This window comes from Amborella trichopoda, chromosome 1, assembly GCF_054954075.1.
Source record: "Amborella trichopoda isolate Santa Cruz 75 chromosome 1, AtrichopodaSantaCruz75HAP2 v2.0, whole genome shotgun sequence".
NCBI classification, from domain to species: Eukaryota; Viridiplantae; Streptophyta; class Magnoliopsida; order Amborellales; family Amborellaceae; genus Amborella; species Amborella trichopoda.
The window spans coordinates 22463727-22535815 of record NC_142336.1 but is presented as its reverse complement, the minus strand read 5'-3'; the positions used below and the strand labels follow the sequence as shown (position 1 = coordinate 22535815).

The following is a 72089-nucleotide window of genomic DNA, read 5'->3' as shown; positions in this document are numbered from 1 at the left end:
TGTAACAATTCATGAGCAAGATTAAATTCACATGTTGAGCACTTTTTAGAATTTTTTCTTGATTGTGAGTTATGGAGTAACTTTTAAACACATGTCACTGCCTTCACTGCACAGCAGATTTCAGATGAAATATCTCCATTCTTTTGAACTTTTGAGGGGCCAAACAAGGTCCAATTGTTTTCAAACCACCCCGATTTGAAGGATAGGTGTGTTTAGTACAAAAAATCAAATTTGGAACCATCTTCAAATTCTAAATGCTCCAGGGGTTAGTAAGCGCATGTCATTGCCCTTGATGGAAGGAACTGAGCGATAAGGCTTAACTAAAATGATGTTACTGTTATTATGGTATTGTTAATGTGATACTGTTAAAATGTGATGTGCCACTGTCAAATTGTGATATTGCTGCTATCATGATGAGATACTAATAGCAACCTAATGTAATACAGTGCTGCTTATGTGTTATGTGAATGAGTACCTATTGTGTGAATGATGGTACGGTGTTGCTTATGTGTTATGTGAATGGGTACCTACTGTGTGAATGATAGTACCATGCTGCTTATGTGTTATGTGAATGGGTACCTATTGTGTGAATGATGGCAGCCTGCTGCTTATGTGTTATGTTAATGGGTACCTACTGTGCGAATGATGGTACCGTGCTGCATATATGTTATATGAATGAGTACCTACTATGTGAATGATGGTATCATGCTGCTTATGTGTTATGTGAATAGGTACCTACTGTGTGAATGATGGTCCCATGCTGCTTATGTGTTATGTGAATGGGATCCTACTATGTGAATGATTGTACCGTGCTGCTTATGTGATATTTGAATAGGCACCTACTATGTGAATTATGGTGTTGGCAACTAAGATTTCCTAACTCCCCATGATAGGATGGGAGTCATGATGTGAATGTGAATATTTGGGAGGGTCGTGGCCCCAGATCTTTATGGGCATTATGCGTCACCCTTTGATAGTTGGATATTGTGATATTGTGACTGTAAATGTGATTACTTGGCATGCTTTGAGCGTATTGCATGGCCATGACTAACACCAGTGAGGTGCGCGCGAGGTGATATGTGACGTCTTGGCAATGCCTTGTGCAAATTGTATCGCCTGATATGGGTAGTCGCCTGAGTTATGTAATTGACTCGAGATGTGTGATTGCCCTGAGTTATGCGATTGACTTGAGATATATGATTTACCTGAGTTATATGATCAATATATGAGATTAGGGATTGGCCTGATGAATAGGAAGAGAGAGTGGGTTGGGTCTGTTGATTTTGTTATGCTCTCTATTTTGTGTGGATCTGTTGAAATCTGATAAATTGCTAGTGTATATGATATTTGACATCTTAAATTGTGCCTGCTCTACCATGAAAAGCATCATCCTATAATTGTGACTTAATTGTGATGCATGACTCCTATTCTATGAGCTTAGAACCTTGATCTGTGTTGTGTGATAATATTCATAGGAAGGAGAAGCATGATACTCTTATCTACTTACTGGGCTTTTTAAGTCTTTCCTTGGCTTCCATTCTTATAGTTTGTCTACTGCAAGTTGAGCACGGTGGGAGGTGATCATGTTTGGTGAACTAAAAGCCCATGCTCGACGTGTGGATCTCTGTCCTTGTGTAGGTGTTTGTTAATCATCGGCCTTGCAGTGGTTGTTTTATGAAGTTATGTATTTTGTTGTCAGGCACATAGTGCCTTGGATGAATTGTAATATTCTAGATATTGTAGTTATGACTTTTGAAGAATGCGTATGGATTTGAATGGTTTTAATTTATCCATCTTTTGTTGTTGTTTCTTGTGGGAGTCAGCATTTATAACACGTGCTGATGTCACTCCCACCTAAGTGATGTACATGACCTCCGGTCGCAATCCCACACTCTGTCGCCCTCCGATTGGGTATTGTAGGGGTCAGGGGGCAAGGTTGTGACACAGAAGTATCCAACTCATGACTTGGAGCTCGTGGCAGTAGTGTTCGCGTTAAAAATCTGGTGGCACTACCTTTATGGGGCCCAGTTTAAGGTGTTCACAGACTACAAGAGTCTCAAGTACCTGTTTTCCCAAAAGGAGTTGAATATGAGGCAAATAAGATGGATGGACATATTGAATGATTACAACTGTATAATGGATTACCAACCAGGCAAGACTAATGTAGTAGCCGACGCCTTAAGTTAGAAAGTTGTGGTCTCCATGGCACATTTGATGGTTCAAGAAATGAAGCTATTAGAGGATGTGGTGGAGTGGCACCCATCTTAGCTGCGTAGTGAGAGGGTAGGAATACTGTCGTGTTTGACGATGGAACCCTAACTCTTTCAACAAATCTCAAAAAGGAAATCCCCAGCTGACAAAAATCCTTGAAGAACTTAAAATGGAAGGAAAAGAAGATTTCTCCATGAGCAGTGATGACTTGTTAAGGTTTAAGGGCCTGGTATGCGTTCCTAATGATAAAAATATAAAAATGTCTATTCAGGAAAAGGCACACCACTCTCGCTACACAATACACCCTGGGATTACAAAGATGTACCAGGATTTGAAAATACCTTATGGTGGAGCAACATGAAGTGAGATGTGGCACAATTTATCACTAAATGTTTAACGTGCCAGCAAGTGAAGGCAGAACATCAGAAACCTGTCAGACTATTGCAGCCCCTGCCCATACCAGAGTGGAAATGGGAACACATCACGATGGCTTTTATTTCTGGATTACCAAAATCAAGTGCAGGGCATGATAGCATCTGGGTCATGATGGACCGATTAACCAAAACTGCTTACTTCTTACCGGTTTGCACAACCTATACTCTAGATAAGCTGGCCCAGTTGTACCTTCTCCTTCTCCTTCTTCTCTTTCTCCTTCTTCTCCTCCTTCTCCTCCTTCTCCTCCTTCTCCTTCTTCTCCTTCCTTCTTCTCCTTCTTCTTCTCCTTCTCCTTCTTCTCCTTCTCCTTCTCCTTCTTCTCCTGCTTCTTCTCCTTCTCCTTCTTCTCCTTCTTCTCCTTCTCCTTCTTTTCCTTCTTCTCCTTCTTCTCCTTCTCCTCCTTCTTCCTCTCCTTCTTCCTCTTCTTCTTCTTCCTCTTCTTCTTCTTTCTCTTCTTCCTCTTCTTCTTCTTCCTCTTCCTCCTCTTCCTCTTCCTCTTCTTCCTCTTCCTCTTCTTCTTCCTCTTCTTCTCTTCCTCTTCTTCATCTTCCTCTTCTTCCTCTTCTTCTTCTTCCTCTTCCTCTTCTTCCTCCTCTTCCTCTTCCTCTTCTTCCTCTTCCTCTTCCTCCTCTTCCTCTTCCTCTTCTTCCTCTTCTTCTTCTTCTTCTTCCCCTCTCCTCTCTCTCTCTCTCTCTCTTCTCAAGAGGGAGGCGGCTGTGCGACCTCACCTCTCTCCCTCTCTCTCACTCTCCTCGACTGAGCCGCCTCACCTCTCTCTCTCTCCCCATGAGGGAGGCAATTGGGCCACCCCATCTCTCTCTCTCCCCTAAGAGGGAAGCGGTTGGGTCACCCCACCTCTCTCTATCTCTCTCTATCTCTACCCAAGAGGGAGGCGGCTGGGCCGCCCCATCTCTCTCTTCCCTAAGAGGGAAGCGGCTGGTTCGCCCCACCTCTCTTTCTCTTTCTCTTTCTCTCACTCCTTTCTTCTTACTCTCTCTCTCTCCTTCTCCCTTTACTCCACTTCTCTTCTCACTTCTTCTACTCTCGTTTCCACTCTTTAAGGAAGATGTGCACTAGGTCGACCTTGGGGCTCTCGAGTGCCCAAGAAGTCTATTCCTTTTCGCCTTGCCTCCGAGGTATTAGGCCTAGGTCTAGTACCTTTTCTGAGATAACCGGAATAACCTCTTAAGGGAGGTGATGCAAGGAGGCTGTAGGATTGTAGAGTGATTCTTATCTCCCCTTTTTATTCATCTCTCGTTTCTCTTTCTCTTTCTTTTCCACTCTTTAAGGAGGACTGGGTACTAGGTCGACCTTGGGGCTCTCTAGTGGTCAAGAAGTCCATTCCTTTTCATCGTGCCTCTAGGGTATTATGCTTAAGCCTAGTACATTTCCTAAGATAACTAGAATAACATCCTAGGGGTGGGGACGTTGGGAGGTTGCAGGATTATAAAGTGGTTCTCTTATCCCCTTTTTTTTCAACACTCATTTCTCTTCCTCTTTCATCTCTACTCCGTAAGGAGGACCGTGCACTAGGTCGTCCTTGGGGTTCTCGAGTGCCCAAGAAGTATGTTCCTTTTCGTCGTGCCTCTAAGGTATCAGGCTTAGGTCTAGTACCTTCCCTAAGATAGCTAGAATAGCCTCTTAAGGGTGGCCACACCAGAAGGCTGCAAGCTTATCGGGTAGTTCTCTCTCTCTTTTCCCTCTTACCCTTTATTTCTTATATCTCTTTCTCTTATCTATTCTCTCTTACCCCCCACCTAAAATCGAAGCTTAACCTGCCTAAGTTTATTATCCAAACCATCAAAAGGGCAAGTCAAGGGTCCTTCACTCCGAGATTACATACCAAAGAAGCATAAGAAACAAGTGCAATGTGCGAGCGGCAAAGGAACGAGGTCCAAACAGTGTTGAGAAGGCAGGGAGGCTTTCTATAGTGATCTAAGAGGGCCCGAAGAGTCAGGTGGACGCACGACCCCAACCGAGCGAGGTAGGTGCCTAACTCCTCGCCATCAAAATCTCTCTGCTTGTCGGTTCCTATCCACACATCGGGCACACGCCACACATGCGGCACACGCAGGCATGCGGTTTTCTGAGAGAGCGATCTTGGCCCAGATCCCACACCGGGTCCCCGGCCAAGATGAGATTGAGGCCCGACCAATGATGTTAAACTATTGGGTTGATCAAGTCCGCGACCACGTGAAGTTAAATTGTCGAGTTAATTACATCCATTGTTTCATGACGTTAAACTGCTTAGAAGGCTCCATAGTTACAGGAGCTAAAATTGCTAATTAACTTCATTTTTCAAAATATCTTTCACTTTTCCAAAATTTCCCCTAAGTGTTTGTATTTTTTAAAACATTAATTTTATTTTTAAAATCGTACTCCCAAACTCCTGGTTTTGGTTTAAAGATTTCTATATTTTTTTCAAAACTTATAAAACATTTATTTTCTAAAATGAAGGAGTTGGATTGCCCGTAAATTATGCTACCATGTTGCCACCTTCTCTAACTCTCTCTGAAATTGATTGAATATCTTTTTTAAGAAGAAGCTCAAAAATTAGGTTAACCTTCTTAGTGGCAAATCCTAAGCCTTAGAAAACCCTAGCAGGGACTAAGGAGTTTTAGCCAAGTTCAAATTTTGAGTTAGAAACATAAAGTTAAGCAGCATAGCTAGAAAATCCAATTCGAAGTAGAGACTAGTGTGAGAAAAAAAACAACCACAAAAAACAACTTAGGATGAAAAGCCTAGAGGTGAATTTGCACTAGGTGGATAAGTGATATGAACGCGACGTCTCGTTTTATATCTCCAAAAAAAGGACTGGTATGCCCTCTGACCATTTGAGATAGGCGCAATGTTAAATTGAAATTGTCAACAAATGTCTACTTCTTTGCCGCCTGCCTGTTCCTCGAAGAACAAGGGACACCAAATAGGGGCAACTGCCCTGTTTTAAAATTGTCTAGTTTTCCCCTTTCTTTCTGTTTTTCATAATTTTTAGATGCCTAAAAATACCTTAGAAATGTCTAGTATACCCTTTGGGACCATCCTACCCAAGTACATGATAGTCTACCTTCTCTATGGTCCATGGTCTGACCATGGTCTAAAACTTCTAGAAATCCTAAGAAATATTTTAGGAGTCCTAAAAAACTAGGAGGCCATCTAGAAACTTATCCTTGGGCCTTAGAACTAGGAAACTGACTCAGTAACATGAAATCGAGATAAGATTCACCAAAGATATGAACAAGAATAAGATCACATTGAAAAGCGTGTGGAAATCCTAAAAAATTGGTCGTTTGAAGAAGAAAAGCCACGTCTACTGGAGCCTGATCGCAAACCGTTTAAAACACAATTTCTATTGCCATCTAGACTTTGAACCTCAAACATTCAGCTCTCAAAAACCTAAAAGTGGTCAGAAGCCTTGGACGCCAGTTTTAGTGACGCTTGATACTTTTTTTAAAAAAAAAGCCAATAGAAGTGGTGTCTAAACCACTTGACCTGATCAACTTAGTTTTCTGCAAGGAATTCACTGGGATACTTTCTAGTCCGACTTAGATTCGACTTTTGAAGCCTATTTAAGGGTTCTATTTCGGGTAATTGAGAATACACCCCGTTCACCTAAGAAACCTAACCTTTTAAGATAGAAACCTTAAAATCTTAGGATCCTCATCCCTTAGACCTAAAACCATAAGCTTCTAAATCCCAATTCCAGAGAATAAAACCCTAACTTAGACGATCTAAAAACCCTAGACTTAGATCCTTAGCCTCTAAAACTTAGATCTTAGCAACCAGGGCTCTACATCTAGGCTACCAAGACCTAATTTGCTTTAAATTGTTTCCTTTAGTCATCGATAGTTAGATATTCCAGCAAATTCTAAAGAACAAATTCTTTGAAAACTCAAAAGAGGAGAAGAAAAAGGTGTAAATCATTCGTACCCTGATACGAGCGACACCACCAACTTCGGACGTCGGGGGCCAACCGGCTGAGCAAGTAAACTTTTTTTCCTTTTCTTCTTTAATTTTTAGTTATTTTAATTATTTTAGGTAGGTTTAATTTTTATTTTTATTTTTATTTTTTTGACAAAACGATCATGCTGGCATTGCCAACGATTTAAAGAGAAATTGTCCCTTTGAGATTTATTAGTCCTTAAATCGTAATTTGATCATTGCCACGACCTTTATATCAAAAATTTAATTAACAAGACTTATAGCGACAAATCAGGGGATCTCACATTAGAAATTCTTTCAATTTCAAGCTGTAAACAAGTTTTCATGTCCAAAATAAAATTTACAAATTTGAGAATTATTTTTTGCTTAAGATGGAATTTTATTTTCTATTAATACAACCAATTTTATTGTGTCGCATCTTTTAACTAATTATTGTAATTTTAAAACTGCATTAGAAATAAGTTATAAGTTTAATTTTCATGAGTAAAATTTATTTATTTTCTTTAATATAAATTTTTTTAATTAATACTAAAAATTTAGTTAGTTCTTTTGAAGTATCAAAATGCTAAAATAGAAAATAAATAAAAGCTTTTCACTCATAGATAATGATTTCAATAATATTTTTTAAGAATGAAGTTTTTTAACCAAAATTAAATTTACGATCAAATTTTAACATGTCTCACCTTTTGAGTAGATATTTTTATATTCAAAACTAGAATAAAAACAAATTCTCATTTAAATTGTCACGAGTAAAATTTATTTTTATATGACGTAAGAGTTTTTAACTAATACTAAGAAATTACTAACTCAATTTGAACAAAAAAAAAATGCTAAAATTAGGAGAACGATTATTCATTTTGAAAGAAGGTTAAAAAAAATGGGTAAGATGTAGACTAATTTCCTCCGTATCATTTAATGTAGGGTACATGGTTCATTTAATTGGTGTTCAATGGAATAAGTTCTTTGTAGAATATGCTCCCAAAGGAACATATTAAATATTGTTATTTTTTTTGACAAACATTCCAAATTTTATTAGATCAAACTAAACAAAAGAGATTACATCGTTAGAGACCACAAGGGAATGCAAAAACACCTTACCTTTAGTGAGGGAATCCGCAAGAGTATTTGCTTCCCCAAAAACATGAGAGAAAGAAACAGACAGGGGAGCAAAGAGGTCCAAAATTTCCAGCCAGATTGACCACAATTTCCATAGGGTGCATAACTCCTTATTGCACCAACAAATAGTATTTGAGGAATCTCCTTCAAAGATACAACTATTGCCAATGTTGCTAGAGATAAACAGCTTTATCCCTTGCATCAAGGAGGCAAGTTCCGCATGGTTAGCTGTGGTAGAGCCTAATGGACCCGCAAAGGAGAAAATGGCCACTCCCTGCTCATTGCGTAAAACGCCGCCAATACTAGCTGGCCCAAGGTTACCTAACAAGCTTTCGTCAAAATTCAGCTTAAATCGACCAAGTTCCAGAGGAGACCAGAAGCATTTGGGTCTCATCTTCACTTTCCCCAGTAGGAATAAGTTCTGCAAATTGAGCATAACATCTGCTTGGGATACACCTCAACCCTCCTTAATGATTGAGAACCACTGCCAAACCGTATGTTTGACATTATCAAACAAACGATCCTCTGATAGGCTGACACCATCAAAGGTATGCCTATTCCTTTCCTTCCAGATTTCCCACGCCACCGCACCTCTGGCAATTTGCCAACCAGAACTCCATTAGAAGGAAGATGGTCGAACATAAACTGAGCTACAATGTTGACCATTGAAGACGGAAGAGGAGCACTAACCCGAAGGACTATAAGGAACCAATACCAAAAATTGGATGCAACTCTACAGTGAATGAACAGATGGTTACCATATTCCTCATCAAATTTGCACATGAGGCATACATTTGGTAACAGTTTCCCTTGCTTAATCAGATTATCCACTGTTAATGTTTTGTTGAGTGCGGCTAACCAAAGGAAGGCTTGCACTTTATGGGGAATAGGCCACTTCCATACTTTAGACACTTGGGGAAGAGACCATCTCCATCTGTCATGGAAGAATAGTCTATAGCAAGACTTGACCGAAAAAATACCATCGTTCTCAAATTCCGAGATGAGCTCATCCTGAGAGCTCTGGGATATATAGACGGACTCCAACCACTTCAACAATTCTAACCATCTTTGATAAATAACTCCATTAAGCCTATCATACGGGAAGAGATATGCCAAAACACCCGAGATCCTCTTACCTCCAATACTTCAGAAATCAAGGCATCCGGATGAAGAACCTTGGCAAAGAGGTCAGGAAAGCTAATTTTCAAGGGAACGAAAAGCAATCGAAGTACCACTACCAACAAGCCAACGAAAACAGCTAGCAATCATCGGTCTACATATGAAAATGGGCTTCCACAAAGAGGACGTGTCATTAAGGCCTCCACCACCTAACCACATCCCCTGCCTATCTATCTCATACTTCGAAGTTAAAACCTCTACCCACAATTGGTTGGAACACTGAAAGCTGCGCCACCACCATTCAAAGAGCAGAGCTTCATTCATAAATTTTAACTTACGAATGCCCAGACCCCCTTCACTCCTATTGGTGCAAACCCGGTCCCATTTGAGCAGATAAAATTTCCGCTTTTCACCAAAGGACCCCCACAATAAATTGCACATTGATCTTTCAATTTTCTTAATAACCGAGGCTGGCATGTGCATAAGCGATATAAGGTTTATTGGCAGGTTCGCTAAACATGATTTCAGCAGAGTAATCCTCCCTCCCAACGATAAAAATTTCGACTTCTACAGATCCATCTTGACCTGGACCCTTTCCACCACTTTATTCCATACCGAAACAAAAGGCCTAGAATAGAAATAGGCATACCAAATAGGTAAACGGAACGACCCAACTATACAACCCAAGGAAAGGCTTAAATCAAGGTGACAGTTGATGCCAATCAGTGCAATCTTTTGATAGTTAACCTTAAGGCCTAAGGTAGCATCACAACAATCCAAGAGACACCCAATATTAGAAATTTGAACATTTGAAGCTTCACAGAAATAAGAGTGTCGTCTACGTACTGCAAATGAGAGATTATAGGGCCATGCTCCGAAACCAAAAAGCCAGAGAACCTTTCGCACACTTCCACCCTTTGGAGCATGAGGCTAAAAACATTATGCATAGATTGAGAAGAGGAAAGGGGAGAGTGGTTCTCCTTGGCGGAGCCCCCTAGTAGCCTTGAAAAAGCAAGAAGGGCTACCTCTGACCAGGATTGAAAAGTGGGCAGAGGACAGGCAACCATAAATCCAACTCCTCCATTTTTCCCCAAAGCCTATATTTTTAAAAATCTCCAATAACACTCTCCATTCCACTCGGTCATAGGCTTTTTCCAAATCTAGTTTTAAAATGACACTAGGAAGGCGGCTCTTCAATCTAGAATGGATACACTCTTGCGCCACCAAAATACTGTCAGTGATCTGGCGATTCTAAATAAAGGCAGATTTATTTGGAGAGTTAAGATCAAGGAGAACAATCTTCAATCTCTCAGCTAGAACTTTAGCCACTATCTTGTAAAGGCTAGACAGTAAACTAATAGGTCTGATGTTAAGCAATTCAGCAATCATAGACTTTTTGGGGATAAGAGCAATAAGGGTGGAATTAATCCCTTTGAAGACCTCACCTCTAACCATAAATTCTCTAACCATCTCAAGGAGTTCTGATTTAACCAAAAACCAAAATCTATGGGAAAAGGACAAAAGGAAGCCATTTGACCCTAGGGCCTTATCACACGGTAACACAAAGACTGCCCTTAGTGATCGCCCGTTCCAAGACAAACCGTGGGGCTACATATAGAGTTTTAAAAGGTAGTCTTGATTAACCTGGGGTGAATCTGACCTCCGAAGAAAAAGCCTTTTTGAAATGGTCAACAATAGCCCTAACCCATTCATCAACATTGTCAACATCAACCCCCGGAATGATAAGACCCGATGTATCATTTTGTCTTCTACGGGCACTAGCAATGGAATGAAAAAATTTTGTATTCAGGTCCCCCTCCTTAAGCCACTTGACCTTAGATCTCTGTTTCCAATACAACTCCTCAGACCTACAAAGGCTAAGTAAGTCATTCATCTTAGAATTCCTTTCAGCCACAATCTCATCAGTCAGAATCCTAGAAGACTAAACCTGTTGATCCAAAGCATCTATATCCCCAAAGAGTTCATCAATTTGATGCAAAACATTAACATTGTGTTCTTTTTTCCAACAAATGAGCTTATGTTTAATGTTAACCAACTTCTTGTGTAACTGAAAGTCCAGAGAACCAAAAGAGATGGTGTTCTGCCTAGTGGATTTGATAAGGTCAAGAACATAAGCATTTTCTAACCATCCCATATCGAGCCTAAAGGGTTTTGGTCCCCCTCTTTCCATACAAGTACAAAGTAGAAGGGGAGTGTGATCAGAAGACATACTAGGTAACGCCCTAAGCATAGCAAGGGGAAAAACATCCACCCAATATGGCGAGACCATGAATATATCCAACTTAGACATTATGAGGGCAATGGTACTGTTATTAGACCAAGTGAACTTAGTCCCGGTGTTTGGGAGATCTAGTAGAGAGTTTCGTTCAATAAAATGATTAAAGAGCCTCTTTGAAGAATTAATAGGAAGCCCTGCCTAACACTCATCTGGCCACCTCACAAGATTAAAGTCCCCCCTATGCATACAGGAAAATTAAAAGTTCGAATAGCATCATCCATGTCATTAAGAAAAGCCTCTTTAGCATATAAATCCTAAATCCTAAGGGCCATAGACATTCAAAAGCCCTCAAGAGAAATCTATCTCTAATGATCTTCACAAAACAATGCAATACCGAAGGGTTTCACAACCGAAGGGTTTCACAGGACCCACAGGCTAGCAGAGGCACCGATAGCATCCATACCAACCAAAAAAACCATACCCGAGCCCCACACCTCTTTCACCCTAGAGACATTGGGCAAGGGAGCTTAGTTTTATGAAGGATCAAAACCCAAGGTTTGTGCTTAGAAACCAAAAAAGTAAAGTCTTTTTTCCGTAGAGAATTTCCCAATCCCCTTACCTTCCAACATAGAATATTCATATTAAAATAAATGGAGGAAGAACCTTGACCACCGGGGTTTGCACCAAAATAGAGGTGCTCTAGCATCATCGCCTCTGCAAAGGCCGTAGACTCCGCCGCTTCCGGTGATTCAGGTGGATTAGAAGAGAGATCGGAGAGGTCGATAAGCACCTGGTCCTTCCCCAAGTCCAGTGGGTGCAAAGCAGTTTTCTTGATAACACCACGAGCTTCCAGGCGAGCGGAGGATCTGGACCCAATGCTAACCACTGTCTTCGACTTCGACACTTTAGAGTCTCGGACAGACCCAGCCGCATCCCTTTTAGCCTCCTGTGCCACTCTCTCCTTCTTAAGCCGTTTGACTTCTTCATAAAAAAACTCCAATTGGGACACTGAAATCGAGCCCCATGTCCTTTGCCCTGGCTGCAATCTCGGCTTCCCCTGCGGGCACAAGCTCAGCCTCAGCAAGAGCACTCGGCGGAGGAGCTTCGAGTAACCAAAATTGTTCAGGGGGAGAGACCACCGAAAGGGGGTTTTCATCCTCAGAGTAGACCAATGCAGATTAAGAGTCAACAACATCCTGAGCAAGGAAAGCATAATCAGTGAGTGCATGAGGAGGATTCTCGTCAACCGAAGACACCATTATTGAAACAGTAGAGTCAACGCCGAGAGGATCAAAGCATTGTCTGGTCTTGCTAGGCTTGCCTCTCGAAGCAGCAGCTTGAGATGTATGGTAATAACATGTAACAGGAGCCAAGCTTGGAAAACTGCCATCGTCAATATCCCCTCCGATTGCAGAGGAAAAAGAGAGCCCCAAACAGACGGAAATATTCCAACTGTGCCAAGAGGAGGCTTAGGGACGGAGAAGGAAGGCAGATCTGGCAGAGGCCCAAAGTTGATTTCCGTGCAATACACTATCAGAGAAGGCACCGCCTCATCTGCCGAACCCTGTGGACCAGCGCGATGGGAAGAACTAGATGGACCCGCAGAGAGAGGACCAAAAAGATCGTCGGGCGTCAGTCGCCGGACTAGCAAAAACAGCCGCAGAGTAACCTGCGTCCAGGCCGGGAAGCACCCGATAGGAATCGGGCGGGGACTAATTTTGAATTTCGAATCTGCTAAGAGTTTCCCGGAAGACTCGCTCTGACGGGATTTGCGCTTACGGTACTTTAGTTTTCGGTTACTAATTCTGGTCTCAATTGTAACAGCAGTTGGAAATGACTCCACAGGAACTTCCGGCCGACCGCCCTTTGCCTTTTTCCGATGAGCCTCAGGAGACTACTGCAGATCTTTGATGGCAGAAGAACTGTCCACATCGGAACCTTCACTCTCCAGAGATACACTCACAGAGAAGAAAAGATTATCCACAAGCCAGGAAACACGGCTTGGAACTCCATCCTCCGGCAGAAGTCCAATTTTGACGCGAACAGACTTACAGTCGGGGCCCAAAAATGAGTTCCAATCCAAGTCACAGTAAAAACCACAACAGGAAGCTATCTTTTTTATTGTTTCAAATTTCCACACGTGAAGGGGGATGCCCCACAATTTGATCCAAACAAGCTTCTTGGGAACAAGAGAAGCATGATCCGATGGAGCCCATCGATCGAGCGAAAGAAGCGAACCCCGGAACCTGCAAAAGCGATTTTGTAGTGTCCTCGAGACATCATCAAGGGACTTCAGTTTAAAAACCACCTTATGTCCCCCTATAATCTTCACATCTGGAGCGTAGGAAAGATGCCAACCCCGACGCCCCCAATCGCCGAGGCCGAAGAAATCGACAATGGGAGGAGAAAACGAACCAGTAACCAAGAACTTAGAAGAAGCAGACACTTGCTCCAAGGAATCCTTGTCAAGAACAACAAGAGATGGCTGAGAACCATAGTGACAAGAGCCAAGCAAGCACTTGCCAGTATCTACAACCGTTGACATAATTTTTATCTTCTCCAGACAGTGGAGTTTGTGTCATCCAGAAAAGCCTATCTTTCAATTCCTACCTTGAAAATTCTAGAGAGAGAAAGTGTGGGGAGCGGTTGAGTCTTTAACTTCATCGCTCTACGAAGATTCTAGAGAGAGAGAGAAACTGAGAGGAGTGAATGCTCATTGTGACAGGGTGGTGGTGGTGGTGGTGGTGGTGCAGGTGGTGGTGGTGCTGATGGTGGTGGTGGTGGTGCAGGTGGTGGTGGTGGTGCAGGTTGTGGTGGTGCTGATGGTGGTGGTGCAGGTTGTGGTGGTGCAGGTGGTGGTGGTGGTGGTGCTGTGGTGGTGGTGGTTGTCGTGAAGCCTCTGCCTCTAAAGAAAATAACAATATATATTATACATTATATATTGTTATTTTATAAGGTTTTAAAATGTCAAATTTAAAATATCACAGTTATTTTTAAAAAAAAAAAATAGAATTTGAGTTCCTACAGGCCAGGAAGCATACAATTGAAGGAGCATGCAATTATAGATTTTTTCAAATAATGCTATTATTTTGGTAATTACGAACTTTAGTTTATGTAAGAGGAGCACTCGAGCAATGGCAGCTCACCGCCACACGCATGTGACATGCATTTCTTACATGATATCTATGCAGCAAATTTATTAGAAAATAAATTTATTTTAGATAACTTTTTTTTTTTTGTAAATTAGATAATTAGTTAATTATTTATTAAAATCAAAAATTTTCTACGGTCTTTTTACATAATTGTAATTTAAATTTACATTTTATTAATTAATGATAGTTTTTTAAAATTTTAAGTTATAGCTAACTCAATTAGATTTATGAATTGAATTTGTAATAATATAACCTTTCAATATTGTGTTGATTGTGATTTAGACTTAAAAAAAAGAAAAAATTGTAGAACCCACCATAATTAACAATATTTGAAAACTGTAACCATACCTCATATTTTATGTTCATGTCCCTTTTCAATGTACTTTTACTTTTTTCCAATTTCTTCTTTTGGGATGGATCAGTGGGTGTTTTTTTTTTTTTTTTCCCCAAAATAGTTCTGAATAAGGAATCAAAGTATTTTCGGACTATTAGTTCTGAACTTTACATTATAAGGAATAAACAACTAATAGTTTACTGATCACTCATTGTAAGGAAGAAAAATGGTTTTGAACTATTAAATAATTGTAATTTCCGCATTTTAAAATTATGCTCATTAAATCAGATTATTTTTCAAAATATAATGTTTTAGACAAATTGCATGACTTCTAATGTAGTTGATACTTTGTTTTGCAATTCACTTTTATTTTTGTGTAAAAGGCTCATTTCAAAGAAATTATGTAGCATAGGTTTACAGAGTCTTTTTAACAAAAAAAAGAATGGGTCAATTTGGAATAACAAAATCACGTTTATTAGTAGGATGACACATCATACTCTGTTTAAAGTCTAAGTTGATAAATCAGGAAAACTTGAGGGAAAATTATTTAATAGCATGGATCTATAGGATTATATTGCATATACATTCTCTATATTTTGTAGTATTTTTAATTTAAAATCTATACATTTTTATTTCCTAGATGCTAATAGCTAAAATTTTAATGTTCACTATTATGAAAAACTAAAAAAATTATACTATTTAACATTTAGAAAAGATTTTTATACTTCCCCTACAGTATAAAAACTATATGCTTTCCCTACCGACTGCCTTAATATTTTACCCTATAAATCGTATAACTTATCATGTACTTTAAAGAATACGACACTAAAAAGAGGAAAAAAGTGCATGCTAATTCTTTCATGTGAACCTAACTTACTTCCTTTTATTCTCCATCTGAACTAAACTCTGATCCTAAATTGAATTTTTTGATTGCCACCTAGTTACGAATATGCTTGTGTTTTATTTATAGAAAGACTAGTAAGATGCACCTATTCTGGTGCCTTTGAAATGTTATATAAACAATACAATATTGATATGAATATTATGAAGAATAATCTATTAAATGGGGAAATATGATTCTGTATGTGTCTTTATACTATGTGATTGAATATTCGATATAAATTTAGTGAAATTAGTAAATTTTTATGTGAAATAACGCAATAAAATTTTAATATATATCATATTAAATAACATGGTGAGGATATTATTATGATTATCAATTCAACTTTAGTAAATACTCAAATAAACTAATATTATCTAATTGTTATTAAGTGGTTACAATAACTTCATATTATTTAGCTAAATATCTAATAGTAAAACATAATTATGATATTTATGGTATCAAACTATATTTAATATTGTTATAATAAGTGAATTATTATAGTAAACCTATAATGACAATATTTCTCCAATTTATTTTTACAATTATCGAAGTATGATTATTATTAATTCCTGTACACATACTCGTCAAATTTATAATGTCAACCAAAAGTATCTCCAAAAATATACCATTTATTAATTTAGTAATTTATTATTACTTTAGATATTATGGTTTATTATAATTTTATCGGTGAAGATTATGATAATTATATTGTATTATCAATTAATGATAATTATATGAATCTATTGATATAATAAAACATTTATAATTTGTACACTTTAATATCAATTATTGGTATTTGTCAATAATAATGAACATGATGTTACTTAATCATTTTGATTCTGTTAATATACATAATAAATATAATAAAATGTTTGAGGCCTTAATTATTGAATTGTTTAAGGCCTCTTATTATAAAACCACAACAAATAAATGAAACTCATTTCGTTACTTACTTTTTAAGACTGTTCAAAATTCTCCAGTTTTCATATCTCTATCATAACTGTTATTTTGGCTAAAAATCATAAATCTAGCAAAAATCAGAAGAAGATAAAATAAGCTAAAAAATTATTGAAAGAGAGAAATATAGAGATTTTTAAAAAAGAAAGGGATCCACTTGATATGAGATATTGAGAGAGAGTGAGAGGGGTAAGATTTACATACGAAAGGAAGAGAGAGTGGGGAGGAAGAGGGAGATAAATAAATAAAAAAGAAAAGAGATTTATGGAAGGAGATAAAAAAGAGATAAACAATTAGAGATATTTGAAGGGAGAGAGGGGGTGTATGGAGAGAGAAAGAGAGGGAGAGAGACTGAAAGGAGGAGAGGGAGAGATATTTAAGGGGAGAGGTAGAGGAAGATTTAGGGAGGGAATGACCGATAGAGAGAATTTAAGAGAGATGGATGAGTGAGAGGATAGAAATGTTGGGTTTATGTGGCTTTTAAAGACCTTATGAGAGACTGTATAAAAAATTTAATAAATGAAATACAAACTCAATGGAGTGTGGTCCTTTTGTGGACCATACTAAGCGAATGTTGTTTGCTGATACTCGGATTAGGCTCGACAAACTAGGCCAACCGAGGTTTGGAAAAACACAAGATACCTGGACATACGGATCTAACCGATAAGGGTTTAGTGGGTTAACCCGTGATGAGGTTGGTGTATGTCTGGATGAGAGCCGAGGGGCCGTGTGGTCCTTGTGTGTGATGAATAGCCTTTAGAGACTAGGCTAAAACTCAATCATTATATCATCACATGGCATATACATATATAGTTGTTTTGAGATTCTCCAATGAGGGTGAAGTGTGTACATGTGCAAGAGATTACCCTTATGCACCATAGAGTCATGTTTCATCGTAGTATAGATGACCATGATAGTTGTCTCTAGGGGAGAACTTGAAATCCATAAATTGGGATTGCATCCCCTAGTCTATTGGTTGATTTTGATGGTCCAATCATGAACTCCTACAGTGGACTGTAGTTCATAGGAACTGCTGGGTCAGTTTGAGAAAGCTATGTCGTGATTCGTAGTTGAAGGTGGAGTGCTCTCATGTATTGATAATTTCCTAGATCTAACGGATCTTATTTCAATCAAAATTAATTAATTTTATTTAATTTTATGTTATGTGATTTTTAGAATGTTTATTTGAATTTTTTGTGAATCTTCTAATATTTTATTTTTGTCATTTAGATTTATAAATTAAGATAAATTAATTTTTCAATGTTTTAAATAAAATATAGGATTTAAAAATTCTAAATATGAAATAAAATATTTTCTAAAAAATATATGGGACCTCCATAAAATATAAGGCCGAAAATTTAAAAACTTGTGGATTAGGTGGGGCCCACACGTGGCCACTCATTCACGTATTCTTCTTGGGAATAATGTTTATCCTCTTAGTTGGCTTTTCATTTTAGATAAAATTGAATATTTGAGATATTTACTAACTCCTTGAATCAATATTGATTGATCCAATAATTAATGATTGGATATATTAAATTATAAAATTTCTTTATTTGATGATAATAGATTTAAGAAATGGAGGATAAGGCTCTAGCTCATATCTTTGAATCTTGATGGTGGATCAAGGAGATGGATGGCTCAAATCTCTCACCCCACAAGTCTCTCTAGATCGATGGTTTAGATTTGACCTTACAAATTGAGGCAAATCTATAGCGTAGAAAATCTATAAAATAAGGTATCCCCTCATAAAATTACATACGTATTTTCTTTTCTCTTGTTAAGAATCCTCTCTCTCTCTCCCTACCCCAAATTTAGCTCTCTCCCTTTTAGATTCTCTATCCCTATCCCAAATTTAGATCTCTCCCTTTTAGATTCCCATAGGAGAGGTACGCCCATTTTATTTTATCTCTCTCCAAGTTGTTTAATTATCTCTCTCCAAGTTGTTTAATTTTTATCTGTCACTCAAGTGTTTAATTTTTATCTCTTTTTCCAAGTTGTTTTGGGTGGTACGTACTACCTCTTTCTTCTTTGAGTGGCACGCCTAAGCCTAGGTGATGTTTTTTTGTGTAGCAAAGGCTAGTAGATCTCTCCCTCTCTCTTGATATCCATCTCTCATCTCTCTAAAATTAAGCTAAGAAGCTTGATCAAGATTTGAGTGGATTTTTGCCATAATAGAAAAATCAACATACTAATCATAGATCCCAAGTACCATCGGAAGGAGAAGACTCGGCATGGGATGTACTAAGCCCGATTGAGGTAATATCTGACAGTTTTACCTTTTTAAATATTTATTTATACTTTGATCTTCTCTTCCCATAAAGCAATAAAATCTAGTTTTGTTTGTTGAATAAAGAATTATATTTGAAAAGGTAGCAATTGAGAACCGATTTTATTTTATTTTATTTATTTCAAGAGTGGTTTGATTGTAATTGGACATTGTAACTGTCACACCCCAAGAATTTACAGTATTGTTATTCCTGAGATGTGACAGACAAAACATATATACATCTATTGATAGGACAAATTTACAGTGGCGAGGTCTTACATAGTAAATAAAGAAAGCTAGCACAACAACAATATCTTCCAAGGTTGATCTTGACTAGCACTCAAAATGAATCCGTAGTTATCCTGAAAAATGTTTACCATAGTTTGATGAGTTTGGCTACTCAGTAAGTGATCATCATAATCCTAAAAATAATCATGATTGAAAGATATCAATATTTTTCAAAATGAGATCTATTAACAGAAATGCATCAACAGTTTCACTTTCAATAAATGCATAATTAAGTATAATCCGAGTAATTGAAATGCTTATAACACTTTTAATGGCAGTACATAATTCAAAAGATTTCACAAAATACCCTACTGGCGTCCCAAGTAGGTCACCTATATACCCCATCAGCGTCTTGATGGGTCCACTTAATCCCTATCGGCGTCCCAAATAGGTCCACTTAATCCCTGCAGGTCCACTTATACCTCACCGGCGTACTGGATGAGTCCACTTAATCCCTACCGACGTCCCAGATAGGTCCACTTATACCTCACCGTCGAACCGGATGAGTCCACTTGCATACTTAAATTATTTCTAAATCTCTTTAAACATTCGAAAGCAGCAATATCTTGTACTCAACATATCACTAAAATCATTAATATGAATTTCACTTAAACCATTAATAACAATCACTCTATATAACATTTCAAAAATAACCAATCAAATATTTTGGGCTCAAATTTAGAAAGGTAACAGTTTTTAAAGGCATTCTAGCATAATTGCCAATTTAATATGTATAGAAAAACTCTTATAAAAATTCAAGAATACGGAATTATCACAATTTATGGGATATCAATCCACAAATAAACATTTCACAACAATACTATAATCAATTGCAAAAATGTCAATTTTTTTAAATAATAAGGCAGTCATTTGCACATGAATTTTACAATGTCTAAATATTCAAAACAGTAGAAAGAAATATCACAATTTTACTAAAAGCAGAAATATCACATTTATTTCTAACAATAAACAAAAAAAATAAATAAATTTATTTTTCTAATTTACAGCATTCAAAATTTCTAACATAGATAAAATATCACAATTTTTATCAAAAAGATTATTTTTCAAGATAATGAGGTCACGTGCGCATAAAATTTATCGCGCCTAAAATTCATGATAATAAGCAGAAATAATTATTTCATTTTATTTTTAAAAAGAATGAATTATTTTTCGAGACAATGAGGCCACTTACACATAAAACTGATAAAATAAAGATCCTAGACGAAAATATCACTATTTATTAGAAATAGACTATTTTTCAGGAAGACGATGTCACTTACCCACAATTATTTGAGAGGGAGCTTCCGATAAAAAATTCGGTTCGAGAGAGAAGTTCACGGTGTTTCGACTAGAGAGAGAGAGATCTTAAAATTTTCTAGAGTGGGAGTGCTCACCTCCCCTATTTAAATTCTTATAACGTATTATTATAATATTTTATTACGCTCTACCTCATACCTGAGGTGTCGCGTTAAGCGTCTGCTTTTAACATACGAAAACCACGTCCGCTAAAGGACGTGGCGAGCAGCAGGCAGCAAGAAGCAGGTAGCAAAAGCAAAAGCAAAAGCAAAGGCAAAGGCAAAGGCAAAATCTTTTGAAAATAGTGATGGTCCCCAAGGACCATCATACTCAAACAGATCATCACCTATTTAAAAGCATCTTTTCTCCCTTTTTTTTTTTTTTTTTTTTTTAAATTTTACGATTGTTACAGTAAGTGATCTTGTCGATGTAGGAATAAATAATTTTTAAAAATATATATACACCGTGCTTTATCATAAAATCCTTTCATTAGTATCAGAGCAAGGTTACTTGCTACCTCTAGGATTTATTTTATTTTCTTTTTATTGAGTCCTACATTGCTTTTGGGAAAAAGAGATAGATGGTTGCACAAACTTTCATCACCGAGATACTAAAAACTGAGAGGTTTGATGGGTCAAACTACTCCTCTTGGAAGTGCAAAATCGGATATGTGCTTTATGAGGAGGACTTGGATGAGATCTTAATCGAAAGTCATCCCCATAGTCCAAGTAATGATTCATCCCAAGATGCTAAGGATAAATACGCTACTTGAAAGCACAAAAATATGCGAACAAGGAATATCTTACTTTGAGGGATGGTCGACTTATATGCATCGGAATATGAGTCAATGTGACAAAAGAGATGCACGAGAGACTTGAAAAGGAGCATGCTAATCGGTCACTTTTAAAATAATCCTTAGCCATAAAAAAGTACAATGAACTCAAGATGAGTGAGAGCACAAAATATCAGATCACGTGCACACTTTTCGTGCACTCATTCAAGAAGTACAAGCGATTGTAATGCAACCTGAAGAGCTCATGCAAGTGATTCATCTCATGAACTTACTTCCCAATTTGTGGGATACTTTTATCACTTCCGTTGTGGTGCGATCAAAAGCTCCCAAGCTGGAGGAGCTAATCACTATGCTCAAAGGAGAAGAAGAGAGAAGGAATGCACGCCACACGCCGACACCGAAGGAGACGGTACATATGGTAAAATCTAAACCCTTCTTTAAACCTTATAATGGAAAGGGTAATAATATTTTTAAGAAAAAACAAGAATATAAGGAGAATAAATATAAAGAGAAAAAAGAAACTAGAACCTGTTTTGTTTGCAAGAAGGTAGGCCACACAGCAAAGAATTGTAGATTCAATAAGAATCAATGAACCAACAAGGAACTTGCTTGTGTGGTCTTGGAAACCTTGTTGGCCGACCCAAGGGTGCATCTTGGTGTCTTGACTCGGGAGCCACAGCTCACGTGACAAACACCAAGGAACGGTTCCGCACTTTCACTCCCATGAGCCCCAACAAACAACATATCTTCATGGGCGGAAATCAAAAAACCGACGTGTTGAGTGTTGGGGACTACTCTCTTGAATTGAAGAATGGGAATATGTTGATCATAAAACGAGCATTTTATGCCCCCGAAATGAGGAAGTGCTTGATTTCTGTTCCAAGATGTCTAAGGTTGGATTTATCACTACCTTTGTCGGAGAAAATATTATAGTAAAAAATACTAATGAAGTTGTAATGACCGGACGACTTGTGGATGGTCTTTACTCAATTGAAATAAAAGAAGCAGTTGCTTATGTCTCGTATTCGAATGGTTTGAATGCGTATTTATGGCATATGGGTCTAAGGCAAATAGGATTTAATAGAATGGAAACACTATGAAAAGATGGGATCCTTCAAAACTACAAAGGAGATTTATCAAACGTATCTAAATCGTGTGTGCAAGGAAAAGCTCCACCGGGGCACAAAGAGCTACTAATGTATTGGAAAAATTCATAACGACATAGGCGGTCCTATGAATTTGGCTACCATAAGCCACAAAAGGTACTTCATTACTTTTATTGATGACCACTCACGATATGGCCACATCTATCTTATGCACATTAAATCCGAGGCTTTAAAAAATTCAAGATTTACAAAGCCGAGGTAGAAAACCAAACAAACTTGAAAATCAAAGTCCTAAGAACCGATAAAGGTGGCGAGTACTCTTCCGAGCTCTTTAAAGACTTGTGTATAAAGCATGAGATTATTCATCAATTTATTAGGCCCTACACATCGGAACAAAATGGAGTTGCTGAGAGACGGAATAAGACCTTGGTAGAGATGGTGAGAAGTATGATGGGGCATGCAAAAATTTCCCTAGATTTTTTGGGAGAAACAATATTAACAGCCGGTTACATTCTAAACCGGACTCCCACCAAGACTAACCATTTTACTCTTAACGAAAAATTTACCGATCATACTCCGTTCCTTGATCACCTAGGGTATGGGGTTGCTTAGCTCATATCCTTATCCCATACCAAAATCGGACAAAACTAAATCCCAAAATTGTCAAGACCATCGTCATTGACTCTCCTGATCATGGTAAGGGGTATCGATTCTACAACTTAGAAAATGAGACGATCATTGATAGTCAAGATGCTCATTTCTTTGATGATGAATTCCTTGAAGCAAGAATTAGTCACAAACAAGCAAATATCTATGAGATGGCTAATGACAAGGTTGATAATCGAGAACCCGAGCCTGAACCTCAACTATAACCTCAAATAGAATCCAAATTTCCAAAACCAAGAAATAGTAACCGAGTTACAAGATTACCTCAATACTTTGAACACTTTACCTACCTGGAAGAACACTATGATAGGATTGGGGATGAACCAGATAATGAGCCTTAGACTTACTGAGAAGTCATAACTTGTTCTGAAAGGAATTATTGGGTAGAAGCCATGAAAGATGAATATTCATCCATTTATCAAAATCATGTTTGGGAATTACTACCTCTACTTCAAGACCGAAAAGTCATAGAATGCAAGTGGATTTTCAAGAAGAAACTTAACTCAAAAGGGAAGCTAGAAAAATGCAAGGCTAAACTAGTAGCCAAGGGATTCAACCAAAAAGAAGGAATAGACTATGATGAAACCTTGTCACTAGTTATCAAGTTTCAATCCATTAGAATCCTTATAGCCAAAGCTGCCCATTTTGACTTTGAAGACCATCAAATAGATGTAACGACATCCTTTCAAAATGGGGATTTAGAAGAAGAAATTTATATGAAACAACTCGAGGGATTTGAAGAAAAGGGAAAAGAGAACCTAGTGTGTAAACTTAATAAATCCCTCTATGGCCTAAAACAAGCATTGCGCTAGTAGTACCCTAAATTCCAAGAGACTTTGTCTTTGATAAGATTTATCCCTAGTCATCTAGAAAGGTCAATGGGAGTGATGTTGTATTCATGTCTCTATATGTGGATGATATGTTGATTATTAATAGCTCAATAAACCTCGTGTTGGAACCTAAGAAATTCCTTGCACAACACTTCAATATGAAGTATCTTGAGGACTTCATATGTGTTGTCATAAAGATTGTAAGAAATAGAGAAAAGAGAAGTATTCAACTTTCACAAACGACCTCTTACAAGAAGGTGTTGAAAAAGTTTGACATAGATAAATGTAAGTGCATGACAACCCCAATTGATAAGAAAACAAAACTTAGTAATAAAATGTGCCCTAGTGATGACAATGTAGAGGAAACGAAAATTATAGATAGAGTACCATATAGAAGTGCAGTGGGATCCCTTATGTATGCAATGACAGGGACAAGACCTGACTTGTCTTTCGTCATGAGCATGGTTAACCAATTCCAAAGCAATCCATGAGTGGAACATTGGAAAGCAGTTAAGAGAATTTTGAGATACTTGACAGGGACTGTGAACTGCGCACTTATATATGGGGGTGGATCGAAAATCGCTCTTGAGGGATATTCCAATGCAAGCTATCAAGAGGATCCAGATGATGCGAAGTCAACATCTGGATATGTGTTCATGCTTGGAAGATGGACTGTTTATTGGAAGTCAAAGAAACAGGATGTAGTAGCATTATCCACTATGGAATCAGAATACGTAGTGTGTTGCTTGACAGACAAAAAAGCTGTATGGATTAGGAAATTTCTTAATCAACTTGATTTCAAGCCAATACAGTGTGGGGATGTGAGACTCTATTGTGGCAATACGACCACTATATGCTTAGCTAAGGAGCCTAAATTTCACAAAAATTCCGAACATATAAAGCCTTTCTTCTATCATCTGCGCAGCGACGTATAGTACGGAGATATCGACATCAACTACATACCTATCGAGGTAATGATAACTGATCCACTCACAAAAGGGCTAGCTCTAAATGTTTTTACAAAGCATGTAAGGGAAATGGGAATGAAACAAAGTGAGGAAGATAGATTGTAAGGCCTCCAAAGGCCAAGCGGGAGATGTTGGGTTTATGTGGCCTTTAAAGACCTTATGAGAGACTGTATAAAACATATTTAATAAATGAAACATAAACTCAGTGGGAGTATAGTCATTTTGTGGACCATACTAAGCAAATATTGTTTGTCAATACTCAGACTAAGCTCGACGAGCTAGGGCAGCCGATGTTTGGAAAAACCCAAGATACTTGGGCATAGATATATAACCGAGAAGGGTTTAGTGGGTTAACCCTTGATGAGGTTGTTGTATGTCTGGATGAGAGCCTAGGGGCCGTGCGGCCCTTGCATGTGATGCATAGCCTTTAGAGACTGGGCTAAAACCTCATCGTTATATCATCACATGACTGTACATAGATAGAAATTTTGAGATTCACCAATGAGGGTGTAGCGTGTACATGTGCGAGAGATTACCCTTATGCACCATAGAGTCATGGTTGTATCATGTCTGGATGACCATAATTTTTTTCTCTAGCAAAAAACCTGAAATCCATAAACTGGGATTGTGTCCCTTAGTCCATTGCTTGACTTTGGTGGTCCAATCATGAACCCCTACAATAGATTGTGGGTCATGGGAACTGCTAATAGATTGTGGGTCATGGGAACTGCTAGGTCAGTTTGAGAAAGCAAGGTGGATTGTGATTCACAGTTGAAGTGGAGTGCTCCTATGTATTGATAATTTCATAGCTCTAACGGATTCGATTCCCATCAAAATTAATTAATTTTATTTAATTTTATATTATGTGATTTTTATAATGTTTATTTGAATTTATTTGAATCTTCTGATATTTTATTTTTGTCATTTGGATTTATAAATTGAGAGAAATTAATTTTTCAATGTTTTAAATAAAACATAAGATTTAAAAATTGTAAATATGTAATAAAATATTTTTTAAAAAATATATAGGACCTCCATAAAATATGGGGTCGAAAATTTAAAAACATGTGAATTAAGTGGGCGCAAACGTGGCCACCAAAAGGGGTCACGTATTTTTCTTGGGAGAATATTTATCCTCTTAGTTCGCTTATATTTTTAGATATAAACAAGGTTGAATGTTTGAGATATTTGCTAAATTTTTTAATCAAGATTGATTGATCCAATAATTAAGGATTGGATATATTAAAATATAAACTTATTTGATAGGAATCGATTTAGAAAATGGAGGATAAGGCTCTAGCTTATCTCTTTGAATCTTGATGGTGGATCAAGGAGATGGATGACTCAAGTCTCTCACCCTACAAGTCGATCTAACGGTTGAGATTTGAGCCTACGAAGTGAACACAATCTATAACATAGAAAATATATAAAATGAGGTCTCTCCTCATAAAATTACATACCTATTTTCCTCTCTCTCCCTTCACCAAATTTAGCTCTCACCCTAGATTCCCAAAGTGGAGGCATGCCTAAATTTATCTCCCTCTCTCCAAGTTGTTTTGGGTAATACGTACTACTTCTTTCCTCTTGGGTGGCACGCCTAAGCCTAGGTGGTGTCCTCTTGGGTGGTACGCCTAAACCTAGGTGGTGTTTTTCTTTGTGGGTGACAAAGGCTAGTAGATCCCTCCCTCTCTCTTCATATCCATCTCTCATCTCTCTAAAATCAAGCTAACATGCTTGATCAAGTTTAAATCATCTCTCATCTCTCTAAAATCAAGTTAAGAGGCTTGATCAATATAAAGCGATTGAGTAGATTTTTGCCACGCACCATCAGAAGGAGGAGACTTGGCATTGGGCTGGGGTGCAATAAGCCCGGTTGAAGCAATCTTGGGTAATATTACATTTTTAAATATTTATTTATGTTTTGATCTTCTTTTCTCATAAAGCAATAAAGTTTAGTTTTGTTTGGTGAATAAAGAATTGTATTTGAAGAGGTAACAATTGAGAACTGATTTTATTTTATTTTATTTATTTCAAGAGTGGTTTGATTGTAATTGGATATTATAAGTGATCTTGCAGGTATAGGAATAAAGAATTTTTCTTTTTAAACATATACATTGTGCTTTATCATAAAGTCATTTCGTTTTATCATAAAGTCGAAGAAATGAGAGAGAAGAGAGAGACTGTTGTAGGAATATTTAATTTAAGGAGAAAAAATATGGGAGAGAGTTAAGGAGTTATAAATAATGTGGCCCCTCCTTTTTGCTTTAGGTCAAAAGTTAATTGATGGACCCATGCTGCAAGAATAAATGAGATCCTACATTGAGAGAGAATATAGGATTAGGATTCCCAAAGTTAGGGAACCCCAATGATGGAAATATCTTTGTTTTGAACGAAAAACTTCATATATAAATGCATGTTCTCTTTCTAAATATTTGAAATAATTTTATCTTTAAAATTTTTGAGATAGTTTCTCTCTATAAAAACTTGAAATTTGAAATAGTTTCTTTTTCCAAAATATTTGATATGGTTTATTCCCTAAAATTAAAATAACAAGTATTTAGAGAATGGTGGGTTTATACATATGAGATATATTCATCTCAAATAAATCTTCTTTTCGTTTTAAAATCTTCTTTTCGTTTTAAAATTTTACTTTTTTTATATTTTGTTTTTTAAATTCATAATGATGGATCACTATGTTGGGTTTATGTGGCCTTTAAAGACCTTATGAGTACTTGTAAAATAAAATGATATAGTGGAACATGAACTCAGAGGGAGTGTGGTCCCTCATGGACCATACTAAGCAAACGATGGTTTGGTGATACCGATCTGTGCTTAACGATCTAGGGCAGTCGGTTGGGAAAAACCCATGTAACCTGGGCATGAAGAACAAACCGATGAGGGTTTATGGGTTAGCTCTTGATGAAGTCGGAGAACATGCCTGTATGAGTGAGCTGAGGGACTGTGTGACCGTTGTGTATGATGGTGGCCTATTGAGACGGGGGCCAAAACTTCATCCATGTTCCATCACACGGTATGCATATTAATAGATCGTTTGAGAAAGCCATATATCCACCTTTGGGTGAAGCGTATGCATGTGTGAGAGATACCCCTATGCGTCATAGAGTTGTGGTCGCATCAGGTCGTGGTGACTTTGACTCGTCTCTAGAGGAGGACCTGTAATCCACAAACTGGGATTGCGACCCCGTGATTCATCGACCTGATTTTAGTGACCCACTAAAGAGCCCTTGCTTGGACTGTAGGTCATTAGAAACACTGGGTCCGTTCGATAAAGCTAATGTGGTCTGTAGTCCATAGTTGAAGGTGAAGTACCCCGTTATTACAGATTGGATTCTTAAAACCATATGGATCATTTTTCCATCATATTAATTTAGTTGTGTTCATTTTATTGTTGAAATGATTTTATTTTTATTATTTGAATTTTACGAATCTCTCAATATTTTATTGACGATTTTTGGACTTATAAAAATATAGTTATTGTTCTTACAAAGTTATAAAAATTCAAATATATATTTTAAATTGTTTTATGCAATTTTAAAAATAATATTTTTTTCCATGGGGGCCTATAGTGTACATGGGCCTACCATGTGGCATGTGGGTGGGGGCCCACATGTGCCACAAAAGGGTGGCACGCCCCACCCTCTTTGGATTCACTTGTTTGTTTTTAAGATAAGGTTAGTTTGATTTGTGGCATGTGGTCAAATCTTAGAAGGGATATATTGACTATGGTTTTATCTATTTTGTAGCAAGTTTGTTTTAAAGAGATATGGTCAATTTGAATTGATATATATCTTATCTTATTTATATTTGGTAGTATTTATCTACTTGATATTATTTGAAATATCCTTATGGAATATGTGACATGGATCATGGAATTTTATAGAATGCATGATATTTATTTTATTTAAATATATTGATGGGAAAATGGTTTAGAAAAGGGGGATAATGGTTCATGCACCTTACATAATGTTGTTGGCCCATCTATGGAATGGATGGCTCAGATCTCTTACCCCACAAGTTACCCTTGGTCAACAGTTTATATTCAATCTTACAAGAAAAGGCAAGCTAATATCCTAAAAAAGGGGCACGCACCACTCTCTCATGTTTGATCTCTCTCTCACACATTGTGAAAAAAATTAAGGGTTTAGGTTATGAAGTTCTTCTCTCCTATTTATCAAATATGGATTTACGGCTAAGGGTTTTAGGGTTTAGCAAAAAGAGAATCCATCTCTTTCAAACTAGGTTGCTAAGAGCATTCACCTAGGGTTTGAGTTTGTGATTAAAGGGGTTCATGTTCCATTGGTGTGGCTTGACCGAAATTTGCTTTCTCGGTTCGAGATTGAAGCTAGACCGTTGATCCCGCGCCATCGGATGGTGGTGACTTGGTGTGGGGTGTAATAAGTCCGGTTGAGGTAATCTCTGGCACTCTTACTTCTTGTTTCTTGCAATCTTATCTTTTATTCTTAAGCATAGTGCATAATTGTTTCAATGGCATCAAGTTGTTAAGATCTTGGTTTTATTGTTATGTTGATTTTATTTTGAAATTTATCTTATTATAATAAAGACCACATGTAAGTGATCTTTTGCCAAAAGAAAGGGGTGGAAAAAAAAAAATGTATTCCCCGGTAAAATATCACATAGATCTTTCTTTCATTGGTATCAAAGCTATTGATACTTGATGTCATTAGTTATCTTTTCTTTTTATTGAGTTTAGATGAAGCTTAGGAATGAGATATAAGAAAGCTAATGACCTTTGTGGTCAAGAAATACACCCACGGTTAAGAATTAATAAAATACTACAACACCGAAATGACACTCTGCAGAATAAGTATTCTGGGCTATTTTGGAGTAATGATATGAAGAAGATAATGATGTATTTTTCTATTACATACTTTCGTGATATTTTGTGTCTTTAAGAGTAGGATCACCTGAAAACTTTTAATGGGGGATTTTAAGGGAATTGAGAGTTATGAAATCATCAATGAAGGGTGTTAATTCTGACCATGCAGAATCCAGGAACTGTCCATTGAGTTCCGTGATTTTTCCCACTAAACATATGATTTTATTTCTTACTGAAATTTTACTGCAACTCACAAACTTGAGTATACTTTCAAGCAAAAAGAAGTTTCATTGAGAAATTCTTTGTGGTTTGAAAGATATGATCAATTTATTGAAGGGGGTGCAAGTGTTGTTTTCTACAATGAAAATTATTTTCATGACTTAGAAGTCATGATTTTATTTCTATACTTAACATAATATTTTATGGTTCACACTAAATTTTTAATTTCCATTCTGAGTCTATTTTCTAATAAAATTTATTTGAAAGAGAAATATCTTTGGGAAGAGAGGAATACAAATTTTGGATTGAAGAGAGGTCATCCTGAATTTTCTGCAATTTGGTATGTTATTCATTGAAGACATGAATATCTATATTTATCAAGCCTACTTAACAGAGTGATATAAGGGTTGTGAAAATATATGTGCTAATATTATATGTCTAATTTCAAACAAAATTAGTTTGAAAGAGAAACTCCATAATGGTAGAGAGAAAATACAATTTTACTAGATAGTGTTCATCCTAATATTCTGCAGTATGATTTATTTTGATGTCACTTATTTATTTCTCTGAAGGAAAGTATTATTTGGAATTCAAACTATGATGTTATGATTTGGTTTTGAGTCTAGTTTTCAACACAAAAATATTTCAAGAAGAAATTCTTCGAGAATTGAGAGAAACAATTTTTTAATTGAGAGGTGCTCAATCTGATTTTCTACTAAGAAAATTGCATTGTGACCTAAATGTCACTGAAATGAAGACTCACTATATGGTATGATTTAGGAATGGAACTGATTATTATTTTATATTTTTTAGTCTATTTCAATACTCAAAAGGATTCGGAGATAAACTTTTTATGAGTTGACAGATATCATATTTTTATCATGGGATGCTCATGTTCTATGCTACAGTAAATTAAAAGATGTAGCATGTTAACGCATATCCTTAAATTCCTAATTATGGAGACTTTTAAGACTCATTTTAAAAGGCTTTATAGTGTGTCATGAGTATGGTTTATTATAGTACAACTTCAGAAAGATGTAATGTAGAGTTAACAAGATAAGAGAGTCTATGTGAAGAGTATTTGATCTGGAAATAGTAGAAAGAAGAAGAAATACAATACCTATAAAAGCATCTTGGTTTCTTCGAAATGAAGAGATACATAGAGAGACTTAGTGGTAGCATAGAATCACTAAAGATCAGTGGGAGAATCGAAATTGTGATATTTAAAATAAATGGATAAAGAAGATATTTTCTTCACGGTGTAAGACAGGAGAATCCAAGTGATGAAGAGATGGATACTTCGTGACATATGAAACCGATGACTAATATATTCTCCATCAGTTGCGTGCACTTCAAGATCACAAAAGCTTGTCAAAAAGTAAAAGCGATTAATCAAGAAAGCCTAGGTACCACACTACATGGTTTTGAGGTATGAAATCTATCCCACATTTTATGATAAAGTCATATAGGGAAAGAGGATTCAATAACTTTGTTTAATGTGCTTTGGATATATTTTGGCTAATTGTTTTATGAATATGTACGGAGTGTATGGACATTAAGTGACAAGTGCTAACAAATTTGAAAGTGTCAGTTTTGAATACCTTGTGTTTTTGTGTCTCATTGTGCTTATGTATGAACTACTTAAGGTAGTGATATACATGGAGATGTGATTTGATCAAGGGCTTTGAGCCCTAAGGATGAAACACGAGAGATGGGTGTGGTTCATTCAAATATATAAGCACAAAGGGAGTATTTTGATGGAACTTGGTCTTGGTGACTATCCTCTCAAAAATATCTATAATATGATGTGTTGCATGTGATGATGATCTCTTGATAAATTCTCCATAATTGCCAAAAAAGAAGTATTTTGTCAAAGCTTTAATAGACATTATTTAGTTCTGCTTTATTTTGGATAATATTATAAGATGGTATATATGATTTGTTTTTGTGGCCATGAACATGACTTGGTAAGAAATTTGTGGTAAAATGATTTATGAAGGCTAAGCATGTATTTTGAAATTAAATTGGAAGATTTGAAAAAAGCCTAAGTCTATGAATATGGTTTTGAGAAAATCACATAATCTTGCAAAGTCCATTAAGTTTTTATGAAAATCATTTTAAATTGTCATACTATTATATAACTATAACTATATATATATATATATATATATATATATATATATATAGTCAATTTTTTTTTATTAAAAAGAAAAACAATGTGTCTTGAAGGTATTTATAAAAGTGCGACAAAAACTATCATGTATTTGTTTTTAAAATACCTATATGCTTTGATCCATGTTTCTAGTTATTTAGAATCCCTGATTACCTAAGACTTTGAACCATAGGTCCCTAACATATGTTGTGTTGATTAGATAACTTGGTTTGTATGAATTTATTACCAAGATGTTTAGTGTGGTTGAACCTTTGTGGTTCATGAAGGTTTTTACATATTGTGAAACCAACGGGTATTGAATTACATATTGCATGAGACTTGATATGCTACCTCATGATATATGCATAAGAATGTTGAGAATGTATATATTGTATGTGCGATAATTGAGTAGGAGCTGCTACAGTCCCACGTTTTTTTAGCTACTTGGATATTCAGATATGCAGGTGCAAGCTATCTCACAGATCCAGATGATGCGAATTCTACATCTGAATGGGTTCATGCTTGGAGGGGGTGCAGTTTCTTGGAAATCAAAGAAACAAGATGTAGAGTACATGGCGTGCTGTTTGGTGATCGAGGAGGCTGTATGGATTAAAAAATTTCTTAATCGACTTAACTTTCACCTCGTGTGTTGTGAGGCAGTAAGAATTTTCTGCGATAGCACGGTGACAATATGCGTGTCAAAGGAGCCACAATTCCATAAGAACTCCAAGCATATAAAACCATGTTTTTATCACCTGTGGAATGAGGTGAGATTGGGAAAGATCAAGATCCCGATAAATTAAATGTTCTAGTGGGAGCACTTGCTAGTATTTGATATGCCAAATAGAACAACAGACTATAATGTTGTTCACTCATGGAACCAAAATATTTGGTGCTGGTTATATGGCTACAAAAGGGAGCAGCTTATTTAAAGAACTCTTTTAAGCCCATAAACATACGACCCCATGTGATGAGGGCGATGATCTTTTGCGATAACAAGTCCATGATTCGCGAATGCGATGTGAAAGATGAGTTACAATCATTTTTGGGATGAGATCCGAGCATTAAAGAGAAAAATGTGTTGCCTCTACAAATCTTTTTGTAAAAGGATTGATGACGAAAGCCATGATTAATGTATTGAGAGAATAAATAAAAATGCTTGAGAGAAATTGTAATTGGGAGAGAGATATAAGAATGAGAGAAAGTGAGAAAGAGAGAATGTAAGGCCTTGAAAGGCCAAGTGAGAGGTGTTGGGTTTATGTGGCTTTTAAAGGCCTTATGAGTGCTTGTAAAATAAAATGATATAGTGGAACATGAACTCAGTGGGAGTGTGGTCCCTCATGGACCATACTAAGCAAACGATGGTTTGCTGATACCGATATGTGCTTAATGATCTAGGCCAGTCGATTTGGAAAAACTCATGTAACCTGGGCATGAAGAACAAACCGATGATGTTTTATGGGTTAGCTCTTGATAAGGTCAGAGAACATGCCTGTATGAGTGAGCCGAGGGACTGTGTGACCGTTGTGTATGATGGTGGCCTATTGAGGCGGGGGCCAAAACCTGATCCATGTTCTATTATACGGTATGCATATTAATAGATCGATTGGGAAAACCACATATCCACCTTTGGGTGAAGCGTATGTATGTGCGAGAGATACCGTTATGCGTCATAGAGCTGTGGTCGCATCAAGTTGTGATGACCTTGACTCGTCACTAGGAGAGGACCTGTAATTGGGTCTTGGGAAACACTTGGGCCATTCAATAAAGCTAGTGTGGTCTGTAGCCCATAGTTGAAGGTGGAGTACCCCGTTATTACAAATTGGATTCCTAAAACCATATGAATCATTTTCCCATCATATTAATTTAAGTGTGTTCATTTTATTGTTGAAATGATTTTAGTTTTATTATTTGAATTTTATGAATCCCTCAATATTTTATTTGTAATTTTTAGACTTATAAAAATACAGTTATTGTTCTTACAAAGTTATAAAAATTCAAATATATATTTTAATTGTTTTATTCAATTTTAAAAATAATATTTTTTTCCATGGGGTCCCATAGTGCACATGGGCCCACCATGTGGCATGTAGGTGGGGGCCCATATGTGCCACAAAACGGTGGCACACCCCACTCTCTTTGGATTCACTTGTTTGTTTTTAAGATAATGTTAGTTTGATTTGTGGCATGTGGTCAAATCTTGGAAGGGATATATTGACCGTGAGTTTATTTATTTTGTACAAGTTTGTTTTATTTAAATATATTGATGGAAAAATGGTTTAGGAAAATGGGGATAATGGTTCATGCACTTTTCATAATGTTGATGACCCATTTATGGAATGGATGGCTCAAATCTATCACCCCACAAGTCACCATTGATCGACGATCTATGTTCAATCTCACAAGAAAAGGCAAGCTGAGAAAAACCCTAAAAAACCCTAATCATATTCAAAGCCTATAAAAAGGGATTGTCTCTACCAAAAACTCTCTACACTTTATCTCTTGTACCTAATTCTCATATTTCTCTCTCATATCCCAAAAAGGAGGCACGTACCACTCTTTCATGTTTGCTCTTTCTCTCTCACATTGTGAAAGAACCTAAGGGTTTAGGTTATGGAGTTCTTCTCGCATATCTCTCAACTATGGATTTACGGCTAAGGGTTTTAGGGTTTAGCAAAAATGGAATCATCTATATCAAACTAGGTTGTTAAGAGAATTCATCTAAGGTTTGAGTTTGTGATAAAAGGAGTTCATGTTCCATTGGTGTGGCTTGGCCGAAATTTGCTTTCCCTGTTCGAGATCTTTCCCTGTTCGAGATTAAGCTAAACCGTTCATCCCGCGCCATCGGATGGTGGTGACTCGATGTTGAGTGTAATAAGCCTGTTTGAGGTAATCTCCTGCACTCTTCCTTTTTGTTTCTTGCAATATTATCTTTTATTCTCAAGCATAGTGCATAGTTGTTTCAATGACATCAAGTTGTTAAGATCTGGTTTTATTGTTATATTGATTTTATTTTGAAATTTATCTTATTATAATAACGACTACCTGTAAGTGATCTTTTACCAAAAAAAAAAGGTGAAAAAAATAAAAATAAAATAAATAAATAAATAAATAAATAAATAAATATATATATATATATATATATATATATATATATATATATATATATATATATATATATATTCCTCGTAAAAGATCACATGGGTCTTTCTTTCACGCTACAAAATTGGATCCAAGATTGATACAAATAATGGGTGCTCAAGGGAGCCCGCATGAAAATAGCATGGGACTCGTAAAAACCGGGTCCGAAAGAAAAGCAGACGAAGACCAAAAAACCTATCAGGTCCAAAGCAGTCCGGACAATGGAACGCGAACACGCGGCCCATACATGGCAGTAACACATATGTATCAAAAGTTTTCCTGTCCCTTTAGGAATATATTATCTATCTACTCCCTCGCACAAAATTTACATAAAATCTCTCGTTTTTTTTTGGAGAACTTAACTCTTACCCTTTATGTACCTAAGAGTGGGCTTCTTAAGACGGCAATGGATGAAACTTTCTAATTTTTAGACGGAATGATCCGTTTAATATTTTTGTTTCTTTTAAAAATAATCAATATATTATAATTAAATAGATCTTACAATTTTAAAAACCAATAAAGGAAAAGTTTATATAAAACTGACACTCTAAACCATCAAATTGAAATCTACCTCAAAAATTTCATTAGAGGAGGTTGTCTCTAAACCATCAAATTGAAATTTACCTCAAAAATTTCATTAGAGGAGGTTGTTTTGATGCTCAAATTTCCTCAAATTTATCATCTCCACATCAAGATGTATGGTCATGAGAGAAAAAAAAAAGATTTCAAGTTTTAAAAATAATATATTTTGTAAGGTCAATTTCTAAGATTTTCACGATCTACACTATTTTTTAACCTTTAAACTTTATAAATAAAATTGAAAATATATTTTAAGACTATCACAATGATTTTCAGTATTAAAACCATATTTTTCGATACTATTTGAAGGTAGGCTTGTTTAGAGCCTAGACTCTATATGACACCTTTTAAATAAATAAAAATTTAAATATTTGACTCAAAAATAAATAAAATTTTAAATATTTGACTCAAAAATAAATGTACAATATGCTCCCGAGGGAGCATAGTATGCATATACAGATGCGACCACTCTGGCTAAAAAAGCTCCCACAAGTGACGAGACGCACAGTCGCTCTCATGACTGGCTCTGGCTCTATTTCTCTCTCCTCAACAAGACAGTCACCTTTCTCTCTCTCTCATCCTGACAAAACACGCTATTGACGACTCCATGAAATGCTGCTGCTATAAGCCGACCAGAATCAACCCCATCTTCCTTCCATTCAACCATCTCTTTCTGTCTCTAGAATCTAAAGTCCACCATGGGCAACTGCAACGGCGTCCCAACCGATGAAGAGCAACACGAAGCTGCAGCGGCACTACCCCATAACAGTAAGATTGGCATCCACGTAAGCCCCCCTGCTCCTCCTCCTCCGAAACCAGTTTCACACCTACAAACCCACTCTCTTTCTGCGTCTCCTTCTCCCCCACCACAACATATAGCAGGCATTGGTCGTATCCTCGGGCGGCCCATGGAAGATGGTAGATCCACTTACATTTTCGGCAAGGAGTTGGGCCGAGGCCAATTCGGCGTCACATATATGTGCACGCATAGAGAGACGAAAGAGGTTTTGGCGTGCAAATCGATTGCCACAAGGAAACTAATAACAAAGGATGACATTGAAGACGTCAGGAGAGAGGTCCAGATCATGCACCATTTGACTGGCCACAGGAACATTGTGGAGTTGAAGGGGGCTTATGAGGATAGGAACTCTGTGAATTTGGTCATGGAGTTGTGTGCGGGTGGTGAGTTGTTTGATAGGATTATAGCAAAGGGGCATTATTCGGAGCGTGCCGCTGCTACTCTTTGCAGGGAGATTGTTACGGTGGTCCACACTTGCCACTCTATGGGGGTTATGCATCGAGATCTCAAGCCTGAGAATTTTCTCTTCTTGAATAAGGATGAGGCTTCGCCCCTGAAAGCCACTGATTTTGGGCTTTCGGTGTTCTTCAAGCCTGGTAGGTCATTCCCTGTTCTCGTTTTCTTTTGGTTTCCACGATATGAGTGAACTGATCCCAATCTTGTAGTTATTTGGGAGTTTGTGTTTCGGATGTGCGGATATTTGAAAAATATTCGTTTGTTGGCTGATTATTATTAATTTTCGGACATACGAGTTACAGAGCAGATGTGCTTTTATTGAGACCTGTTGATATGATGATGCAGAGAGCATTATGCCTTGTTTTAGCACCAAAATATTGTCTAGATGCTCCCCAGTTCGCTGACTAATCCTGGAGTTGAGGTGTTGCTTCCCTTTTTTTTATAAGCTACTTTGGTATTTGCTCTTTGGTCTTGGGTTCAATAAGAACAAGGTTAATACTATGCAATTCATGAAGTCTCCTTCTGGAAGGATGGGTTATGAACTATTCTAATATTCTAGAAAACCAAACTGTTCTCCAAAAGCAAATTCATATGTGACTCAAACTCTGGAAATACCTGACTACTGAGACAGTAGCCTCACTTTTCACAGATGCTAACGCGGTATCTGCTTATCAGTTTAGCTGAGTTCTCATTGAGTTTTGTTATTCATTTGGATTGGCAAACAATCCTTTTCATTAAAATTTAGTGTAAGCTGATCATCCCTATATCTGTGATTGATAAGAGGGAAGTGTGGTCTCACTTATTCACTTGGCAAGGTATCAATCTTCAGCCAAGTATGGGATGGTGTGCCTTACATCACCCATAAAAGGTTATGTTGTCAGAAATCCTTATTGAGGATTTTCATAACTGATTAAGCTATGTCAATGCCAGTTTGTAAAAATCTTTTGTTGTTCTATTTTGTTCTTGTGCTTGATGGACAACATCCATCCATATCAACATCTGAGGTTCATTAGCCTCCTGGTTTTTGGGTTTTCCAACAAGTACCAGAGCCACTAAGTTGGGTCCAAACAACTGACAACTTAGTGATTGTCTTCAAGATTCCTTCCTCTAGAAAAGACCCATTACTTTAACCCAGATGTTTATCATTTCACTTTAGTAGAGAATCTCGTTGAGACATTGTTTTGGACTTTTGGTCCAATAGTGCCATTAATGGAGGGCATTAGTGTTTGGTGCATTTTGGTCCAATAGTGGCATTAATGGAGGGCATAGTGTTCGGTGAAACATTAGCTTTCTTCAGATAGAAGGCCAGGGGGCATGCTAACGGTGATGAAGTTCAATGTTCTTTACTTTAGATTGGTTACTCAATTTAATTAACTATATAAAGATCTAGATAAATCAGGATATACGTGATGTTTCCTTGACAATATCAACTAAATAAAAAACCTAAGCTAGAACTGAAATGAATTAATTTGGCTGTGATAACCACTAAGTGCAAAATGAAATTGAGGTTCTGAGACTATCATTCTGCATCAGTAGGATAAAAACGAACCATTGGCTTGTGGCTTATAGTCCCAATGATCGCAAATGGACGTATATGAATCTTCTGCTTTGCAAATGAGTTGGGGAAAAGTTACATGATTATGTGGCATTGCTATACTTAATATAGATTTGGACAAGTGAGGAACCTTCTTCTTTTTCCCCATGCTGGCAGCCTAGCAGATCATTGGTATAGTTGTTTGCAATCTTGCCACTTGGATGCAAATCCAAATCTATATCGCTATTGAATGTACATCTCCATTGATGATTATTCAAATCTACATCTACTACAGCCTCAATGCATACAATCCTAATCTGTTCAATAGGTTTTTATACCATCCAGGACAATTGCTGAAATCATTTTTCACCTTGCTGTCCCAGACTTCATGAGGATTTGATTATCTTCTCCATGCTAGAAAGGATCTAACCGAATCAATGCTAAATTACCCTTTTAGATGCAGTGGCCAAATCCCAAGAGCTTTATGTTGTTCAGCAATAATAATAACTAGCAAATTTTTGTTGGAGAGAAGTTTATTTTATTTGAGTCCTGTATCAATATGCATGTCATATTGTGTTATTTCATTCCTTTCATTATCTTGGACCACTTTATTGAAGACTAACTATATGAGATACTAGTCCACTGCCTGTACAATGCATGGCACAACCAAAACCCAATGCACAACGAATGTAATATGTAAATAATCTAAGAATTGTGTAGAAAAACTATATTAAAAAAGTCGACTACATCCAAAACATACAAAGACAATGGCATGGTACCTCCCCAACCCATGCCCCTCAAACCCCCACCCCTCTTTCTTTTTGCCAGAGCCCACCCCAATACTTAATGGACCAAAGGGCCCTCTGCATGTGGCCCATTCCCTTACAAAGTTATGTTTTTGGCCGAGGAATACCTCACCATTAAAGTAAAAAGATATGATGAAGTGATGATTTTCCCCCTCTCTCTAGCCCTTTTTCTCTCTAAATGTAGGCTTGGATCTCTTCTTATTTTCTCACTAACCAACCCCCAAAATCTCGGCTTCCACAAATAGAAGAGTGACCCTGTAGGAGGAACAGAGACCCAAAAATCTCTGATAAGATGAACCATAGAAGCATAGAAAGGATATATATATACATAGACGATGGAACCAAGTTTTAGAGGGAGAAAGCCTAATTTCCCAAAATTTTTCTAGTGAATTTTCTCGAGACACAAGTGATGGAGCAACTAATTTAACACTTTCACCTATTCAGCTGCCCATTAGACATTCAAATTGACAATTTCACACTTCTTCATCTTAATTCGCAAAATCTCTCCCTTTTTCCCTACAAATTTCATGAAAACGGATTTCAAAGCACCTGAAACCCATTTCAACATTCAAGCCTGCAAATTTTGCATTGGATCACCCTTTCCACCAATAAAATTTGCCAAAAAATAGAATCAACATAGAACCAAAGCCCTAATTCATCATTCAGCCTCCAAATTTAGCTCTAGCTCTTCCTTTTTGCTTCTTATTCTTGCCCTAAATGCTCAATTGAGCAGTATACTAATCAAGATGCCCAAGTTCACTAGATCTGAAACTTTTTTACACCACGATAGAGAAAGCAATGAATCATCAAAACCTATTCGCCATTATTTTCAGAGTTTTTTTAATCACTTTTTCTAGAGGAAATTCTTTCCTAATTATAACTTCTAACTTGTCTAATTAACCTTCCAACCTTCCTTGGCCCTGTAATTCTTAACTCGAGCAGTTTCTGCTCTCCTATTTTTACTTAGTCGATGAAACTTCTCAACAAAAAGAAAAAACAGCTATGGACCTTGAAGCCCTTCGAGCACCGATTGCGTTTTTGTAAGCAATAGAGAGAAGGATCTCTTCCTCAATAGTGAGCTCATCATGAGGAAGTAACTTTCATGACCTGTTCATTGAAATTCACAATTTTTTCTTTCCTCCCAGCTTGCTCTATGAGCTTGATGAGGTGCACACACTGGGAGGTTTTCTACGATTAGAGCTTGAGGGCACAGAGGAGAAAGAGGATAGAGAGAAAAAAAGGGGTGGTATGGCTAGGTTTTCCATCATCACAGCTTGGGGATAGAGAAAAGGGAGTGTGATGTAGAAAGAGAGGGGGCAGAGGAAAATTTAATTTTTTTGTTCATGGCGATGATGTATGCAATGTGGGGTATTTATTTGGTACTCGAAGGATGAGAAGAAAGTGGGGGGTCATTTGTATTTTTTACAAAGGGTAAAATAATCATTTGTTTCATGGATTTCTACTCTAATCATATGTTGGGGGGTCCTTGAATAACCTTGGAGAGGAAGGATGGCATTGTGATGGTCATGAGGTGCATGAGGGGCTATATGGCACCTCAAGTATGGAGAGAAATAACCCCACTCCCGGTCTGGGTGCGTGTGGGGGGAGCATGGGGGTGGGGGGGAGTGGGCGATGTCATTTTCCTTAAAAATAAATTAGCAAAATATAAAAGGTGATGCAGGGCCCATTGCCTATGTTTTTCAATTTCTTAGAAGTTCTATGGTTTTTGGATGTTAGAGTTAGTTTAGAAAAATAATTAAGGTCATTATCATCTTTTGTCAAAAGGGCAGAATTATGTACTTTATTAAGGGTAAAAAAATTTGTTATTATGGATTTCTTTTTAACTAGGCATTTTATTTCAATCAGAATTAGGATATCTTGAGTTTTAAGTAAGATCGTTATTATCAATATGGTTTCCATGTGGATGATCCAATTCATAGTTTAATATTATTGATTTTGTCTTAACTTATTTAAAACTAGAGATCTAGAAGCATAGCTTGTATTCTTCAACCCCATTTCATTTCAATCCAAATTTCACATATGATTTCCTTTCCATTGTTAGCTCAATAGTGCTTCATTAGAGCTTCCTTATCTGCTCTGCATCATCCAGTATTAGAGTAGGTCCGATCCCAAAGCGGTCGAGTATTTGCTGCAAGTTTGCAGAATGGCTATTAAAGGAGGTTGAGGAGTTCGCGGTGGTCGTGTTGAAGTTACATTGAAGGAATTTAATGATATGTGTTGAGGATTGATGTCTTGTATTATGAGGAAATAGATCTGCCAAATGGAGTCAAAAGGACGACTCTGGAGGACCGTTAAAAGCTCAAAGGGCCGATGGCCCGATTGGCTTGAGGCCCGAAGGAGTGTCTGGCCATGTAGACTCTGTTGACTCGGCCCCTGCGGGGGTTGGGGGGTGGCAGGCCCCAAGCAAAATTTCGGATATTCGTACATGAGATTCAATATATCTGGGATTTGATATATATCTGTACATGAGGTATTTTGGTAATTTGTACCATCTATTTGGGACTCGATATATATTGTTGCGATGGGTTTTTTTACGGTTAAGGAAAAAACGTAGATCTCTTTGTAATAAGAGAGAACAGAGAGGCGTGAGGAAGAGAGCTATTGTAACCCTATTCTCCATTGTCGGTAAAGAAGCTCTCATCTCCCGTGGACGTAGGTGCGTTGCCGAACCACGTATATCTGCGTTGTGGTTGGTTGTCTATTTCTTTTGTGTTTGTTTCTTCTTTCTTGTTTTTGTGGATTGTTTTTCGTTTCTACAATATGAAGAGGAGAATTGAGGAGTTCGCTGATTTATCAAGCCAAAACTTTTGATGAAAGGACGTCCAAGGATCTGCTGCACAAGGTGTACCCAACTTGCCTCGATTGACGTTTAACCATTTTTGATGATGGTCGTTCAGGTCCAATCACAATGATGATTCACTTTAGCATGTTTATTCGATTTCATCACCGGGTGAGAGAACTTCATTGTGTTTGATGATCGAGGTCCGTTTTCAGATTTTCAGTTTGAATCTCCCTTCTTTGATCCAATAGGTATTCCTATCGTTAGTGGGCATCCTATCAATGATATATGATATATATACTGAGAAACATGATCTTGTGGATGAGTGGATCTTTAATGAAGAGCCAGTCTAAGATGAAGGACAAGAGCTCATAGATGATCAATGATGAAGAAGATTTCATGATTGGTTTGGTATTTGAAGAAGAACATGATGATGGCAAGGGAAACGAGGAAACCCTAGGTGGAGAAGATGAAGGTCATGGTAATGCTTAGTAAGAATGATGATAATGATCTAGAGAATGATATATTGTAATATCTTTCTTATAATACAAATTTGTTGTAATCACATCTTTGATTGAGCCAATCAAGGATGAGTACACAATAGTCATAAATAGAACTCACATCCCTCTCTATGGGTGTAGAGAATTTTATAGAAATATTGTTCTCTAAATTTCTTCATGGTATCAGAGCGATTCTTCTACGCTTTCGCAAGTTTCTATCTTTTCTACGCTTTCGTAAGTCTCTATCTTTTTTTCAAGTAAGTTATATTCTCTCTAAACAAAAATTCAGTCTCTTTCAATCTCTAAAATTTCAATTATCTCACTCTAAAAATTTCAGTCTCTCTCTCTCTAAAAATTCCTCAAAAAAAGCTTCTCTCGCTCTCACCCACTCTCTAAATTCTCTTTCCAAAAAAAAATTTCTTCTCGTCCCTAAACAATTTTTTTTTGTCTCATCTCAAAAAAAAGTCTTGCCCACAAACCACCTAAAATTTTTCTCTCATCTCTAAAAATTATGTCTTGCCCGCATACTATTTTGTATCCAGCACGCACAAAAAAAAAATCAATGTCTTCTCTCTAAGGGATACTTACCCCATCAAACATGTTTCTCTCATCTCAAAAAAATTCCTGTCTCGTCCCCATACCGTTTTGTACCTAGCAAAAAAAAAAAAATCTCCATCTTCTCTTTAAGCCCATACTTACCCCATCAAAAAAATTTAATCTCCGTCGTCTCTCTAAGTCATACTTGCCCCATCAAATTTTTTTTTAAGGCTCATCAAGATCCAGCTCTTGGGTTTGACCTCTCTGTGATAATTCTCCTTTAGAAGTCAAGGACTTGAAAGCTTCTTTACCATTTCCTGAGCCTGAATTTGCGTTGTATCTATTGAAGTTGTGAACCCGTTGCAAACTTTTGATTGCTTTATGTCTTCATCTCCATTTTCTTCACGTTGCTTTGATTGGTGTTGGGCTTGAGAGGGGAGAAGGTTGGCCAGTCGCATGACAGAGAGCTGGATATCCTCATTGTCACTGTAAGACCTTCGAAGAATTGGGCCATCATTGTCAAGAGCCCCTTTCATGATGAAGAAGGGAGAAGGGGGCTAATTTTAGGGGGTGTCTTCATCTTGGAGAGCTCAAAATAATGGTATTTGAGAGAGCAGAGTAAGAGAGAGTTGATTGCTGCTACTGCAGAAGAAGAAGAAGAAGAAGCTGATGATGAGGAAAGCCACATCTTGATGGTTCTACATCAGAACCCCTTAAGTTTCTCCTCTCCTAATCTAGAATATGAACAGTGGTACGCTTGTGATCAACTCATCATAGCATGGATCAACTCTATATTATCTCCTGATATTCTAGCACAAGTTATTGACATTGCCACTGCAAAAGATCTTTGGTCTACCCTTCACGATTTCTATGCGCAACAATATGAGGTGCGATTGATGCACCTTCGCACCGAGCTTCAAAATTGCACACGCTATGCAAGTGTAGTTAAATAAGATGAAATCTTTCTTTGATTAGTTGGCAATTATATAATATCCAGTTGATGACATGGACAAAGTTCACTATGTTTTACGTGGGCTTTGTGAGGAATACAACATGGTTGTTACTTCAGTTATGGATCGATCACCTCTCCCATCATATACATCTCTTTGTCCTCTTCTACTTGAACATGAGTTGTTGTTCAATCTTTTACCTATGGGTAACAATGACTCAACTGTTGCATTTGGACCCACACATGAGGTTCTCTATGCTTCCTTTCCATGTCCAAAGGGAGAGGAAAAGGACGAGGTTGTGGAAGAGGAAGAGGACAAGGTCGTGGTAATCCTATAGGTGGCCAAGGGGGTTTGTCACCCTATCTCGGCCGTGGCAGTCTTAGTGGTACACATGGTGGTCCACAACACTATGCAGGTTGAGGAAGAGGACTTTTACCAACACTACCAGTACATCCTATGAATAGGACCATTGCTGAATCTTGTCAATTATGCGATCGCACAAACCATCTCGCTCCTCAATGCTATTATTGCTACTCTCGACAGAACTCTCAAGGCAACCCTAATACTTTGACCGACTCTCTCGGGTCTATGTCCCTCACCGCATCGTCTGAGGCAAGTTGGATTGTGGACATTGGAGCTACAAATCATGTAGCTAATGATCCAGATATGCTTGTTGATGTTATTCCCTATAATGGTTCATGTGGTATCATTATGGGTGATGGTTCTTCAGTTACTGTCTCACATATTGGTATTGCCTTTGTTGCTTCGTCCATGGGTTCCCTAAAAGTGCCTAATGTTTTTTTGCCCCTAAATTTTAGAAAAATGTCCTCTCTGTATCTCAATTTATTGACCAATTTAATTGTTCCTTTGTATTTACACTAACTGCTCTGTTGGTGAAGGATCTACGTCCGAGAAGCTCCTCGCTAAAGGAAAACGTTGGGGAAATCTCTATTTTCTTAAAAGTGATGAAGTCCATGCCTTGTTTATTTCTGTCCTAGCCTCTAAAAGTAGTCCTAAAGTCTCTGCAGAACTATGGCATGATCGATTAGCTCATACCAACTACGCTGTAGTAAACCACTTAAATAAACTCAAGGCCTTGCCCTCTTTATGTAATAAAGTGCCAAGCAACATTGTTTGTAAATCTGTCAGCATGGAAAACATCATCAAGTACTTTCTTTAATGCCAATAAATTTACTTTTCACTTTCTTGAACTCATTCATATTCATTTTTGGGAACCATCTGATGTTATCTCTCCCTCGGGCTCTCGCTATTATATTAGTTTTGTTGATGATTTCACCCACTTTACATGGATATATTTTCTAAAATCCAAATCTGAAGCACTTCAAGTTTTTCAATCCTTCAAAGACTTCACCGAAAAACATTATCAACTACAAATTAAATTCCTTCGTAGTGATAATGGTAGTGAATTTACTTCTCATGTTTTTAGATCCTTCTGTCAAACTCATGGTATCAAACAACAGTTCTCTTGTCCACATATACCTGCTCAAAATGGTGTGGTAGAGTGAAAACACAGATACATCAGTGAATTGGGGTTGTCTATAGTATTTCATAGTGGGATACCAATGCATTTTTGGAGTGAGGCATTTCATACAGCTGTGTTCGTTATTAATCGGTTACGGACCTTGCCAATCCAAACAACATGTCACCATATTAAATGCTCATAGGAAAAGTTCCTGACTATTCAAGTTTACGTGCTTTTGTTTGCATGTGTTATGTTCATATTGATAAATCCTTAAGGCGAAAATTCTCTGCAAAGGCAGAAGAATGTGTGTTTGTTGGGTATAATGACCAGCATAAAGGATATCGATGCTACTCTACTGCTAGGGGAAAGATACATGTTTCTCATCATGTGGCCTTCGGTGAGGGATGATTCTATAAGGAAGCACAGAAAATTTGCTAGAAGGATGACTCACAACCTTGACCTTCTTTTATTATACCGCCTGCCGGGGACACGTTATTGGCTAGATCTCAATCGTTGCTACAGAGTAGCTTTGAGTCCTTGATAGTAGTTATTGGCCAAGTACTGAGTGATGGTAGCAATTTTAATCCCTCCATTGAAAGTATTTCAAGTGCACCAACCCACAATAATCAGCCACATCTGTCCTCTAAAGATGTTTAACCACGAAGGTTCTTTCTGATGGAAGATTGGGCATCCTATGGTGCACACTCTGAATATTATTCAGTTCTCATTGCTCTCACTAAACATATAGAGCCAAATACCTACAGAGAAGCCATAAAAAACCCCAACTGGATTGAGGCTATGAATGAGGAATTGCTTGCTCTTCATCAAAATCACACTTCGGATCTTGTACCTAGACCAAAACATAAGAATGTTTTTGGATATAAGTGGGTTTATAAAATCAAGTACAAGGCTGATGGCACTATTGAAAGATACAAAACGAGATTGGTGGCTAAAGGTTATAATCAAAAGTATGAGTTGGACTGTGAAGAAACATTTAGTTCTGTTGTGAAGATGGGAACTGTCAGACTAGCATTAGCAATGTTAAGCTCTGTGGTTGGAGATTACATCACTTAGATGTCAAAAATGCTTTTTTACATGGTGATCTCCAAGAAGAAGTCTACATGGAGCAACCACCAAGGTATGGAGAATCCAAAGGGTCTGATCTTGTGTGTAGATTAAGGAAGGTAATTTATAGCATCAAACAAGCCCCACGAGCTCGGTTTGAAGGCTTCTGCAAAGCCCTTCTTACAGGGGGTTATTCTTGAAGTGTTGCAGACAACTCCTTATTTCTAAAAAGGAAAGGGCTAAGGCTAGTGATGGTGCTTCTCTATGTTCAAGAACAGGCCAGGGGTCAATGTTCATCGTATTCACTGGCTGCTGATGCACTTGAGAAGAAGAAGGGGCTCAAACATTCGAAGTATCCGGCTGACCTTGATCTTCGGACATGTCCCTAGGAAGCTTAAGACATAGGCTGAGGAGAATTAGAAGCAGCAACTTGAGTCTGGCAAAGAAGGTAGCTTGCTTCCAAGGACGAGGAAGTCTTGGAATCCACTAAATTGAGTATTCCATCTCCCACAAGTTCCCTTCAGTATAGTGTAAATCAATTGTACCCCTACTGTTCTGTCTATTGTGTGGAGCTGCAACTGAGTGTCCAAACTGAGCATTCCAATGTATGGTATGGTGGAGCCGTCAGAAAGAATTGGTTCAAAAACCTTAGGAGAATGATATTGTAACCAGGAATGATGAGGATGAAATAAAGCAGCTAAAGATAATGCTCGGAGCACAATTTACCATGAAGGATATTGAAAATCTAAAGTATATCCTAGGTGTAGAAGTTGAGTGCACGAGACAAGGTATAAAATTGACACAACACAAGTATGCATTGGGATTTTTAGAAAAATTTGGAATGAGTAACTATAAGCCATCACCAACGCCAATGGTTACAACAAAGAAATCATCTGCTAGAGATGCTGACCATGTTCAAGATTTAGAAAAGTATAGAAGTCTTATTGGGGGTTACAATACCTTACATTCACTCGACCAGATATCACCTACGCTGTCAATCAAATATGTCAATTTATTCATGATCTTCATGAGATGCACCTCATAGCAGCTAAAAGGATTCTCTGATATGTGAAGGGTACCCTGGCTAATGGTCTTTTCTTTCTTATTGGTGGAAGATAGGTTGACCTACCTATTCTGATGCAGATTGGGCTGGAGATCTCGATACAAGAAGGTTAATATCTGGATTTTGTATTTTCTTTGTAGGATCGCTAGTGTCTTGGAGTAGTAAAACGCAAAAGATTGTTTCACGCTCAAGTTCAGAAGCAGAATATCGAGCAACGTCTTCTACAACTGTTGAAATCACTTAGTACCGCCACATTCTATCAGAATTGGGAATAAAAATTCAACATGTAATTCTATGTTGTGATAATCAAAGTGCAATTAAGCTTTCCTTTAATCCACTTCTTCATGCACAGATCAAGCACATTGAACTGGATTATCATTTTATTCGAGGAAAGGTTGAAAGTGGACAGATTACTCCTGATTATGTTTCAACTACAGAACAAATTGTTGATATTTTTACAAAAGGTCTTCCTACTTCACAACATCATTCGATAGCAAACAAGTTGTCCATGTTTCACATTTAGTTTGAGGGGGAGTAATAAGAATAATGATAATGATCTAGAGAATGATAATGTTAAGGATTAACATGGTATATTGTAATATCTTTCTTATCTGTACAGATTTGTTGTAATTACATCTTTGATTGAGCCAATCAAGGATGAGTACACAATAATTATAAATAGAACTCACATCCCTCTCTATGGGTGTATAGAATTTTAGAGAAATATTGTTCTCTAAATTTCTTCAATGCCAAGGGAAACCACGAAACCCTAGGGTGTCTATCAATCTTGAAATCTGTGGATTTAGAGTTAATGGGCTGTAGTTTTCAGCCGTTATAGCCAATTTTTACCAGTTGCCCCTTCAAAGTGGAGCAGTTAAAGCGAGGGTATAAAGGAAGCTAATCCAGTCCACACGAAATAATGAAGTATGAGTTTGACAGTGATCTTTGCACTTCCAATAATCTCTCATTATTTCATTATGAAAGTGACAATCTCCTTTTTGTGAACTTAGCGTTTGATTTTGAGTTATTGAGGGTTTGATTTGTTGGAAAACTATTGGCTTTCATTTAAAAATTTGCAGAGTTGAGACATGATTACCTGGGTTTCTCTCCAACTAGAGAAGTTTGATTTTAGTGATTTTTCGATATTGCAACTTCCAGGGCCATCCATAACCTTTGCCTCTGGTACTAGAATCGCTATTATGTCCTCATTTCATAAACAAAAGCATGAGCAATATTATGTGGAATGCTTGTTTTGTGAAGGGAATTTGGTCAAAAAACGTTTCTAGAGGCATGAACACATAGTCTGAAAGTTTCTGCGCAATTCAAGGACAATTGAATTTGATATGTTCGTAATTCTTCATCATACTTATCCAGATCTGTTTCTTGAGAACTTCTTACCATCTATACTATTAGAGCAAAAAACGAATAAGGTTGTCATATTGAGTTGAATCCATGCTTCACATATCAGTGTCGATATCTATAAACTGTAGCCATGTATGGGATTCGAAGCTAGTCATGTAGGACTATCTTGTTGGCTGCTTACTCAATGTCCATGCTGATGTAATTATGCGCATCAACTTTAACTCATGGTTAAACAAATGGCACTCTTTGCTCATGCACATTTCCTCAACTTTGGTTGATTTATATATGCTTATCCTGATATCAGTGTCTACTTGATGAAAACCCAAGCATAATCTTTTCCTGGCCTAGCATTGGGGAGAGTGTTCTGTGCAGTTATTCATGTTTACAATCTGTTTACAGACGAATCTTATGGAATGATATACCATCTGGTGTCATCATGATTTATGCTGTGCAGCTTAAGAGTGTGTTTGCTATATTCCCTTCTCTGATCCGTCGACTGAATGAATTGTTAAATGCTTGCTATCAATTGCTTATGTATGGACAGCATGGTAATTTTGGACAAGGAAGCTTGAGAGTTGTAATCTCCATTATAGGTAGTTTGTTTATTTATCTTTTTGATTGGTTACTATTGGCACTTCATTTATTTATTTCTTTTTTAATTATTATTTTTCTAATTTTTGTTCTTAATATGACTATTGAGGAATTGAAGACATTTATTTACCTCATTTTAGGCTGGTGCAGGAGAAGTGTTCAGGGACCTTGTTGGAAGTGCATATTATGTCGCCCCTGAAGTCTTGAGAAGACATTATGGAGTAGAAGCTGATATTTGGAGTGCTGGGGTCATACTTTACATTCTTCTTAGTGGTGTTCCTCCTTTCTGGGCAGGTCCGTATTTCTTGATAATTATAGGTTGAGAGTTAGTTGTGCTTAATGGTTAGCCGCATGGGTTTATTTTTGCTCCTTGTCCAACCAATATGCAGAGAATGAACATGGGATATTTGATGCTATTCTGCGTGGGCATATTGATTTCTCTTCTGATCCCTGGCCCTCCATATCTAGTGGTGCCAAAGAACTTGTGAAGAAGATGTTAAAGGCAGATCCTACGGAACGTCTTTCCGCTATTCAAATTCTGAGTAAGCTTTATGATGGAAATCTCGAAGTGTGTGTTTATGAGCACTTGTTAATCTTAGGGATCGTCTTTCTGCTAGTCAAATTCTGAGTAAGCTTTATGATGGAAATCTCAATGTGTGAGTCTGGGAGCACTTGTTAATCTTTTATAAGTAACGGGAAGTCAGATGATCAGATGTATATGATTGTATGCATTCATCGGTTCCCTTGAATAACCAAAAGGCCATTGCCATACTTAATAGTCATCTTTCTTAGCTTAAAAGTAAAATTGAATAGTTATTTTCCTTTCCTTTTGAGTTATTGTATACTAAATGATTAGGTATCTCTGATTTTCTGAAATCTTGGGGAAAAGTCTTTGCATAATTTGTAGGAGTTTGTTTCTTTCCAAGTAATTTGCTTTTAAAGCAATTTCTCTTTTCATTCTTGCACTTTTAATGTAAATTTTTTCAATATTTTTATCATTTTCTTTGTTCGAGAATGGTGATGTGCTAAATTTGCAATAGTATTTTACTGATTTAAAGAAGGGTGCAGTTTGTATGAGGATGCAACCTTAATTATAGAAGTAAGTTTGCGGTGTTCGACACCATTTATTTTAGTTGGACGTGTAGATTTGACATGCTTTAGTATAAAAAAGTGGCATGTCTTTTGAGACAGTATCAAATCTACACCGTTCAACTAAAATAGATGGTATAGATTAATACAACCTTATTTCTACAATTAAGGTTGTATCCTTCTATAAACTTTTGAGATTGTTTACAGAGAGACCATTTATCTTTTGTACATGGAGGTCACAATCATTTTCGTTCGTTAGATATCAAACTGGATGGCTTGGGGTGAGTCAAGAAGTCCGAGAATTTTTTTTGGAACTTTGTCTATTCAATGACTCTCTTACAAGCACCCATTTTGAAATTTAAGGCACAAGAATGATTGTGACCTCTATGCAAAAAAGATAAATGGTCTCTTTGTAGACAATCCCTATACATTTTCCTTTAAAGAATTATGGGTTCTTTTTCATACTGTTCAAATAAATCCAATGCTTCTTCATATATCTCCAATCCTAGTTTTTTTTTTTGACAAGTTCTGGTTTTGGGGGTATTACGTGATTTTTGTGCTTGCCAAGATTTGATGCATGCACATGTGTATGGGGCTCTGTATATTTGGACAATAACTAGATCCTTATGAACAGAATACAAAAAGTTGGCTGCCCAGGCAGTTGGGAGGCCTCACCTCACTGTTTTGGGCCTATGCGGCCCAGTACAGGGTGGTTCCCTTGGCAGCTGACTAGTTTCCCAGGGTGCACATTGGGTCCCCGCCCAGAGCCCTTTTGGCGAGGCTGGAAATTTCCCTCTCTAGAAGGTCAAAAAATGTAACCCCCTTTAACAGGGGGCAAATTATATTTGGGGGGCATTTTAGCCCCCCAAAGCCCTAGAGAACTCGATGTGTGCCCCAAAACCTACATTTTTAGGGTTTCATATTTTTGTGAATATTGTGTCATGTTATACTTTTTTTCATTTTCTTGTATTTATTTTTGAAGTCTGTCTTTACATTTATGATGAAACTTCATGAGAGTTTTTTTTTTTAATGGTTTGTTATTTTAGTTGTGATTATAATATATTTTTGGATATGTTTCTAATTTTTGCAAAATTGAAAAATTAAAATATATTTTCTTCCCCCATTTCTGCTCCCCGCCCCTCCCCATCACACTCCCAAAAAAAAATTCTTCTACACAGTGGTCGCCTCCAGGTGGTTTGGACCCTCAACTGGCCAGGCAGCAGCCTCAGTCTTCTTGAACATTTCTTATGAATTTCTCGTATCTGTGAAAATTCACTATTTTTCAATTTACTTCCTTCTGAGAAAGGTCTTAAGAATACACAAAGTTACTGCTACCTATGCCATTTGTTCAGTTACCCACTGAATCAATCTGTGGCTTGATGAGGTCAATTCTACTGAACTCACTAAGGGATGGGTCTAATCATTATATTTTTGCTGTGTATTTGCCAGTTTTATATATTGAGGGATCTGTGGATTCACCAACTCCATTGTTCCTTTTCCTGGCCAAGACTAGCCTGATTTAGTGTTATACCTTGGTTCCCTTTTTGAATGTAAGGCACAATCTCCACACTTTCTAAGATGTGTGCATCATCAAGTTGATGGAGGGACTTCTTCTACTAGTGCCAAGTTTCATTGACTTGGGTTATTCCATCATGAAGTTGACTCAAGCAACGAGTGGGTTGAATCAATGAACTTGGGTCTTACTCTGACTCGTTAGTCCTTTGATGAGGCTTGCATGTGCCCATCATTGCCCTCTGGTTGCTTGGAGTATGAGAGTGGGAGCGGGAGTGACGAATTAACACATTCCTGAAACTCTCTAGGTCTGAAGCGCATTCCATACAATTTTGAAAATAATAATGAAAAAACTGAATAACCTAAATTTTTTTATAAAAAATTTAAAAAATCCAACAATTTAGCAAAATACAAAAAATTGGGCACACAAAAAATGAGGAATAAAAAAGTAGTTATTCTACAGTTTGAATAAAAAAGTAGTTATTCTACAGTTTTATTTAATTAATAAGTATTTTTTTTATATTTCCTTTGAGGTGTAGTTTATGTAACATTAATCCCACAAAATGGAATAAAAATATGATTTATCTAGAATTTCATACTTTACACCACCCAAAAGCATAACAAGTAGCTTTGTTTGAAATTTGACACTTCGCAATATCTGAAAGCATGAGAGAGAGAGAGAGAGAGAGAGAGAGAGAGAGATTATGCTTGTTCCCCTTTGAGTAGCCAGGAGTGATCCCTTGTTGATCCCTATCAGTGAGATCCTGGAGCAGGATCGACGCCTTGATTAGGAGATCCTGGTAACTATGATTTGCCCCAAAATTTAGTAGGTGCCCTTATCTTTAAGTTATTATTTTAATGTTTAATGAAGTTGTAGGTTTTTGCTTTAGCTGAATAGAGTTGGACTTGCGTAGACGATTGTCATGTAGGCTGAATCTGGCCCCCAGTTTCAGAAACTTGATACGGCATGTACTTCATTTTTCTCAACGATTCTGATGCTTGTACTTTCACAAAATCTTTGCACTTGTATGCACAGAAACGTGTTCGTGCACATGCACAGACATTGACCTCCGGATGCAGCCATAACATGTACGTCGGTGTGGCATGTACATGATTGGATAGTACATAATTATCCATTTATATGTGATTGTCTCTTGCCTAGAAAAATTGAGGACCTGCACTGTATATATGTATCTGTCTATAAAGGACACCTTAAATTTGTACATATGCGCCTACACATGGCATAGTCATTTATGTTAAGATCGTCACTAACATCTAGTTGCAGTTTCTGTTCAAGTGTCTTGTTCTTGATTAATAATATATGTGCAGATCATCCATGGATCAGAGAAGATGGGGTGGCATCAGACCAACCAATTGATGTTACTGTCTTAACTAGAATGAAACAATTCAGGGCAATGAACAAACTGAAAAAGGTTGCCTTGAAGGTGAGCAGTTATTGTCCTTCGCTAATAATGCCCATCAATGGTCTCCCTAAAGATATTTTGGCTGAAAGTCCCGGAATGGCTTTTGTCAGGTGATTGCAGAAAACCTTTCTGAAGAAGAAATTATGGGATTAAAAGAGATGTTCAGATCTATGGACACAGACAACAGTGGAACAATAACTTTTGAGGAATTGAAAGCTGGACTTCCAAAACTGGGGACCAGGATTTCTGAATCTGAAGTTAGGCAACTTATGGAGGCGGTATGATATTTCTTTTCTTTTCTTTTCTTTATTTGTGTTTCAAGTATTATCTTTGATTGTGGTAACTGCTACATGTGGTTCACATTTCTGCTTCTCTGCTATCAGTTTTCAATAGGTGTGAACCCCTAAATGCGTTTGGAGATCTATTTTCTACCCTTTGTTGCAGATTTTGACTTCCCATGTACCATGCAATAGAAGAGTATCACTTTCCATGAGATTGGCTTGCTTTTATCTTAAGAACATGAATATATGAGAAACACTGACAACTTATATATGTGGAGTATTGAACTTCATCAACTTCTTTTGGGACTTTATAACCAACCTAGTCACTGACATGTTCTCTGTATGAAAGAGTGAAGAAGTAATAAAATAGTATAGGAGTGGGCTTTCTGAGGTTCTGAGCATAGTCAATGATGGCATACACGTTTTAGACTTTATGGGATATGTATCAGAAAATCATATAATAATTAAATCTTTGCTGTAATTATCACAACATAGATGGGAGTCCATTTGTCATTGGAGTACCTCAACAAGCTCATATGTACCTAAAATTATCATTCTTGCACAATTGTTTCTATAAGGTCTATTCTAACATATTGAGCCAAACAATATGAATCATGACTGATCAAGTAGTATTTTGTCAAGCCAAAATATGATATGCTCACTCGTCCATTCACTCACTTGAGTAAAACCCTAAGCATTTCTTTGACCCCAAATTTTGGGGACATAACTTACTCACCATAGCGATCAAACTCAATAAAATTAAAAAAGGTAATTCATACACACTCTATATGTGCCCAGAAAAAATAGCGTCTTAAGATTGAACAGAGACTGCAGTTTTTGGACTGTACTATCCAAGTGTTTAGGAATTTGAAATCTTATCTGGTGATTCTAAAGCGGATCCCAAAATTTCAGGGCGATAAATCCTCCTGAGTATCTCTTTTGCCATATGATCTTTTTGTTTGCAAGGCAAACTCAAAATGCATTGAAAAGGAAACCAGAAATTAGTTATCAAGAAAAATACAAGAACCTGTACATAATTCTGTGAAGGATCTATTTGAAATGTACTGGATAAGGACTAAATATGCCTCTGCTTTGTTGCAAATGTTTAAAGAAAAAAAAGAGAGTAAAAAGCATGTATTTTGAAATATAAAATGGCATGTGTATTTTTGAAAGGTACTCCACACGATAATTGTATAAATCTTTTGTTGCATGGATGATTTTCTCCAGAACTTTGAGGTCTTATTATTTATATTTTTAGAGAATGGAAATGTCTTCGATTAAATATATAAGACATAAGAAAATGTGCATTTAGGTTTTGCTTGAATAATTGCTGTTATCAGTTTATTATACTCACTGGAAAGGAGTGAATCTTCTCTGAAATTCCTTTGTTGTGTGAATGTTATCATCTTATTGTCTTACAGTTTTAAAAAAGAACATGACTGCTGTCCTTGCAGGCAGATGTTGATGGAAATGGAACTATAGATTATATTGAATTTATAACAGCAACTATGCACTTGAACAGAATGGAAAAAGAAGACCATTTGTATACTGCTTTTGAATATTTTGACAAAGATAAAAGCGGGTAAGATCTTTTGGAAGTACTTTAAGTTATAAATCTCTTTGTTTTATGATAGTCAACAAAAAAGAAGAGAGAAATGAACAAGCAGCTTTGTGAATTGCGCATGTATATTGCTTTTTTAATTTTTCAGGTACATAACAATGGAGGAATTAGAGCAAGCCCTCAAAAAGTATAACATGGGAGATGAGAAAACTATCAATGAAATAATTGCTGAGGTGGATACAGATAGGGTATGTTCATTGCTTATGATCTATGTATTTTCAAAATGCCGTACATACTGGAACGTTAAAGTGTGACATCTGAAAACTGGCAAAACCCCACAATTATATCTTGTGATTTTCCTTTAGAAACTTATCAAACCACACCAAAGAAATTCACAATTTAGTATTTCGTCCCTTCACATGCTCCTGCTTTTAGAATGTCCATAAAGGTACCATCAAGTACACATCCTAAGGGGTTACATGTTGATGGAGGGCCGATTTGTAGTTTTGTCCTTCCAAAACGAATGTTCTCTTCAGGTAAACTATCTATATAAGATATTTGTATTTTCGAATTCCAATGCCTTACTAGAAATACCTCATATGAGATATTGGTATTCATAAGTACTAAAGATATTAGTGATCGAAAATGTTAATATCTCATTTGGTGATTTACTTGAAGAATTGGTATTCAAAGACACCCTTTGCCTTGTAAAGTGTTTAGAGTGAGATATTGGTTTTTGGAAACAACAATATCTTATAAAAACTTTAACATCCATAAAATATTGGTATTTGCACATCGTGACTTAACAAGATATGCATATTCAAATAACAAAATCATGGTATTTACTTAGTAAAGTATTGGTGTTCGAATGTACCAATATCGAATTAGGTGTTGGTTTTCGAAAATACTAATATCTCAACAAGTTGTTTATCAAAGAGTATTTTCCTACTAGAGAGGCCAAATTAAATGCAGCCCCTCGAACAATTTCTAACCCATAATTGATCCAGTGTGGCGTGTGTTTTGAGGGCTTTTCAAATTTCAAGCATATATGCATCTCTTGAAGGTGATTTGATGAATTTTCTCTTTTCGATTATATATTCTTCTGTTCTGAATGTTTTAATTGCTACGCCATAGACAAGTTGGGGTTGTCCTGACATTATGGAGCTGTTCTGGTAACCTCAATGTGCTCTACTACTGTTTTATGTTTCCATGGAAACAGAGATCATCTTTAATGTCTAATAGTTTAAATTGTCATGAGCATTTTTATTGATACACCAGACTAAATATCTTGTGAAAGAAATCACATATTCTTTCTCCATTTATTGTGAATAACTTCTAGTCATCTGGTGGCAGGATGGAAAGATAAACTATGATGAGTTTGTTACCATGATGAGAAAAGGCAACCAAGATATGGCTGCCAACAGGCGCCGCAGTGTAACTGTTGGCGCCCCAAAGTACAAGTAAATAGATTTGGCTCTAACATGCCATTTTTGTGGCAACAACAGAACGGGATACATTTTGGTTACTTGTTTTCTTTTTCTTAATTTAGGTTCTAGACCTTATTGGAGACACAATCTTCATGATATTGTGGAACTTACTCTCTTTTCGTGGTCAATTATTGCATTTTCAAAGAAAGACAACTAATATTATTTATTGGGATACTTCCATGTATTGCAAATGTTCTAGATATAATAGAAAATGATAGATTTTATTATTTATTTATTATTGCTTTTTTTTTTTTTTGAAATGAGGTAGGGTTTCCTGAAAAAAGATAAACCATAAGGCCCGTGTGCATGCACAAATTTATCGGTCGTAAGATTTTTCCATTAAGCAACAGCGTGTGGAATGTTTCGATTCTAGTGAACCTTGAAGTTATCCCATTCCCTTGGTTATTTACTTGTTTTATTTGAACATTGTTTGAATTGGGAAACATCTGATTCTGTACAAATGAATCAAAATTGTTCTCCTAGCTATCCTATGAACCCGTTATTGAGAAATTAGAGTACTAACTTGGCACAGCCCTATAAACCATTTGTTAGAAGGGAGGGGTTTGCATACGGACGCCTCCGTAGGTGTTGAGGTAATGTGCCCTTCAAATTTTACCATGGTATATAATTTTGATGTAAAATGTTATTAGGATTGTCCCAAAATCTATTTTTATATCTAATTATAAAATTTTCAATCTAAAAAATGGTTAAAATCAAGTAGATCTATAAACATATGAAAATTTTGAAAATGGACGGTGTAGATAATATGTCGTAAAATGCACTACTTCTGAGACTTAAAATGTTTTTATTTTTCATGGTCATACATCTCGATGTCGAGATGATCAATCAAAGGGTTTCTCAACATTAAAACTACCTTTTCTGATGGAGTTTTGAGGGGCATCCGTAGTTCCATATTATAAAGTAGCATCCTTATATAAACTTTCCTTGTTAGAATCACGCTTGTTGTCAAAACGCCTGCTAACTTCCCATGAACAAACTGGTTGCAGCAAGCTGTATTTACTAGTGCAGTGATGAATCACTCTTTGCTATTTTCTGCTAAAGCATTAGAAGGCTTCATTCCTATGGCTTATCAAATGGTGGGGTCCGCATGTATACCATTAGACAAACATGATTTATGGTGGTATACAATCCCTATGAAAATGTTTGAAAATTGTGGATGAAATGGGATAGAAAAATTGTAATCTCACAAAAGCTTTTGGTGACAAATGGAAAGTATTAAAATTCGTCTTGTTTCTAGGCACGAAGGCTTTATTATAACGCTTACTGAGAAAAATTAAAATATATTTAAGTTATTCAAGTAGGGAAATTTATCCTTAGGACACAAGCATACAGAAAATAAAGTTATTCAAGTAGGGAAATTTATCCTTAGGACACAAGCATACAGAAAATGGGTCATTATCTTGCTACAAAAATGGACAAGTATAACAAGTTGTAAAGAACCAGAGTTGCATTGAGATCACATTTACACAAGAAGATTGAGGGTTTGAAAATAAGATATAACTAGTAGTTGGTTAGGGTTTGAAAACGAGAAATAATTTTATGCAAAAAATTGAAGAGAGAAGTTCAAGATCGGAGAGCAAATGCCCTTTGACCCTTTCTCAAATTCAGCCGTAACCCTAGTTGGAATTCATTCGCATGCAACTGGATAAATCATCACAACGGGATACTCAATCGTCAACAATTTCTGTCCTCTTGGTTCTTTGGAGTATAACAAAAAGACTATTCTACTTTCTCTTGTCTCTTATCCAACGTGGGACAAGAAACCAACTACTCTTAAATAAAATAAAGGAAATGATCTTGTGAGACCTTCCCACACTCGTGTGTAGGACCTCAAAGGATCATCATTAAATTTGGCACAAATCTCTAAAAAAGTCAAGTCCTACACTTATGTGATAACGTTCTTAAAGATTTGTGTCGAATTTAATAGTGATCTTTGGAGGTCCTACATACATGTGTGTGGGAGAATCTCATAGGATCATTACTCATAAAATAATATTTTCCAAAGAATATAAATTCAAAGGGTATAATTTTGAAATGGTATCTAGGGTTTCCCAACACAAAAATACAGATGCAAATTGATATTTTAAGTGGGGAACAAAATCTAATTAAAAGAAGGTGAGGTTTGCATAGGGTGGCCACATTATACTATACAAAGTGCACCTCTAAATTTTGTTAGAAGATGTAAGTTCCGGTGTCAAAAACTTTATGATGGCTTCAAAACCCATGTCAATTATAACTGTGAAATTTAAAGTTTTAAAATGGTGCAGATCGATTTTATAAAATGGGTCGAAAGACTCCTTAATACCTAGTTTGTATTTTTCTTTCTCGAAACATTTTCACTTATTCCCTATGGTCCTAATCATTTTTCCTTCTTTTAATTCCGTCCACTCACATTCCCATTGAAGGAGAGAGAGATTATCTATTATTTACTCTTATAAATAATATTAGGATAATGAGGTAGAGAGAGAAAGGGGGATTTCATGGGGTAGAGAGAACGAGAGGACGTTAATGGGGTAGAGAGAGAGGGGGGTTATGGGTAGAGAGAAAGGGACGAGATTAATGGAGTAGAGAGAGAAAGGGGAAAGGTCCATAGGAGTGAGAATTGATGGGAGTAAAGGGAGATGATAAAGTGATTTGGATCATGAGAATAATAGAAAAAAGAAGACGATATTTTCAAGAAAGAAAAAGGAAAAATAATGATTAGGGGCTTCTTCCAAGTTCGAATCCTTTTATAAACTTTGGGGACATAGGGGATTTTTAGTTTTCTCCTATCTATAAAAACTTAAAAATCTTAAAAATAGATGGTTCAAATAACCTGCTACAAGATGTACTACTTTTAGGACTTGAAATTTTTTTTTCCTATTTACATCTATACATCTTGTGTTTAAGATAATAAAATAATTTTCCTTATTTTTATTAGGTATGAGAAGTGGATATCACATAAGCCACCTTACGGTGGTCAACAAAAACATGAGATCTGATTGCAACATATTGAAATTTGTCCCAACTTTGCAAAGTCTTGATTCATAACTTTGATGGAACTCATACTTGTTTCCATTGTTTCACCGAAATTACAATTTTGAATTGTTGAAAAATTGGTGTGGGATGAAACGGAGGCTGAAATTTGTAGTAATCAAGGAATGAAAGAAATAGAGAGAAGAGAGACTTCCTATTTACAGCCACATCATGTGCACTTTCAAGACTATAATTTGCCTTTACTTTATAATAACATTGTGCAAAAAGATAACCGGGGAAAATCAGCCCTCGGGATATCTGTAAACAAAATGTCGATGAAAATGCTTGTCTAATTTTGCACAGTATAGGTTTATTTAGCACAGTTTAGGTCTATTTAGCGCAAGAGTTTCCTGAATTTAAAGAGAGAAACTTCCTATTTACAACCATGTTATGCACTCTCTCAAGACTGTAATTTGTCCCCTTACTGTAGAATAACATTGTGTAAAAAGATAAATGGGGAAAATCAGTCCTTGGGATATCTGTAAACTAAATGAAGATGAAAATACTCGTTTAATTTTTCACAGTATAGGTTAGTAGTAGAAATGAAAAGTAATCCACGAAAATAAAAAAGAAGAAATAAACACAAAAGAAATAGACAACCAACCACAACGCAAAGATATACATGGTTTGGCAACGTGCCTACGTCCACGGGAGATGAGAGCTTCTTTATTGGCAATGAAGAATATGGTTACAATAGTTTTCTTCCTCACGCCTCTCTGTTCTCTCTGATTATAAAGAGATTTGCATTTTTCCCTTAACCCTAAAAAACCCCACATTGCAACAATATATATCAAGTCTCAGATAGATGGTAGAAATTACCGAAATACCCAATGTACAGATATATATCGAATCCCAGATATATCGAATCCCATGTACGGATATCCGAAATTTTCCTCGGGGGCTACCGCCCCCCAACCCCCCTGTAAGGGCTGAATCTACCTGGCTGGACACTCCTTCGGGCCTCAAGCCCTTTGGGCTTTTAACGGCCCTCCGGAGTCGTCCTTTGGACTCCACCTTGGCAGATTATTTTCTCAGAATACAAGACATCAATCATCAATATTAGTTTACTTAGCATGAGAGTTACTTGATTTAGAGAGAGAAAGTGGCTCATTTTTTTGTTTTCAAATAGCTAAAGATAGTAAGAAAATATTGAAAGAGAGATTTCGAAATAGTAAAAAGTGATAAAAAAGAGGAATAAAAAGTCCATTTTAAAAAGTAAATAATGACTGTTAATATGATTGTTCACAAGACAAGTGACTGTTGGATTTCCAGTAACCATCATCCAAGATTATTTATAGTTTGATCATTGAACAGTATCAACACACACTAGCGGTTGGAACTCGTACGTGCCACGCTTCCACCCCTTCGTGCACATGTGTGGGACTCGTGTCACGTAGAAATGGACCTAAGCCACGAGCCCAACTCGTACACGTGCTCTGTCGAGGGAATAAAAAGTCCATTTTAAAAAGTGAATAATGACTGTTAATATCAGTGTTCATAAGAGAAGTGATTGTTGGATTTCCAGCAGTCATCGTCCAACAGTTATTAATAGTTTGATCATTGAACAGTATCAACATACACTAGCGGTTGGAACTCGCATGTGCCAATGCTTGTACCCCTTCGTGCACGTGTGTGGGACTCGTGTCACGTAGAAATGGACTTGAGCTACGAGCCCAACCCATACACGTGCTCGGTCGAGGGAATAAAAAGGCCCCATTAAAAAGTGAATAGTGACTGTTAATATCACTGTTCACAAGAAAAGTGACTGTTGGATTTTCGGTAGTCATCATTCAACAATTATTAATAGTTTGATCATTGAACAATATCAACATACACTAGCGGTTGGAACTCGCATGTGCCAATGCTTGCAACCCCTTCGTGCGCATGTGTGGGATTCTTGTCATGTAGAAATGGACCTGAGCCACGAGCCCAATCTGTACACATGCTCAGTCGAGGGATGCCTGCGGGGATGCAAGCGTGCGAAGTGTAAAGTGTACAATTAAGCGTCCTTTGCCCTCTTACACGCACGCACTCTCGCACAAGCACACTCCGCACAAGTGCTCACACTCTCTCTTTTATTCTATGAACATAAAACATGAGAGTGTTCCTATATATATACCACTCTTTTCACATTCCACTCTTCAATGTGGGACTAAAACACACTACCTTCTCTCTCTCTATTATCTAAAGGGAAAAGTTTATATAGAGCCGAGGCTTTAAACAATCAAATTGGAGCCTACCACAAAAATTTTATTAGAAGAGGTTGTTTTGATGCCCAAATATCCTCAAATTGATCATCCTGACATCAAGATGTATGGACATGATAAAAAAATGGATTTTAAGTTTTGAAAATAGTGTATTTTAATGCATTTTTGGACCCTCAATTTTCAAGATTTTCAAGTTTTCATAGATCTTTCGATCTACTCTATTTTTGAAGCTTTAAACTTTATAAATAAAGAGGAAAATATATTTTTAAGGCTCTCACAAAGATTTCAATATTGAAACCACATTTCTCGACACTATTTGAAGGTAGGCTCCAATTTGATTGTTTAGAGCTTAGGCTCTATACAAACCGCAACCTTATCTAAAACATTGAAAAACAACACATACTCTTTTGAAATAGCTTATCGTATTTAACTTATACTAAAATGCTAAGATGAGAATATTTCTCTCACATGAGAGCATCTCTTTGTGATGTTGACAACATACTAACCTGGGAACGCATAATATAGACGTCTTCAATGTCTTGCCTTCTTTGCAAGAGGTTTAGCATGTGGGAGCTTCTCATTAGACGAGAAAGATGAGATGTCATCAAAACCCTGGGCCATCCTGCCCCTCGGGGTTTCCTCATTTTCATCGGGCTTTTGGGTGGTTGCCCCTATGGAAAACCAAAGGACATCAAACCCATGCTCTTCACATCAGAAACACAGGATTTATTATTTATATTGGGTACTGAAAAATTCCAGATGTTTAATCATCTGTTGCATTTTACATCGACTTGAAGAATTAAAATAAATCGAACACCAAGGCATATCAACCCATATACCTATAAATATAAGCAGGGACTTGTTATCTTTCGAGTCAGGTCTTTAGAAGAGAATGAGTCTCAAATAAGTCATAGGAAACAATTATCTCTCTCTTCGTATCTTGAATGTCACTCTCTTTTCTACTCTTGGTTCTTACCGAGGTACAACCTCTGAAGAACTCTTTATCTCCACTAGGCCGTGTTTATCAAAAAAGTGTGACCTCCTCTAATCCGAGGAGTACCCCTTTTTATAGTGCTAAACTATGGTTGTTCAAGGGATAATCATACATTGCCCATCTTCGAATCTTCACCCTCCATCTTCATCTTGAGTTTGTCCACTAATTTGAATCACAGATGTTGCAAGGAGCGACCTTTATTTGCATAATGATGTTTACCTTTTGTGTTTATCTTTTAACATTGTTGATCTCACTGCTAGGTTATTCTCACATATACAATTGTTGGCGTTTGTCTTTCATTTTTCGAACGTTCAAACCTCATGATCTCACGGGAGCAGGATTTGATATTCGTTATTATCATCATCATTGTTGTCAGTGGGCTGTAACCACTTCCGTTGTTTAACTCAATCCATCCTAACCTTTTAAAGGTGATAAAGCAAGGAGCCCAGAGTCGAACGGTGTTGATAAGATGAGAGAATTCTTTGTTCCAAAGAAATAATTTCCCTTTTGTGGTAACAAATCGGCTGTACAATCTGTAAAGCTTTTAAGGCTTTAACTGCTAGATAATGATGCTGACAATGGGTTAAGCCATCGTTGGGGGGTTCAAGAATGAGATGAGTTAAACCATCTCTGTATAGCTTTAGACTGTTTTCGAGATTGAGATGGGTTAAGCCATCTCTGGGCAGTTTTAGATTGCTGTTGAGATTGAGATGCGTTAAGTCATCTCTGGGCAGCTTTAGACTGTCCTTGAGACAGAGATGGTTTAAGCCATCTCTGGGCATCTTTAGACTGCTGTTCAGACTGAGATGGATTAAGCCATCTCTAGGCATCTTGAGACTGCCATTGAAACTGAGATGGATTAAACTATTTTTGGGCATCTTTAAACTGTCCTTGTGACTGAGATGAGTTAAGCCATCATTGGGCAGCTTTATATTGCTGTTTCGAGAGTCCTTAGTCTAATATCAAAATCTATAGACTAAACCATGCTCTGATAATAGTCAAACAGGGAATCATACTTGTTCTTGAGCCTTCATGATCATCCATCATATATTCGTTGCATGTCTTCAAATGGTTTATTCTTAGTCTTTCATTGGGACGAAGTGTTTATGCTTTTTAAGGGCAAAGCATGAGCCATTAACAACTCGATCAATATATCTGGTCTTGTGTATGAGAAAAGTACACCCAACAATTGAATGATATGATGTTATGATATGCGAGTATATTTTAATAAATCTAAGATGCTCGATCTGTATGATTATCATGTATGACTATGAGGTTATTAATTATTGCTAACTATCTAGGTATGAGTTCTAATAACGATGGAAGGAACTATCAGTGGATGACTCCACAAGATGTCAAACTTTTAGATGTGATGGCCAGTTATGTTAAAGATAAGTTGAGGATGAATGGGGTGTTTTGTAGGGAGGCATAGGCCAGAATTATGCGTGAAATGTGTGACAAATATGGCTCAAGGTTTTATCAAAGAAGAACAAAAATAGACTGCGGACATTGAAGATTAATTATGCAAATATTAAAACACTTATCGAGGAATCTGGGTTCAGATGGATAGAAGATAGGAGGATGGTTACTACGGATTTTGCAGTATGCGAGGAGTACTGGGTGGTATAGAATAACAATATTACTTTTTATTAGAATTATTTATTATGTAACATGTGTCTGTATGTTCATTTTGCATGGTTGTTTTATCACAAAATCACTGTTTGGCATCAAAATACCAAAGTAAGAGCTTCCCTCTTATGGATGACATGAAAACTATGTTTGGGGAAGGTAAAAATGAGGGAAATTGAAGTTCTTCTATAATGGATCGTGTTGACCCAGAATCACCGGCTGTGGGGGACAATGAGCTTGAGCCACAGGCTGAGGACATGAATTAGATGCGACACGAGGGAGAAGACGACGCAGTGGACACATATGATATATCTGATGCCGATGCCGGAGATGTTAGCAGGCCCTCCCCTGGGACCAGAAATAGGAATCGTGGTCAGTCATCTATAGTAGGGGGCTCCTAGGAGGCCAGGGGAAAATGCAATAGGACAACAACTGGCTCATGCAATTGGTTCATTATCAACCTCAATGAATAAGATGTTGGAACATTTAAATAATGTGTTGGAACACTTGGTCATTTTTAAGACAATATGCATAGATGTTGTATCTGATATTTACAAAGAGGAAGGTATTGATCCGTAATTGTACATTAGGACTCTTAATTTACTTGCGGATCCCATGAAGGCCTGGTATTCATATCCATGCTTCGCAATACCATAAGCTATGGTTACAGACCCATATCCCTTAGTAGTAGCTCTCTGTTGGTTTCTTGTTTCTTAAACTATGATGACTTAGGAGATGACTTAAACTGTGTTGGTTGCTTGTTTCTTAAACTATGTGGGCTTTTATGTGAATGATTTATTTATGCTGTATGTGGAATTTTTTTTTTCTTATAGTTTATATTGATGGTTATATATATATATATATATATATATATATATAGGGGAATGATTTCATGCAATGGTTGCATAGTAATATAATGCAACGATCTTCAAAAACCATGTTATGGCCATTTGTTTGATCCAAAATTTAGAGTATACACTCTTTTCATTCTAATTAACAATTGCAACAAAAGAACAATTTGAAAACACATTCTAGAAAGTATTTTTTTAACCTAATTAACGTAGGCCGTCCATTTTGATAAGATGCTTAGATCTAGGCCTTGGAAGGAATTTTTCTTTTCCAATTTTATTATATGGCTTTATCATCATTAGATTAATAATGTTAAAATCGAAAAAATGATTTTGAGTTTGTAAAGGCAATGATCTTAAAATTCACCAAATGAATGGTCTAGATTTGTTGTTAGATGGGACTCATTTTGATCATATCTAGGGTTCAAATTGAACTTTTTTTTGCTTTTTCGAATTGATTAATGAGATGAAGAGAGTGTGTGTGTAAAATTTTGGGCCATACAAATACCACAAACATAGTTTTCTAGAAGCGTGGTTGCATTATATTATGATACAACAGTTGATACCAAAACGGACCGGGATCTACAGTTCTAGAGTTCGACAGCAAAGTCCTTTTAGAGAACGTAGGTGAATAATACACTATTATATTTTACTATTTCTTGTAAAATGTGATAGTAGTTTAGACAGAAGAGAAGTATACAAATAAATGAAATGACAGAAATATCTATAACAAACCACTGTGTGTGGGTGTGATTGCCAATTTTGATACTAAATACCAATTTAAGTTGCATATCAAACTTATCAAAACTGTATATTGCCAAATCCTTATACAAAGTATAGCATTTGTATGATACATAAACGGGTAAATTTAAATGCACACGTACAAGCACACTTACAATTTACAAATACAGTAGCTAGAAAAGAGTTTCCAGTGTTGCGGACAGTATGAAGGGAATGAATGAAAATTACAGTCGCACATAATTATACAGGAAAAGTATAAGAGAAAGGGGAAAGATATAACCTGAATTTAGTAAAGGAAGAAAATAGACAGAGACCTGGAAAGCATGGGCTGTGAGGTCAAGACAGCAGCTGAGGTATCAGAGAATAGTAGTTGGAGTCGTAGAGAGGAAGCAAAGGGAGTTATGAGAGGAAGCAGAGATCAGAGAGAGAGAGAGAGAGAGAGAGAGAGAGAAACTCCAAGTAGACCTGCCTTGGGAGAGACAGGAGCATGCCTTATATAGCCAGGAGAGGGAGGAGCCTTTGCGACGAAGGAAAAGGAGGAGGTGCTTTGAGTGGACATAAAGTAGAGAGAAATGACATAAAGCAGAGAGAAAAGACGTAAAGGGAAAAGAAAAAATAAAAAAGAAAACTACATATTCTTGTGGTCGAAAACATCATCTTGTAATAGTGTCTTCTTTGTCTTCATGTGACGGTAGGCTTGGTGGTTTTCCGTGAGTGGCTATAGTCTTCTTTGTCTCATATGTCGGTGAGCATAGTACCTTTTTGTCGTATAGGTCGGTGAGTATAGTACCTTTTTGTCGTATATGTTGGTGAGCATAGTTTTTGTGCAGCATAGTGTTAGGGTCTTTGGCTGCATTCGTCTGGATCATCCCCATCTTCTTCTTCTGGGTCGGTTTCTTCGAACGGGAAGTATTTATTTGTACGGGTTGGAAATGATTGTACTGTTTCTTCTGATGAAACTGGTTTTCGTCCAGCTTCTGCAAAGATTTCCCTCAGTTGTTGTTCAAGGGTTTCTTTAGTAGCATTAAGATTGGCTTGAAGCATGTTTCTCAGATATGTGGGAAAGTCAAATGCAGTATTGGCAGTATTATATCCAGTTGGATTGGAATTGTATATGGGTTTTTATAGAAGAATTCTTTTTGGGACTATTGTTGTGGGGTTCATATTAAAAATGTCCCACCATTTAATGGAAATGGTTTTGCGAAGCCTGGGAATATAAGTATGGTCGGCTGTATTATTCTAAGAGATAGAATATTCCCATTTCATTATCCATGGGAGTTGGTATAATGAAACAAAGTAAAGGTGATGGTCTGTATTGATATCAATATTATTGAAATTAGCAAACTGCTCCTGGGCTTTTTGAAACGCAGGAGGCAAAATATCAGTGGTTGATCCCCATATTAAAAACCAATTTTTAAACCAACTTGGGAATCTTTCAAAAATGGGTAACCGGAATTGGATATACAACTATAAGAATGATTTGGATTTTGATAGGAAAGTGCTTTGTGCCATGCTTCTATATATTCGACATATTTATAATACTTATAAGAAAAATCAGTATTGTTTAGCTTTTTGCCTTGAGTGGGATTGCAACCCCACTCTTCATACGATAGCAGCTTTTTAATTTGCATTTTTTAGAATGCAATTACTCGTGTATTCTGTTGATAATAATGGACAACCGAGATGGATCATGTTTCCATTAGAATCGCCTCAGAATATTCACGGGTTTTGACTCCATTAGTAGGATTCAAATGGTTGATAAGATATGAGGGAGCCAGTTTAGCTGGATCCATATTGGTATGGTGGTCTTTTATGGTAATGTCCATGAGAAATGCTATTGTGATGAATGAAGAGAGATGAATAATAGGCCTTTGGGTTGGCCTTGATTGAGCAGGAGTGACAGCTGGAGTGGATGTATTAGCTTCTGGGTAGGTAATTTGGTGAATGGGTGAAATGGAGGGTGAAAGGGTGGCCAAAGGCAAATTTTCACTTAAAACAGGTATTATTTCCAGTGGGCGTTTCTCATTGCGAGAAAAATTGGTTCGAGTGCCCATAGTAGGTAAATAGGACAAAGTACTATTATTATTTGCTGCAAAGAGCTGTAGGGCAAGTGAAAGTGGTGTTTCTTCGTCGTTGGAGTCAGTGTGGCCCCCTGCAAAAATTCACGGGTCAAAAAGTCAGGTAGAGAGTTGGCTGAACCGTGCAGGTGTTCAATCGTAAAGTCGAAAGCATAGAGAATCGCCTGCCATCGAGAAAATATTTGTTTGGAAACAAGATTTTGAACATCTTTTTACGGAATATCTTTAGCGGCTTTGCAATCAGTTCGTATAAGAAAATGTTGATTAAGAATATCACTTTGGAATTTTGTAACACAATGGACAATAGCAAGTAATTCCTTTTTTACCGTTGAATAATTTTGTTGGGTTGGATTCTAGGCCTTAAAAGTATACCTGAGTAGTTATTCATGACCATCCACCTGTTGTTTTAGGATTCCTCCTAAACCCAACTCTGAAGCATCACCCTCAATAATTTTGAAAGCAGTAGGGTGAGGAAAAGCAAGGCAAGGGAGAGTTTTTACCTTTCTTTTAATTATTTGTACGACGTTGGTATGAATATTTGTCCATGGTGGAGGGTGCTTTTTTAATTTATCATGTAGAGGTTTAACATCTATGGCAAGGTCTTGGTAAAAATCATTAATATAATTCAGACATCCTAAGAATCTTTGAAGTTCTTTTTTATCCAGAATTTGATCAGGAAATTTATTAGCAAATTGTATTGATCTATCTATAGGAATAATGGTCCCTTGATGAATATTGTGTCCTAGAAATCCAATATTAATTTTGAATAAAGTGATCTTTCTTGCAGATACAACTAATCCGGCATGCTGTACTGCATGAATAAAAGTATTCACATGTTTGACATGTGCATCTATGGATTCGGAAAAGATGAGGACATCATCAATATAAACAATTATAAAATGATAGTAAGCATTAAACACTTCATTCATTATTTTCCGGAATTCTGATGGAGTATTTTTTTACCCGAATTGCATAACGTTCCATTCGTATTGTCCAAATGGGACATTAAATGCTGTTTTATATTTATCCTCTTCTTTAATTTTGATTTGCTAGTATCCTGACTTCATATCAAATTTTGAAAATATGCAAGCATTGGCTACGCGATCTAATAAATCTTTTTTATTAGAAATTGGATATCTTATCCATTGTAAAACTTTATTTAATGGCTTATAATTGATAACTAATCTAGGAACTCCTCGTTTCTTTTTCAGCATTTTTATTGACATAGAAAGCTGCACAACTCCATGGTGATAAGCTTGGTCTAATAAGTTTTTTCAATTGGAGTTCAGCAAATTCTTTTCTACACATTTTTATTAGGGTAGTATTCATTTGAATTGGTCTTGCTTTAGTAGGAATTTGTCTGTCATTGAATCCAAGTTCATATGGGAGACTGATACTATGTTTTTTCCTTTCCCAAAAAGCATTGGGAAGTTCACTACAGATAGTGGCTTCTATCTATTGTTGAAGTTGTTGTATCTTTTGTAATATCAATGGATTTTGTAATTGTTGTTCCACATATTTATATTTAATTTCTTGTTTTAAAGTGCAGAGAAATTCTTCTTTATTTTGTAATTGACTTTTAACATTATTTATTTCTTTAAGTTTTGGTTTATGAATAAATTCAAGGTGTATAGGGACATTCTGATAGGTAGATGTTATTCCTATATGGTCTACGAATAATGGATATAGTAATGTAAGAAATGGGACTTCAAGGATGACTGCTTGGCTGAGTCCTTTGACCATGATAAATGGTGTTTGGATACACTGGTGATTATTATATACTGAAGCATTAGATAATTTATAGTTTATAAAGAGTCTACTGCCATCTGCAGTATTTTAGTATTTGAGTTATTTTATTAAAAAAATTTTGTTGGTATAAGTCCTTCATTGATACAATTTAAATCAGCTCCTGAATCTATTAAAGCTAATGCTTGAAATCTATACTCTTTTGTTACTATGATAGTTACTTGAACAAACCATTTTTGTATAACAATTTTATCCAAAAGATTAACTGAGGGAGGAGGCTCAGTTATCAGAAGTGGTTTGATTTCTGAAGTCTCTGGAGTATCTTCTGGTGAATCAGGACTGTATGTTGTAACGAGATGATTGAATTCAATTTCATCTGTATCTGAATTTTGATTGGATAGATTCTGTAATTCTAATATTTTAATTCTATTTTTTAATTGGCGTACTTCTTTCTTGACTTCATTGATCTCTTGTTTGAGTTCTGAGATAGAAGGTTCTTTTTGCTTCGTGAGATGTTGTTCACTAACTCTTTTCATAATAGAAGCAAAATTATATTCATCTGGAGTTTTATTGATAGGAGGTGTTTTTGCTTTTGTTTTAGCTGAATTTATAAATTTTGTAATAACAGATCTTTTTTCATCTGGATCTGTAATTTTTTCTATAAGATCTAAAATCAGATTATCTTCTTGTGTTAAAGTGTGAAGATTGTGCATGGGAATAGGACAAGCACAAGTAACTTATTCCATTGGATAGGATGATTCTGTATCTGTAGAAGAATCTGAAGAGTCTGTTGACTGTGTCCATATGAAGTCTTCATCTTGGATATTTCCTATGAGTGATTTATCTGAATCTGTATTGGAAGAAGTTGTATCATAATTGATAATATTATATACTTTTGATTTTAGTGATTCATCTAATTGTAAAGCATCGATTTTCTTTTTTAGTTTACATTGATGTTTATAGTGACCAAGTTTTCTACATTTATAACATACTGGTATTTTCTTTTTATTTTTAGTATTGGGAGAAAATTTTTTTATATATTTGTGCTTCTTATATTTTTATGTCCTTTATCGGATTTATAATTTTCTTTCTTGTATTTTTTCTTTTTCTTATGTAGTTTTTAGGTTTATTTTTCCTATCAATATGATAACCAAATTGTTCATAAAAATCACCAAGCCCTTTGTGCATAGTAATTTGTTGTTTATCTAGTTGGCGTTTAAGCTTGAGGTCAGTATATAATGCTAATCCTTCAGCACATATTTCTGCTGATAATTGTCCTAGTGTATATGCCGAGTCTATAATAACTCCATTATGTTTTTTTCTAAGTCTGTCTTTAACTTTTTCAGCAAAGAGATAGGGAAGTCCTGCTATATACTTTTCTTTCCAATGGTCTAGTTGACAATCTTCTCTTACTAATAATCTTGAAAAGAATACATCTTTATACCACTTATAATGAGATAACGTAGGGCATCTTAAATTTGATAGCAAATCTTCTGATCGTGCTGCTAGTAATGATGTACTTTCTACAAATGCAGGGTGATAATATAAATTAAGGTATTTACTGCATCACTTTCAGTATAAATTATTTCTTGATTTTTTTCATTTATGGATGTCCATTGTCTAGTATTAGTGAGGATTCTATTTTTTTTTTCATCATCCACATAGAAATCCCACCATCTTCGTAACCAGCCAGTAAATTCATTTACTATTGCCTTGGCAACTTCTTGATCCGGATTGCCAGCCATTTTATTAACAGAGGCAAACATAGTCATATGTCTCATGACATCTAGTATTTTTAGTTCGGAGAGGCCGTCTATTGTCCAATTGACAATTGATCTGCCTGAATAAGAAACAGCCTGTTGTATAGCATCTTCTTCTAATTGTACATCAACAGGTGTAGGTCTCTTATAGTAGGGTAAAGCAGTGATTGGTTTCCATGTTTTTCCATAGGCTATCCTAT

The 72089-nt window shown here is 36.6% G+C and overlaps 1 protein-coding gene across 5 annotated transcripts; it reads left to right on the top strand.

Moving 5' to 3' along the window:
* The first annotated feature begins 36164 nt into the window (after window positions 1-36164).
* On the top strand, window positions 36165-57081 carry LOC18439140 (calcium-dependent protein kinase 1). Of its 5 annotated transcripts, none has more exons than XR_016045664.1 (8): window positions 36165-36945; window positions 49637-49790; window positions 49886-50038; window positions 53427-53542; window positions 53632-53799; window positions 55257-55384; window positions 55512-55611; window positions 56717-57081. XR_016045664.1 is itself a non-coding variant. In XM_006849314.4 (8 exons), the coding sequence occupies exons 1-8, from the start codon at window positions 36249-36251 to the stop codon at window positions 56825-56827; spliced, it is 1617 nt and encodes a 538-aa protein (XP_006849377.2). In that variant the 5' UTR covers window positions 36165-36248; the 3' UTR covers window positions 56828-57081. The 5 variants fall into 5 exon arrangements, 3 of the variants coding, with proteins under 3 accessions (XP_006849377.2, XP_088709591.1, XP_088709597.1); XM_006849314.4 differs by having other exon boundaries at window positions 49647-49790; XR_016045661.1 differs by lacking the exons at window positions 55512-55611; window positions 56717-57081 and having other exon boundaries at window positions 49647-49790; window positions 49886-50124; window positions 55257-55323.
* The last annotated feature ends 15008 nt before the right edge of the window (window positions 57082-72089 follow it).

Coding starts and splice junctions, on each gene's coding strand:
- LOC18439140 (XM_006849314.4), top strand. CDS start 36,249: ATGGGCAACTGCAACGGCGTCCCAACCGATGAAGAGCAACACGAAGCT. Junction 36,946..49,646: donor TTCGGTGTTCTTCAAGCCTG/GTAGGTCATTCC, acceptor AGGCTGGTGCAG/GAGAAGTGTTCAGGGACCTT. Junction 53,800..55,256: donor TTAGGCAACTTATGGAGGCG/GTATGATATTTC, acceptor CTGTCCTTGCAG/GCAGATGTTGATGGAAATGG.